The sequence below is a fragment of the Phyllobates terribilis genome, unplaced genomic scaffold, assembly GCF_046119375.1.
Source record: "Phyllobates terribilis strain yellow unplaced genomic scaffold, ASM4611937v1 Scaffold_1__5_contigs__length_1240528914, whole genome shotgun sequence".
Taxonomy (NCBI): Eukaryota; Metazoa; Chordata; class Amphibia; order Anura; family Dendrobatidae; genus Phyllobates; species Phyllobates terribilis.
The window spans coordinates 202,478,997-202,551,085 of record NW_027362761.1 but is presented as its reverse complement, the minus strand read 5'-3'; the positions used below and the strand labels follow the sequence as shown (position 1 = coordinate 202,551,085).

Sequence of the window (72,089 nt, the reverse complement as noted above, 5' to 3'; positions counted from 1 at the left end):
TTAGGGATTTAAATTGTTTAATCATACATTTATCACCTCTCCGGAAAAATAAGTGAAAATAGTGGGATAACCCCTTTTGAATTGCGGTACATACTTTCGTTGTAAGATTGACACCACATTTGTTAGAAAGTAGTGCAAATGGGACAGATTCAAAAGAGTGGAATCTTTGTAAGTTATACTGAAGAAGGACAGCGTCCTTCGAAACGCGTCGGTCTGTGTGGCCTGTTGTAGGTGCCTAGCCCCTTTTTTGTGGCGTAACCATTTTTTCACGCCCCCTGCGCACGGTGTCAGTCAGTAGCGTTGCTTCCGGCCGGAGGACGCTGTCTTTTCACACGCTGTCTGCCGCGTGCTGAGTGGAGCCTTTCCGGGAGGACGCTCCCACATCTGACATTTGACATCTACAGCGGGACTAACACGGTGGCAGCAACACCAGTCCGTGGAGCATCTGGGCACTTACAAGGTATTTTAACATTTATCACTTAGTTTATTTGTAATAGAGGGCACGATCACCACCATCCTAGCTAGCAAGCAGCTTTTCTGTGCATGACCTTTTAACTACGTATGTGCCAAACACTATCCAATTTTCTGCATATGCCCTACTCGCTTGTCTATAGCCATAATTAATCGGTTGGAGGTGGAGCAGCCACCATAGTGGGGCTGTTTTTCAGTTTTATCAGACCTTATCTTATACCCATTTTTTATGCACATATTTATGCTATCCAACTAGGTACACTATCTGGTATGTTTAGGGAGTGTGAGCGTGGTAGTATGGTTTCAGTTTTTTCCCTCATTTTTAGAACAGGTTATTCACACAGAGCCTGTGTCACTACCAGCAGCTGCACACAATTCCAAAAGTGCAGCGCGAGTGTGTTTTTATATATTATAATCTTGAAAATACTAAATCAATATTGACGCCTCTCCGACAACAGGACAGGAGAAGTGGTACTGTGCAGTGTATATATACAGGACAGGAGAAGTGGTACTGTGCAGTGTATATATACAGGACAGGAGAAGTGGTACTGTGCAGTGTATATATACAGGACAGGAGAAGTGGTACTGTGCAGTGTATATATACAGGACAGGAGGAGTGGTACTATGCTGTGTATATATACAGGACAGGAGAAGTGGTACTGTGCAGTGTATATATACAGGACAGGAGGAGTGGTACTGTGCAGTGTATATATACAGGACAGGAGAAGTGGTACTGTGCAGAGTATATACAGGACAGGATAAGTGGTACTGTGTGCAGTGTATATACAGTACATACCAAAAGTTTGGACACACCTCATTTAAAAAAAAAATTCTGTATTTTCGTGACTATGAAAATTGTACATTCACACTGAAGGCATCAAAACTATGAATTAGCACATGTGGCATTATATACTTAACAAAAAAGTGTGAAACAACTGAAAATATGTCTTATATTCTAGGTTCTTCCAAGTAGCCACCTTTTGCTTTGATGACTGCTTTGCACACTCTTGGCATTCTCTTGATGAGCTTCAAGAGGTAGTCACCGGAAATGGTTTTCACTTCACAGGTGTGCCCTGTTGGGTTTCATAAGTGGAATTTCTTGTCTTATAAATGGGGTTTGGACCATCAGTTGTGTTGTGCAGAAGTCTGGTGGCTACACAGCTGATAGTCCTACTGAATAGACTGTTAGAATTTGTATTATGGCAAGAAAAAAGCAGCTAAGTAAGAAAAACGAGTGGCCATCATTACTTTAAGAAATGAAGGTCAGTCAGAGCGAAAAATTGGGAAAACTTTGAAAGTGTCCCCAAGTGCAGTTGCAAAAACCATCAAGCGCTACAAAGAAACTGGCTCACATGAGGACCGCCCCAGGAAAGGAAGACCAAGAGTCACCTCTGCTTCTGAGGATAAGTTTATCCGAGTCACCAGCCTCAGAAATCGCAGGTTAACAGCAGCTCAGATTAAAGACCAGGTCAATGCCACACAGAGTTCTAGCAGCAGACACATCTCTTCAACAACTGTTAAGAGGAAACTTTGTGCAACAGGCCTTCATGGTAAAATAGCAGCTAGGAAACCACTGCTAAGGACAGGCAACAAGCAGAAGAGACTTGTTTGGGCTAAAGAACACAAGGAATGGACATTAGACCAGTGGAAATCTGTGCTTTGGTCTGATGAGTCCAAATTTGAGATCTTTGGTTCCAACCACCGTGTCTTTGTGCGACGCAGAAAAGGTGAACGGATGGACTCTACATGCCTGGTTCCCACCATGAAGCATGGAGGAGGAGGTGTGATGGTGTGGGGGTGCTTTGCTGGTGACACTGTTGGGGATTTATTCAAAATTGAAGGCATACTGAACCAGCATGGCTACCACAGCATCTTGCAGCGACATGCTATTCCATCCGGTTTGCATTTAGTTGGCCCATCATTTATTTTTCAACAGGACAATGACCCCAAACACACCTCCAGGCTGTGTAAGGGCTATTTGACCAAGAAGGAGAGTGATGGGGTGCTACGCCAGATAACCTGGCCTCCACAGTCACCAGACCTGAACCCAATCGAGATGGTTTGGGGTGAGCTGGATCGCAGAGTGAAGGCAAAAGGGCCAACAAGTGCTAAGCATCTCTGGGAACTCCTTCAAGATTGTTGGAAGACCATTTCCAGTGACTACCTCTTGAAGCTCATCAAGAGTGTGCAAAGCAGTCATCAAAGCAAAAGGTGGCTACTTTGAAGAACCTAGAATAAAATACATATTTTCAGTTGTTTCACAGTTTTTTGTTTTGTATATAATTCCATATGTGTCAATTCATAGTTTTGATGCCTTCAGTGTGAATGTACAATTTTCATAGTCATGAAAATACAGAAAAATCTTTAAATGAGAAGGTGTGTCCAAACTTTTGGTCTGTACTGTATACAGGACAGGAGAAGTGGTACTGTGCAGTGTATATATACAGGACAGGAGGAGTGGTACTGTGCAGAGTATATACAGGACAGGAGAAGTGGTACTGTGCAGTGTATATATACAGGACAGGAGAAGTGGTACTGTGCAGTGTATATATACAGGACAGGAGAAGTGGTACTGTGCAGTGTATATACACAGGACAGGAGGCGTGGTACTGTGCAGTGTATATACAGTACAGACCAAAAGTTTGGACACACCTCATTTAAAGATTTTTCTCTATTTTCATGACTTTGAAAATTGTACATTCACACTGAAGGCATCAAAACTATGAATTAACACATGTGGAATTATATACTTAACAAAAAAGTGTGAAACAACTGAAAATATGTCTTATATTCTAGGTTCTTCAAAGTAGCCACCTTTTGATTTGATGACTGCTTTGCACACTCTTGGCATTCTCTTGATGAGCTTCAAGAGGTAGTCATCGGAAATGGTTTTCACTTCACAGGTGTGCCCTGTCATGTTTAATAAGTGGGATTTCTTGCCTTATAAATGGGGTTAGGACCATCAGTTGTGTTGTGCAGAAGTCTGGTGGATACACAGCTGATAGTCCTACTGAATAGACTGTTAGAATTTGTATTATGGCAAGAAAAAAGCAGCTAAGTAAATAAAAAGGAGTGGCCATCATTACTTTAAGAAATGAAGGTTAGTCAGTCCGCAAAATTGGGCAAACTTTGAAAGTGTCCCCAAGTGCAGTTGCAAAAACCATCAAGCGCTACAAAGAAACTGGCTCACATGAGGACCACCCCAGGAAAGGAAGACCAAGAGTCACCTCTGCTTCTGAGGATAAGTTTATCCGAGTCACCAGCCTCAGAAATCGCAGGTTAACAGCAGCTCAGATTAGAGACCAGGTCAATGCCACACAGAGTTCTAGCAGCAGACACATCTCTACAACAACTGTTAAGAGGAGACTTTGTGCAGCAGGTCTTCATGGTAAAATAGCTGCTAGGAAACCACTGCTAAGGACAGGCAACAAGCAGAAGAGACTTGTTTGGGCTAAAGAACACAAGGAATGGACATTATTCCAGTGGAAATCTGTGCTTTGGTCTGATGAGTCCAAATTTGAGATCTTTGGTTCCAACCACCGTGTCCTTGTGCGACGCAGAAAAGGTGAATGGATGGACTCTACATGCCTGGTTCCCACCGTGAAGCATGGAGGAGGAGGTGTGATGGTGTGGGGGTGCTTTGCTGGTGACACTGTTGGGGATTTCTTCAAAATTGAAGGCATACTGAACCAGCATGGCTACCACAGCATCTTGCAGCGGCATGCTATTCCATCCGGGTTGCGTTTAGTTGGACCATCATTTATTTTTCAACAGATCAAATGACCGCAAACACACCTCCAGGCTGTGTAAGGGCTATTTGACCAAGAAGGAGAGTGATGGGGTGCTACGCCAGATGACCTGGCCTCCACAGTCACCAGACCTGAACCCAATCGAGATGGTTTGGGGTGAGCTGGACCGCAGAGTGAAGGCAAAAGGGCCAACAAGTGCTAAGCATCTCTGGGAACTCATTCAAGATTGTTGGAAGACCATTTCCGGTGACTACCTCTTGATGCTCATCAAGAGTATGCAAAGCAGTCAGCAAAGCAAAAGGTGGCTACTTTGAAGAACCTAGAATATAAGACATATTTTCAGTTGTTTCCACATGTGTTAATTCATAGTTTTGATGCCTTCAGTGTGAATGTACAATTTTCATAGTCATAAAAATACAGAAAAATCTTTAAATGAGAAGGTGTGTCCAAACTTTTGGTCTGTACTGTATACAGGACAAGAGGCGTGGTACTGTGCAGTGTATATATACAGGACAGGAGGAGTGGTACTGTGCAGTGTATATATAAAGGACAGGAGAAGTGGTACTGTGCAGTGTGTGTGTATACTGGACAAGAGAAGTGGTACTGTGCAGTGTATATATACAGGACAGGAGAAGCGGTACTGTGCAGTGTATATATACAGGACAGGGGGAGTGGTACTGTGCAGTGTATATATACAGGACAGGAGGAGTGGTACTGTGCAGTGTATATATACAGGACAGGAGAAGTGGTACTGTGCAGTGTGTGTGTATACTGGACAGGAGAAGTGGTACTGTGCAGTGTATATATACAGGACAGGAGGAGTGGTACTGTGCAGTGTATATATACAGGGCAGGAGAAATGGTACTATGCAGTGTATATATACAGAACAGAAGGAGTGGTACTGTGCAGTGTATATATACAGGACAGGAGGAGTGGTACTGTGCAGTGTATATATACAGGACAGGAGAAGTGGTACTGTGCAGTGTGTGTATATACAGATACTTAGATATGCACGGTCTCAGCCACGCACCTTGTCACTTCTGGAACCCTTGCCACCTTAACATAGCCCAGCTCTGCTTCATGAACACTGTCATTTTGTAACCACATTAGTATTTTCCCAGTGAATGCTGGAGGAATGTGTGAATGACTGTTCTGACAATGGCAAACTCTTCAGAGCAAACTCTGCAGTTAGAAGCATTAGAAGCTATTAATTAGTGCACAATATACAAGACCAGCTTTTCAAAGTCAAATCTGTGTCTGGATTGCCCATCCTAAACTCTTAGAACTGTGAGCTGTCCAGTCATTTGTTTATTTACCTACCATAAAGATAAGTAGATAAGCCTCACTGATACACAATGGTACACTGACAACAGTAGCCAGGCAGCCCATTTTATGACCTAACAGATCAGCCCACCTTGCATCTGCCCGATAAGGCAGATTAGCAGTCCGGGCCTGCTTGGGCCTCACCAGACAGAGCAAGGTGATGTCTGACCCTCACCTCTGTAGTGGAAATTGACAGAAAAACTAGAGAGTACTTGTCACCAGTCTGTAGCTCCCTTTTTACTTAACAAATCAATAGTGATTTTACTAAATAAAACTTATTACCAAAAAAGCTGTTCCTATAGGACCTGACTTTCTAGCAAAAATCGGATCCATACTTCCAGTTTGTGGGATCCTGGCATATAGAGTGGGACACCAGGACCCTCCCGCGGCAGCTCTCAAAGTGAAAGCAAAATCTTGTTCTTTAAACTAAATTTACACTGATATATCAGTTAATACACATTTACCAGAGAATTGTGGAATCCAGCTTTGTTACATCCTTTACTAAGAAGTTACCAATTAGTAACTGCTGGGTAGAGTACATGGCTGCGCTGGTTTAATTCAAAGCGCAAGATCTTGCTTTCACTGCGAGGGGGCAGCAGAGGGCTGTGGTATCGTTCTGCCTGCGGAGATCCCATAACCCAATTTATCAGACACGACTTGATAGAAAAGCTCTGTATGGGAATCAGGTTTTTGCTCTTTATTCTGAGAGCAGTATAATTTAGGGGCAGAGACCTGATTCAGGGACATGTCACTTATTAGGCCGTGTGCTGTAGTTTCAATACAATCTTTTATCAGGAGATTGTCTTGTGCATCCTTGTCCAACTAATTTATGTAACCCCACCACTGATTGGCAGCTTGCTGGCATTGTGCAGTGCACACTGGAAACTGCCATATCTACAGCAGAGAAAACAGGGATTCTATCAAAACTACATCAAGCAGTCCAGTAAGTGACACATCTCTGGAATCAAGATCTCTGCCCCTACGTTATGCTGCTCTCTGGTTACATAGCAAAAATTTGTTGACAGATTCCCTTTAAAGGGCCATTAGGGACACTTTGCAACATTTTTGGTATTAGGTGTTATTTAGTAAAATTATCAGTCTGGCTGCCCATTGTTTTCTTAAAATAAAGGGCGGCCACAGACTGGTGATAGGTACACTTTAACATCTGCATGACCAGGAAATTTTCCCTTTTGTGCTTTCAAATTATCCTTCTTTTCCAAGAGCCATATTTGTCCATCAACATTTGTCCATAGAGGACTTTTTTTTTTGCAGTACGAGTTGTAGTTTTGATTGACAGCTGAATGGAGTTGTGTTAGGGCTTTTTTTTTTTAGCTCTGAACTTACATTTTTGTTGATTTCATTTTGTCTCATCTACGATACTTTGATCTACATTTAATTTTTTTATGGGGAGTGCAGCGACCGGAAAAATGCCACACAAGGATTGACATCCTTCACTGTATGAATTTACATACCAAGCTAGCTGTAAGTCTGGAGTCAAATCCTAAGGTTAGAAAATAAAATTGTTTTTTTTTTCACATTCAATAAATCAGTAAGTGCATTCAGTGCTTCCCACACTACGACAAAACGTACAACAGCAACGATGAGTAAAAGGCTAAATCTTATCACCAGAAGGAGACTATAATCTCACCGCTTGCTCTCCAGGAAAAACTTTATTATGGGTAGGAGGATGATACGGCCTCAGGAGTAGAGTTACAAATTGATGTAAGTACATTTTTTTCTCATCATCTTAAGGAGCACCTAATGACTTAAGCAGCCAAAGAAGGGATAAAAAGAGATGTTATCGACTTATTAAAGGCACTAGTTCTAAAAGCACAATCCTCTCCACCCTAGAAATCACATGTCTGTACAACAAAAGACCAGCACTGTAGATCTTGTTCAGTCATAAGGACATCTCACTTCCACTGCGGCCAGTGATAGGTTGCGATGGTCACATACCTCTCCAGAAGAGGGAGAAGTGATGAACCAGAGCAGTGCTATGGAGGACAACTGGGGATCAATACTAAAAGGCAAAAAGTGGGTAGTCAATACTCAATGGCTTAGAAATATATATTGATTTGCAGACCTGGATCATAGCCTTACAGAAAAAAAAAGAACCCCATGTGGTAAGTTAGAATGATCATGGGACATATTCTCTCGGTGCCAGTCACTGAAGATGTTCTAGACTGTTGTAGATTTTGTTGGAGATTGAAAGTGTAGTTGGTCACATGTTAATACTACTCTCATCATAGACCGTCAGGTAGAGACAATCTAGGCTTGGTGAATAAATCATTTTTGAAGATGGTCTTTCCTGGATGACAGCTACCAATATGTTCCCCTCCATAGATCTAACAAGTCTAAAAACCGAGCCCTTCTGAGCCAGAAGCATTTGATCATTATGACATATGCCCTTTTCGGATGTTTCTCTGGCTGTATAGGAGGGAAGACAGATGTACATCAGGCTTCCTGTCACGCAAGGTGAGGGAAAGACTAAGTGCACAACAATGGAAAAGGGGGAGGAAGCCCAAACACTAGGGAAAGGGGTAGTGGAGAACCCTAGATGGATCTGACAACACCCTGGCTCCCCTAACGTCCCTAAATAGGTTCTGCACCTATCGCCGAGCAGGAAACCTAATCCCTGACTGTCCCTAGCGATAGACTCTAGGTAGGGAGGGGACGGGGTAAGCACTGGTCAGTCCCCACTGCAACTAAAGACAAACAGGTAAACAAACAAGGGAAACACTTAGCTTGAGAAGACACCAGAGAGATCACGCCAACTATCCTCCAAGGGAACTCCAAAAAGACACGAGCCGACTACTAGTACTTCAAGCTTGGAAAGAGGAAAATAGAGCTACCACCGGCGACTCCCTGGAGAGACTGAAGGCACTCAAACATCCAGCAAGGGTGCGTCAACAAGCACCAAAACGCGGAGGCCACTGCGAGGTCCCAGAGGGAGAAGAATATCACCATTCGGCTTTACAAACTATGTACTATGTACTATGTACTATGTACCACACCACAGTGACAAAAAGATCTAGAAGGTGTCTGCAGAGCCAAGTGCAATGACCTTCCACAGTTGGATCCAGAACGACTGTCTGTCACACCCGACACACCCATGACACTTCCTATCATGTGTGTGTCAGATGTAACAGATAGTCACTCTGCATCTGGCTGCAGAAGGTCACTGCATTTGGCATTGCAGACACCTTCTTAATCATTCTGACTTTTGGACCCAGCGGCAACCTCCCTCCTGCTCTGATTGACACACCCTGGTTGGGGTGTTTATAAACTCTCAGTCTGCTTCAGGGAGTCGCCAATGATATTCACATTTTCCCTTGTGAAGGCTTGGAGCTATAGCAGTCGGCTAGCTTCCTCTCTGGTGCCCTTGGAGGACGTTTGGTGTTATCGCTCTGGTGTCTGCTCAAGCTAAGTTTTCCCCCTTTGTTAGTCTCCCTTGTTGTCTTTAGTTTATAGTGGGGACTGACCAGTGTTCACCCCCCTCCCTATCAGGGGCCTAGGTCTAGGGATATACAGGGCTTAGGTTTCCTGCTCGGTGATTGGTGTGGAACCAATATAGGTGCGGTAGGGTAGGCAAGGTGTTATTAGATCAGCCTATGGGTCTCCACTCCCCCTTTCCCTAGTGTCTGGGCTTCCTTCCCCTCATCCCTTCGTGTTGCACTTTGTCTTTCCCACACTGTGCATGACACTTACTCTCTGAAAAAGGAAGAATAATTCCAGGGCAAATGAGTGAACAAATCCAAACGAATGATTTTGCCTGCAAAGGAAATAAAATCCATTGAATTTTGTGCTGCTCCTTAGCAATGAGGTCTGTAGTAGGAACCAACTTCTTGGTAATCATCAAAAAAAATCTTCCAACCTTCTCACTGTAACTGAGGCTGGTATATTAGCCTCAGTTACAGAGTAAATTCAGCATATTGGTTACATAGCAGAGCTGATCAGGGTCTGTTAGGACTCAGCAACATCTGCACCCTCCCGACACTCTGTGATTACATGATAATAGCTTCCTATACTGTTCAGCACTGTGTATACAGCAATCAGGAAGGCAGAGTTGGTAATTAATCATCTCAGCCTTTTCTATGGGGATTCCAGCTATCTCTGATAGCTGGCTCCTCATTCCTGCATGATCTTTCACAGCTAACTTTGCAGTGACATTTTAGAATGTCACTGCAGAGTAAAATGTGGACCGCCTGGACATTTACAGTTTAGGGGCACTCTAGAAATAGATAAAATTGCTGGACAGCCATTCACCAAAAAGGTGATTTGATTTTGGAAATGTGAATATAAGTTGTTCCTTGAAGATATGCCTTTATTCCGTGGCTTTAGAAAAACTGCCTTCTCATTGAGATTGACATTGCCATTGTTCTTGAAAATAGCCGTAAATATGAATCACATAAGAAATCACAATGGCAAACATCTCTAAAAGTTTTTCCTTTGTAGTGCCAGATTAAATTTCAACTTTTAATTGACTATTAAGATTATTAAGACTTGTCCCATTAAAAATATCTTGAGACGGAAAAAATATGTTATTTTTAATGTCTATCGCAGTTATGAACAGTTTGCGGAGCAGAGGTCACAAATGTTCACTAAAATTAGCATCAGAAACAATTTTATCCTAACAAAAAGGAACAGGTGAAACTGATATCTAAAAAAAGTTGTCTCAACTTCTTAAATAGGTAAAATTGTAAATTGTAAAAACAAGAAACTTTGTGATTTTCCCATTATTAAAAATGCATTGCATTCTCAAGAACTGAGGGATTTTTATTTTTTGGGGGTTGCTTAGGTTACCTGCAGTCTATCGCAGGTGGCTGGTTTTCTAGGCAAGGAGACCATGCTTTCAAGTGGTTTGCTATACTGTGTGCAAATACAGCTCTGAAGCTGATGGATCTGCACAGCTTCTTTGCCCCTGCTCTTCACCGATGCTGCAAGTGCAAAACGCCTTCTGCTTACAGCATGGGAGAGCACACAGTTCAGACCGGCACCTGATCTTGAACAGTCAATCTTCAGGAGCAGATCCCCGGCAAGCAGGAAGTGAGGAGACAGAGGTGAGGTGTGCTCCTGAAGAAATAAGTTTAGACACCCCCTTTAAAGTAGGCATGCTCTGCTGGCTGCAAGTGGAAATACACTGTGTTCCAAATTATTATGCAAATAATATTTTCTCAGATTTTCCCAAATTACCTATATGAATTGCAGTCATTGTAATTTTCCAGTCAAATAACTATTAGAGTACAATTGAAAGGTTTTTGTACAAACTGCCTATGATAACAGTATATTTTAAAAAAAATAAAAAACTCAAACTGCACTCAAAATGCATGTTCCAAATTATTATGCACAGCAGAGTTTTCAACCTTTTCATTTTAATAAAGAACAAAAAAATGGTCATTTTTGAAATTATAAGCATTAGCAGGTTATTACAAACTGAAATCAAACAGTTTTCAACTCAAAACTTTTAGTCTAGGTGATGTTACATTTGCACATAGGACCGCTTGTTCGAAAGGAGCTTCTGAACGCTCTCGTCCATTGAATTTGTCAGGTTTTGGATGGTTTCTGCTTCAATTGTTTTGCATGAGGACAGAATACCCTCCCAGAGCTGTTGCTTAGATGTGAACTGCCTTCCGCCATCATAGACACTCCTTTTGATGATGCTCCAGAGGTTCTGAATGGGGTTAAGGTCAGGGGAGCATGGGTGCCACACCATAAGTTTGTCCCCTTTTATGCCCATAGCAGCCAGAGATGCAGATGTGTTATGTGCAGCATGAAACGGGGTATTGGAACAACACAAAAAAAATGAAAAAAAAGGGCAAATTGGACATAATTTCATACAAAATCCTAAAAGCTAGCAGGACAAACTTGTTGGCACCTTTCCAAAATTGTGGGTAAACAACTGAATTTCAAGCATGTGATGCTCGTTCAAACTCACCTGTGGCAAGTAACAGGTGTGGGCAATATGAAAATCACACTTGAAGCCAAATAAAAAGGGGAGAAGTTGACAATATTTGCATTGTGTGTCTGTGTGTGCCACCCTAAGCATGGAGAACAGGAAAAGGACAAGAGAACTGTCTGAGGACTTGAGAACCACTATCAACAAACTCAAGGTTACAAGTCCATCTCCAGAGATCTTGATGTTGCTTTTTCTACAGTGCGCAACATAGCCAAGGCGTTTACAACTCACGGCACTGTATCTAATCTCCCTGGACGTGGACAGCAGAAAAAAATTGATGAAAGGTTGCGACACATGAAAGTCCGGATGGGAGATAAGCAGACCCAAGTTCCAAAGAAATTCAAGCTGTCTTGTAGGCTCAGGGTGCATCAGTGTCAGCGCGAACTATCCGTCAACATTTGAATGAAATGAAACGCTATGGCAGGAGACCCAGGAGGACCCCAATGATGACACAGAGACATAAAAAAGCTAGACTGCAGTTTGCCAAAATGAACATCATTACATCAAAATCTTTCTGGGAAAGCATTTTGTGGACAGATGAGAGCAAGATAAAGCTTTTTGGTAAAGCACATCATTACATCATTCTACTATTTACCGAAAACGGAATGAGGCCTACAAAGAAAAGTACCCAGTACCTACAGACAAATATGGTGGAGGTTCAAAGATGTTTTGGGATTGTTTTGCTGCCTCTGGCACTGGATGACTTGACTGTGTGTAAGGCATCATGAAATCTAAGGATTACCAAAGGATATTGAATCGCAATGTAGTGCCCAGTGTCAGAAAGCTGGGTTTGCGTCCTAGTTCATGGCTCTTCCAGCAGGACAATGACCCCAAATATACTTCAAGAAGCACCCAGAAATGGATGGAAACAAAGCGCTGGAGAGTTCTGAAGTGGCCGACAATGGGTCTGGATCTAAATTCCATTCAACATCTGTGGAGAGATCTTAAAATTGCTGTTGGGAGAAGGCGACCTTCAAATATGAGAGACCTAGAGCAGTTTGCAAAAGAAGAGTGTTCTAAAATTCCAGTTGTGAGGTGTAAGAAGCTTGTTGATGGTTATGGGAAGCGTTTAATTGCAGTTATTTATTGCAACCAAATATTACATTTTGTCCAACCCATTTTTTGGGTTTCCTGTGAAATTATATCCAATTTGCCTTTTTTCTCAGTTTTTTTTGTGTTGTTCCAATATACACTAAGGAAAGAAAAATGTGTATAACAAAATGTGTACTTGCAATAATTTTCTGGGCGAAATACTTCATTTTTTGGAACAATTTCAAGGGTGCCAACACTTTCGGCCATGACTGTACTTCCAAACACATCCTGGTTAGACGTGCTTGACCTTGCTCAATACAAGTGAACTAAGCACACACACTCAGCATGATGCCCCCACAACCCGGACACACAGTATAATGCCTCCATCAGCCCCCCCATAATATGATGTCACCACAGCTCACAACACAGTATTTCTCCCCACAATGTGATAGCCCCAAAAAGCCCACACACAATATGATACCACAACAGCCCCCCACAACAGCCCTCAGAGCCCTCCCAAACAGTATTATGACTCTACAGCACCCCATACAGTTTGACGCCCCCACAACTCCAACATACTGTACACAGTAAAATGCCCCAACAGCCCTCACACACACAGTATGATGGCCTGTCCCTAAAGTTTCCCACACACACAGTATAATTCACCCACAACCCCTAAATGCAGTGTAATGTCCTAATCAGCCCTCACATGGTATGATGCCTCCACGCAGTATGATTCCACAATAGCCCTCCACACAATATGATGCCACCACAGTGCCCCACACAGTATTATGGGAACCAAAGCACCCAGACAGTATGATACCCCCATGCATAGCATGATGTTCCTAAAGCCCCCTACATACAGTTATATGAAAAAGTTTGGGCACCCCTATTAATCTTAAGCCTAATGTTTTATAAAAATTGGTGTTTTTGCAACAGCTATTTCAGTTTGATATATGTAATAACTGTTGGACAGAGTAATGTTTCTGCCTTGAAATGAGGTTTATTGTACGAACAGAAAATGTGCAATTTGCATTCAAACAAAATTTGACAGGTGCATAAGTATGGGCACCTCACCAGAAAAGTGACATTAATATTTAGTAGATCCTCCTTTTGCAAAAATAACAGCCTCTAGTCGCTTCCTGTAGCTTTTAATGATTTCCTGGATCCTGGATGAAGGTATTTTTGACCATTCCTCTTTACAAAACAATTCCAGTTCAGTTAAGTTTGATGGTCGCCGAGCATGGACAGCCCTCTTCAAATGATCCCACAGATGTTCTATGATATTCAGGTCTGGGGACTGGGATGACCATTCCAGAACATTGTAATTGTTCCTCTGCATGAATGCCTGAGTAGATTTGGAGCGGTGTTTTGGATCATTGTCTTGCTGAAAGATCCTTCCCCTGCGTAACTTCAACTTTGTCACTGATTCTTGAACATTATTGTCAAGAATCTGCTGATACTGAGTGGAATCCAAGCGTCCCTCAACTTTAACAAGATTCCCGGTGTCGGCATTGGCCACACAGCCCCGAAGCATGATGGAACCTCCACCAAATTTTACTGTGGGTAGCAAGTGTTTTTCTTGGAATGCTGTGTTTTTTTGCCGCCATGCATAATGCCTTTTTGTATGACCAAACAACTCAATCTTGGTTTCATCAGTCCACAGGACCTTCTTCCAAAAAGAAATTGGCTTCTCCAAATGTGCTTTTGCATACCTCAGCCGACTCTGTTTGTGGCGTGCTTGCAGAAACGGCTTCTTTCGCATCACTCTCCCATACAGCTTCTCCTTGTGCAAAGTGCGTTGTCCGATGCACAGTGACACCATCTGCAGCAAGTTGATGCTGCAGCTCTCTGGAGGTGGTCTGAGGATTGTCCTTGACTGATCTCACTATTCTTCTTCTCTGCCTTTCTGATGTTTTTCTTGGCCTGCCTCTTCTGGCCTTAAGAAGAACTGTCCCTGTGTTCTTCCATTTCCTTACTATGTTCCTCACAGTGGAAACTGACAGGTTAAATCTCTGAGACAGTTTTTTGTATCCTTCCCCTGAACAACTATGTTGAATAATCTTTGTTTTCAGATCATTTGACAGTTGTTTTGAGGAGCCCATGATGCCAAACTTCAGAGGAGATTCAAACAGGAGAACAACTTGCAAGTGGCCACTTTAAGTAGCTTTTCTCATGATTGCATACACCTGGCTATGAAGTTCAAAGCTCAATGAGGTTACAAAACCAAAAAAAGTGCTTTAGTAAGTCAGTAAAAAGAAGGTAGGAGTATTTAAAACAAGAAAATGATAAGGGTGCCCATACTTATGCACCTGTCAAATTTTGTTTGAATGCAGATTGCACATTTTCTGTTAGTACAATAAACCTCATTTCAAGGCAGAAACATTACTGTGTCCAACAGTTATTACATATACCAAACTGAAATAGCTGTTGCAAAAACACCAATTTTTATAAAACATTAGGCTTAAGATTAATAGGGGTGCCCAAACTTTTTCATAGAACTGTAGCATGATGCCAGGGACACCGGAAGGCAAAAAAAGCCACGGGACTCCCATCTAGCGGCCTGGTACCATTGACCTAGACGCTGGACCAGAGTCCTGCAAATGGATACGCTCATCTCTACCCCACAGTCCTCCACACAGTATAATGCCACAATAACTCACCACATAATATGACGCATCCACAGTCCCCCACACACCATATAATACCCCAACAACCTCCCACTACAGCCCCCTATACAGTGGTGTACCGCCAATAGCAGCAGGCCACGTGAATATGCAAGCAATTATACTGTGTGGGGGCCATTATACCGTTTGGAGGGCTAGTGCGGGCCATTATACTGTATGTAGGCCCATTATACTACATGGAGGGCTGTGTGGGGGTCACAGTTGGGGGATCATACTGTGTTGGTAAGTGCATTTTTTATGGAACTATCATTCTTCAAATAAATGGAAATTTTAATTACACCACATCGCTGGAGTCTCCTCACTTGCTGGATTTTGGTCTGATACTGTGTTGGGGTCACCATACTTTGCCTTGGGAGTGGAGGTGGGGTACAGTAGGGTCATTATACTGTGCATGTGGAGGAATGCACCATGGGGGTATCATCCTGTGTTTGGGGGCACTGTTGTTGGCATCATACTTTATGAGGGCAATGAAAGAGGGATCTATGACTTCAGCAGGAGGAAGATTACTATTTTTTTTTGGGGGGGGGGGGTGCAATTAGAACTTCTGCTATGGGGCCCCATGATTTCTCTGTACATCCCTGCACCTATAAGTACTGAAAGACAAAATAAATAAAAAAATACTCTCCTGTCCGCTCCCCCAGTGCTTTGCTTCGGTTTATGCTGTGTCGATTGAGGCTTCGCTCAGCAGGCGTAATCTAGTGACATCATGGAACCCGCTGTACGGAGATTTACACTCTTAGGTGGTGGCACGGGGAACGGAGGACTCCCTCTTCTACCATTGTATTCACCCCAGGGATGCAGACACCACTGACATGGAGGCACCAGGCGGGGAGATGGCTGTATACAGTCATGGCCAAAAGTATTGAGAATGAGACAAATAGTAATTTTTCCCAAGTTTACTGCTTCATTTTTTGTAATGGCAATTTGCATATACTCCTGAATGTCAAAGAGTGATCAGCTTAACAGCAATTACTGTACTTGCAAAGTCAATATTTGCCCAGAAAATGAACTTTAACCCCCAAAACACATTTCAACATCATTGCAGTTCTGCCTTAAAAGGAGCAGCTAACATCGTTTTAGTGATTGATCCATTAACACAGGTGTGGGTGTTGATGAGGACAGGGCTGGCGATGAATCAGTCATGATTAAGTAAGAATGACATCACTGGACACTTTAAAAGGAGGCTGGTTCTTGGTATCATTGTTTTTCTTCAGTTAACCATGGTTATCTCTAAAGAAACACGTGCAGCCATCATTGCACTGCACAAAAATGGCCTAACAGGGAAGAGTATCGCAGCTACAAAGATTGCACCTCAGTCAACAATCTATCGCATCATCAAGAACTTCAAGGAGAGAGCTTCCATTGTTATCAAAAAGGCTCCAGGGCGCCCAAGAAAGACCAGCAAGCGCCAGGACCGTATCTTAAAACTGTTTCAGCTGCAGGATCGGACTACCAGCAGTGCCGAGCTTGCTCAGGAATGGCAGCAGGCTGGTGTGAGTGCTTCTGCATGCACTGTGAGGCGGAGACTCTTTGAGCAAGGGCTGGTTTCAAGGAGGGCAGCAAAGAAGCCACTTCTCTCCAGAAAAAACATCAGGGACCGACTGATATTCTGCAAAAGGTACAGGGAGTGGACTGCTGAGGACTGGGGCAAAGTCATTTTCTCTGATGAATCCCCTTTTCGATTGTTTGGGACATCTGGAAAACAGCTTATTCGGAGAAGAAGAGGTGAGCGCTACCACCAGTTTTGTCTCATGCCAACTGTAAAGCATCCTGAAACCATTCATGTGTGGGGTTGCTTCTCAGCCAAGGGAATCGGCTCACTTACAGTCTTGCCTAAAAACACAGCCATGAATAAAGAATGGTACCAGAAAGTCCTCCAAGAGCAACTTCTCCCAACCGTCCAAGAGCAGTTTGGCGCCCAACAATGCCTTTTCCAGCATGATGGAGCACCTTGCCATAAAGCAAAGGTGATAACTAAATGGCTCATGGAACAAAACATAGAGATTTTGGGTCCATGGCCTGGAAACTCCCCAGATCTTAATCCCATTGAGAACTTGTGGTCAATCATCAAGAGACGGGTGGACAAACAAAAACCAACAAATTCTGGCAAAATGCAAGCATTGATTATGCAAGAATGGACTGCTATCAGTCAGAATTTGGTCCAAAAGTTGATTGAGAGCATGCCAGGGAGAATTACAGAGGTCTTGAAGAAGAAGGGGCAACACTGCAAATATTGACTTGCTGCATTAACTCATTCTGTCAATATAACCTATTGGTACTCATAATATGATTGCAATTATATTTGTGTATGTGATATAAACATCAGACAAACACTAATAAAAACCAGAGGCCAGCAGATCATGGGAAAATATAATTTTGGTGTCATTCTCAAAACTTTTGGCCATGACTGTACTATGGTGCCCCACTGTTTCCAGCCCTTTGGCGGTGTCGTTCTATGGGCCGGATGTGGCCTGCGGTCTGCAGTTTGCACAGGTCTGGTTTAGAGTAATAACAGCTTTACACAAAAGAAAGCAAAAAATCTAATAAGAAAAAGCAAAAAATATATATCATATAATGTTTTATTTTTAACATTTTAGAGACAATCAGGAAAAAAATGTAGAAGGTCAAAGTGCACATTATAATTGCATGGGTATTTTCCCTAAAAGATATTACATGTGCTTGGGGACAAGGTGTGCAGTACCGGGGTGGGAGAGAGACTTGGGGAGCAGCTCATAGCCGAGGGGGGGAATGCTCACCTTGCCAGGGTGCTGACCCCCCACCCCCATCAGACATTTGTGCATGGGGAGGTCTCAGTGGGAAACTCCTATAGTGAGAGCTGCATCTGACTGGGGGTCATGGACCTTGTACACACTCTCCAATAATCGCACAGCACATTCACCACAGTTTCTGCAGGACACGTGGTATAATAACACTGTCTCCACACCCCACGAATCGTCACCCGTGTAACATAATAAAATAATAATCAATAATATTAATATATAAATAGAATATTAATAATAAAAAAGAAATAACATGCAGCTTATTCCCCCAATCGTGAACGCATATCAGCAGTACCTCGCTATGGCCGCCAGGAGCGCTGTGCTCTGGGATTTCGCTTTTTGTATCTTACGACCAGACGAGGCTTCCGTAGAAAGGCGGTGGAGCGGGCGGTTCGTAACGGTCTTCCCCGTCTCCAAGACAACGAGTGGAAACAGAACAGGAGATCACGTCACGGCCGGAGGAAAACAGCCCAGATCTCCCTCCCGCCTGCCGAGCCCTGACCGGTGAGTAGCGCCCGTGATGGCTGCGGGGTTCTATCACCCCCATCATGTCCCTGTAGAGGTGTTCTCACTCCAGGCTCATTTATGGGGGTTCCGCTATACGGGAGGGAGGCATGTCAGATTAGTCCGGCATTGGTCAGTCACTGGCTAGCCACCATGTGCTGTAGTGATAGATAAGGGTCACACCTGTTCACACGAGGGGCTGTGGCCCCCACATAATAGATGTGGCCGGCAGTGATCTCCCCTGTACGGCTGGTGCACCGCTATACAGCAACTGCGAGAAACTATGGAGGCGAGAGCAGTCAGCCATGTCCTTTCTGTTGTATTGTGGCAGGTTTATGTCACATTGCGGTTATTTCTTTGTCTCTGAAAGACTTATACATTTTTTCCGCAATGAGAAACATATTGAAATGTGTAGCAGCGTTTCAGCCTCTATAATGTACACGTTTCCTGTCTGTACCTGTAAGGCCATGTTCATACCTTCAGTATTTGGTCAGTTTTTTATCTCAGTATTTGTAAGCCAAAACCAGTGGAACAATCAGAGGAAAAGTATAATAGAAACTCGTCACCACTTCTGTATTTATCACCCACTCTTGGATTTGGCTTACAGAAACTAATGTAAAATACTGACCAAATACTGAACGTGTGAACGTGACCTATAAGCTAGTTGAGATAAGAATGCAAAAAAATCCTACGTCTAGACATGTATGGTGATGACGCTTACAACAAAATTCAGACAGGCGCGGTTTCTTGATGCACGCTTGCATACGTTTTTGACATTTACTTCCTACACACATCTCCAGACACACTCAGACAATACAAGTGTGATCACAGGCTAAAAGGGCTCCGCAGTACCTGAAGGTGCTGGGAAGTTTGCAATTGCATCTTTTATATATATATATATATATATATATATATATATATATATATATTTTAGGGCCTAAAATGTTTGTTGGCCGGCAGCACCCCCCCTCATGTATGTAAGAATGGACCCTCGCCCATCTAATGACATACCCCTTAGGTATTGACATTGTTTCATTGTAACCCTCCCCATATACAGTAGACAGCTGACAGCTCAGTCTCCTTACTCCTCCATATGTGCAGCCCAGCGCTCCTGTGTTCTCTATGACACAGACTGCCAGACTTCTTTGGCAGCAACTTTTCTCCCAGAGAACAAAAGGCTCAGTGTTCAGACATAAAATGTTGGATCCTTCACTCCACCAATATCATCTATCATAGGAAAGTCAAGAGACCCACTTACATTTAAACTGTCGACTGATCCCACTGAACAATTATGGGACCTTAATGGAGATGTCCCATGAACAAAATACATTTTCATTAATAGAGCTTGGAATAATAATAACTTCCACAATTGGATGCGTTAAAGAAAAATGTCCCTGTGCTGAGATAATATATAGGACGGACACATTTATAAGATTGTCATGTGCTGTATCCAACTATGTAGAACTGCTCCAGTTCATGGTTGGCACATACCACAGCTCCTAGCCAGGGAAGGACTCCTAAGTCACTTATGACAAGTGAGTATACAGACGAAGCAGCAGGGGTTCATATCACATCTGCTGCTTTCTTCAGTAACACATTTGCTTGCCTGTTTTATCACAGGAGTGAGTGTTTCGGCTGCCGTCACCAGTCCTGTGAGCTTATCATAAATCAAGTCAGTGACATAGGAGCTCTAGCTGCCGCTGAGCTTGTATGTCACTCACTTGATTTGTGATGAGCTCAGAGGGCTGATGATGTGGCAGAAACACTCAATCTTGTGATAAAACAGGCAGGCAAACGTGTTACTGCAGAAAGCAGCAGTTGTACACCCCTGTTGTTTCGTGTGTATATTCACTTATAAGTGACTTATTCTTTCCCTCCTGGCCAGGAGCTGTGGTGTGTGAGAGCCATGAACTGGAGCAGCTCTGCATGGTAAGACACAGCCATTACACAGTACTTAGCAGCGACACTTTTTATTACACATCCAAATGTAGAACTTTTAATATTACACGATCTATTGATTAAAATTAGTGATGAGCGAACGTGCTCGGAAAAGGGGTTATCAGAGCACACTTGGGTGCTAACCGAGTATCTTCAGCGTGCTCGAAAAATAGGTTTGAGTCGCTGCAGCTGCATGTCTCGTGGCTGTTAGACAGCAGGAACACATGCAGGGATTGAATCCCTTGTAAAACGTCTTTTCCTGATGAGAACATCTCATTCTTTACTCCACATATACTGCTCCCATACAGACCCATGTCAGCACAAAAGTCTGAGATCAACCTACTTCCTATCTCATCATATCCTCCAACTGCTGTTCCTCCATGCTTTACACTGCTGTTTTGCCTTTTCATATTCTCTTCTATGGCGACAAGCAGATTATAGTGTGTAATCAAACTTATAAGTATGCAATTTTGGAACAATTGTTATCTGCAGCCTCTCTCAAAGTGTCCAATTATGGGTTCATCAAGGTGTTAAAACCCTGACCAGCCTTGATTTCCCACAGAGACCCATTTCCAGTATAACGTTCTCCATACTTTGTGTTCTCCTCTTCTGGTCACATCTCTCAATATCCACCTACTGTATTTTATGTAATATTGTGGTATTATATTGGTACACTCCACTATGTTGGTGTTTCCAAGCAGAAGTTAGAGATGACATGGTTATTAGGACTAAGGGGATTTGTCTTTCCCATAGGGAAACATTGAAGTCAAGGTAATGCCCTGATTTCTCTGTGACTCACAGGCCTTGTCATGGAGCCCGAGCCTTATATGCATATACAGATGTCAATGTCTCAAAGGGATTGTCCACTTTTGGGGACATATGTATTTATTTTTTTTCTCTTAATGTACTTATTTTGGGGTAAAAAAATAATTTTTTTAAATTGGTTTAATAAAAATGTTGCACTGTTTGCCTTCTATTACCTATCTGTTGTACTGTCTGGCTGCAGAATGAGTTAACTGAGTATCCATCAGTGAGCCAGTTCTGATGGTCTAACAAACTCTTTTGTTTTGTTTTTTTCTGAGCTTCTCTCTACTGATTTATGACCATAGACCACATAAAAATGAATGTGAAGCGAAAAGAAGAACCTGTAAGAAGGGATCATGCAGATGTCCATGCGAACTGTTCCAAGCAAAGACTGGCCGCAGGTCTCCCAACCGGAGCATGACAGCTTGATATAAGGGTCGGGAGAGCTGCGGCCAGTCCGTGCTCAGACCAGTTTACATAAATGCTAAAAGCCAAACAGAGCCAAGGTTTGAATGAAACCCAATTGCAAAAAAGATTTTTCATCCCAAATGCATGCATTTAAGTAAAAAAAATACCCACTTTTTCCAGGTCATTATATTTGCTATCCTTTGGGCAAGTAGTCACTAAACCACCAGAATACCATTATCTGCCCGGAGTTTAGCCTTGTGAACATGCCCTTGTTAGAACTGGGCATTTGGCAATAAAAGGAACCCTAGATGACCCAGTGATTAGTCCTTTGGCACATTGAGCAGATGAAGCCTGGTGACGGTACACATGGGCAGTGAAGCCAGGGTCCCGTCCTCCAGCCTCATCTGCACAACGTGCATGGACCCTGTGCCGGAAAACTCATGTCCCGGATCTATCTCGGTAATATCGTTTTGTGTTTTTACAAGGGCTTGTTTGAAAAGCTGAACCCCAGTGGATGCTCGTGGTTTAGGGGCCCCAAATCTATGCTGGATCCCTTTTAGGATTTTCCATTTATGGACTTTTATAATGAATACATGGTTTCAAGAACAGGACTATCTGATGTCCATATAACAGAGGCGGTTGATCCAGCACTTCCAATAAAACGTGTATTTTTATTCAGAAAATTTCATCCATAAAAAATATATAATTCCATAAGAAATCCACAAAGACATATGGACAAGTGTGTCATCTGAGGAAATAGTCCCAAAGAAGATACATTCAAGGTGTTGGTTGACGCGTTTCGAAGTGGTACTTCTTATTCATAACCTGAGTATCCATCCACTATCTGATGTCCACTACCTTAGTAATAGTTGTAGTAACTTGATAGGTTCTCCAGAAAGGGATTTTTATGGGGTAATTTAGGCCTGACTCCAGTGCGTGCAGGAGGTAAAAGTCCCGAGCTTGGATGTTGTGATTTCCTAGGTGGCTACTTGTGAAGGTCTTGGTACATTTCTCTCCCCACGTTCACCCTTGACTGTGATACAGAGTATCAGATCGTCACAGTCTGTTCTTATTTCAGACAAGGTCATGAGGTGGAAGGATAGACATCGAAAACAACACAATGGATGAAATCCCAGTGAAGGTGGCAGTGAGAGTTCGTCCTCTGTTATCCAAGGAGATTCTTCATAATCACCAAGTATGTGTGAGGCTTGTCCCCAACACCCAGCAGATCATCATCGGAAAGGACAGAGTCTTCACTTTTGACAATGTCTTTGGGAAAGCCTCCACCCAAGATGATGTCTACGACTCCTGCATTAAACCACTTTTGGTGTCTTTAATTGAAGGCTACAATGCCACAGTTTTCGCCTATGGACAAACTGGATCTGGAAAGACGTATACAATTGGTGGAGGCCATGTTGGTATGTTCAAACATCATATTTGTTTTCTAGGTTACTTGGAGTTGGTGGATTTATGCCAGGTACCAGGAGAAAGGAAGAGTTACGTATAGGTTAACATGTACTGCTATTTCTGGCATTTATAGGGTACCCAAGTTATGGACTCCAGGTATTTTGTAACCCCCTGTTATGTTTCAGCATGGCAACGAGTGACTTCTAGTGTGGACCTTGAGCATACGATCTACACAAGGTATATTGGTAAGATTCTCCCTATTCCTGGGCCGGCACCTGCAGTCTATTGTGTGCCCTATGGTGTCATTGAGGGCACACAACTGACATAATGTCAGTCTTTATCGTTTGTCCTTTTTTGGTGTTGTGAAGGTACATGGTGATGGTGCCATCTGCTATGGACTTGGTCTGCCATCTGCTCTGTTCTAGCATGTCAGACACTGCATGTAGAGATGACAACAGGATGTAGCTATACACTTTGGCATCACCTCTTAAAGAAGTTGTCCACTACTTTTACATTGATGACCTATCCTCAGGCCGATCAAACACTAATGATCTATCCTAAGGATAGGTCATCATTCTAAAAGTAGTGGACAACCTCTTTAAAGGGGTTCCCCACTCAAATGCTAAGTGTGCTATAGGAGAACGATGCTGTTAAAACCTTAAAACAAGGCATTCTCACTCACACACTCCGCAGGTCAAGCCACCAGTGGTCAAAGATGCCATTGCGCCCAGCCCGAATGATTTTTCTGGCCCTTCTGTCAGGAATCTCTTTAAGGCTAAATTCACATATTGCAAACAATTTTTTTTTTTTGTGCAGAAAATCCACAGCTCAATACAGTACCAGCTAAGTAGATGAAATTTCAGCTAATTTCTTGTACACATTCCCAATATTTTTTGTTCGTAAATTGAACTGTATATGGGAGAGGGATGTCGCTATGTCACTTTTTGTGCGGATTCAGCGGAGATTTCTCCATTTGTAATGGAAACGTTGGAATCTGCAGCAAATTCACTTGTAATATGCTCAGATCTGACCTAAATATGCAACGTATGAACTTAGCCTAAAGAGTATATCAGTCAGCCTCAGCCCCGAATAAGATGGCTGAAAACAGAAAACAATAGATTATATTTATCGGCACATCAACTAAAAAAGGATAGATTTTTGCAATGATTGGTGTTTCTTTCTAGTTATGGCTGCAGGTGGCATATTTTTTGGTGGGGAATTTGTTAAATGAAGGCGATTATCACAGAATCCATATTAGAGTCCAATCTCCTGTTAGCCAAAATGGCACAAAAAGTATTGTAGGTAGCCAAAGAATACAGCGGACTCATGAGTTGGGTGGCATTTACAGGCTACTGTGTATTTTGTATGCCGCGGGCTCCTAAACTGTGAGTCCACTGTATTCCCTGTGGGCTACTTGGGCTGATGGCAGAACGGATACATGCAGTCCTTACAAGTGGCCTAGATCGGCGTTAACTCTTACCTATTCATTATTCCTACGGTGGGTTTTGTTACATTGTTGATGTTCTTCCATGTAGCCTTGAAAAATGAATATGTATAAAATGTTTAGATATTCCTCATATTTCTCTGTCACTGACCTTCATAACGTAACAAGCATTTCACTGTATTTATAGCCTCTGTTGCTGATGAAGAGAAGGGTATTATACCACGTGCCATTCAGGAACTTTTCCACACAATCTCTGAAAATCACAACATCGACTTCACCGTTAAAGTGTCGTACATAGAAGTATACAAGGAAGATCTGCGGGACCTCCTGGAGCTAGAAACAAATGTAAAAGATATGCACATCCGGGAAGATGAAAAGGGAAACACTGGTGGGTTATAAATAAATGAATAATGTCATGTAAAAGGAAAGAAAATGATAATACAGTGCTCCTTCTATACAGTGCTCCTTCTAGTTAGTATAATATCAGGAATCAGGTCCCCAAACCAGGAGAGTGAAAGGTTCCCAGTGATACTTTATTACTTTCTGCTCGGAGCAGCAACATGCGAAAAAGAAGTTTGTTCCCTAGGATATAGTCACTGTGGGGCTATCATCTGGAGAAGGCAGGCTGGCTAGTGCACCTCCAGGCTTGATTGATGTCCTGCAGACCAAGTTCATCATAAGCCACATCTGGCACATGCTCAGTGAAGCAAGATGGTCTGGTCTGGTCTGCACACCACACCTGTGCTGGTGCCACAGTAGACGGCTTGTGGTGACACCCATCCAGTGAGATGATACCAAGGAGGGAGACTGTCCAGCAGGACTTCTCTGGTAAACCGCTCCTCCCCTGTGACTGTATGTGGGCTTAGGAATACAGGTCTTTTTCTGCACCAGAAATGAAAAGGGCTTCATTGGGAACCTGTTACCGTCCTGGATAATGTGTTGGGGGCCTGATTCAGGTTTTCTTTATTTTTTTTGCTGAGATGACCATTGAAAATTCTCCATTATATTTTTCTTGCAATGTCAGAAAAAAACTTTAAAATTGAATATAGTTTTCAATTTTGTTTGTTTGATTCCTTTTGGTATACATTTTTGGCTTGATGTAAATCCTACAATTAGACAAGCTCCATATATAACGTCTAAAAGGAGTACTGTTTCATTGATGTCTTTCCTATACAGATTTTTCACTCTTTTTTTCATTGCAGCCATTTGGTAAATTCTAAAAAGTTCATTTTTTTTCTCATTAAAGTACACTCAGCAACCCATCTTGACTGAAAAAAATCAGAAATGTAGAAATTTTTGCAAATTTATTAAAAAAGAAAAACTGAAATATCACATGGTCATAAGTATTCAGACCCTTTGCTCAGTATTGAGTAGAAGCACCCTTTTGAGCTAGTACAGCCATGAGTCTTCTTGGGAATGATGCAACAAGTTTTTCACACCTGGATTTGGGGATCCTCTGCCATTCTTCCCTGCAGATCCTCTTCAGTTCCGTCAGGTTGGATGGTGAACGTTGATGGACAGCCATTTTCAGGTCTCTCCAGAGATGCTCAATTGGGTTTAGGTCAGGGCTCTGGCTGGGCCAGTCAAGAATGGTCACAGAGTTATTCTGAAGCCAAATTTACCAGATGGCTGAAATGAAACAAAGAGTGAAAAATTTAAAGGGGTCTGAATACTTTCCGTACCCACTGTATATATATTATTTATATTTGACTTGCTTCATTATGCTTTTTTGTGTATGTGATTTTTTTTTTTTTTTTTTATAAATCATGTTGTATTCTGGTCTCTCCAGTTATTGTCGGTGCCAAGGAATGCCAAGTTGAAAGTGCAGATGAGGTAATGAGCCTTCTAGAAGCTGGCAGTGCCGTCCGCCACACTAGCACCACTCAGATGAATGAACGCTCCAGCCGCTCTCATGCAATCTTTACCATAAGTATAAGCCAACAAAGGGATGCCAATAATGACGATACAGAAAATGGATCTAAGAAGTTGGTCCAGATGATCGCTTCAAAATTTCACTTTGTAGACTTGGCAGGTTCAGAAAGAGTGACCAAAACAGGGAACACTGGAGAAAGATTTAAAGAGTCCATCCAAATTAACAGCGGCTTGCTTGCTCTTGGGAATGTAATAAGTGCACTTGCAGATCCAAAAAGAAAAAATGCACATGTTCCTTACAGGGATGCTAAGATTACTCGTATTCTTAAAGACTCTCTAGGTGGGAATGCCAAAACAGTCATGATTACTTGCATTAGTCCTTCTACTTCTGACTTTGATGAATCTTTGAATTCCCTTAAGTACTCCAACCGAGCCAGGAATATCAAAAACAAGCCAATTGTAAATTATAACCCTGACTGGGATAGAATTGATGAAATGGAGCTGGAGATAAAGGCACTTCGGGAAGCTTTGCAAAACCAGCAGAGCAGTAGGGTAAGTCGAATCAGCCAGGCGTCTCAAGACTGGAGCCAGGACAAGTCCAGAATTCGGGCTCTAGAAGAACAGCTTGCCCAGTATCAGCTGGAGTGCTTTAACCATCGACTATGCACAGAAGAAGCTTTGGAGCTGCTAAATGAACTTAAGGATATTTCTAGTCTTAAAAAAGTCCAAAAGAACAGACTTCAGAGTTGGCTGACCATGGCAGAGGACTTAAGAAGCGATATCACTGCTATGTCTGGAGCTGACAGTGCAGATGTTGGAAGCCGAGAGGAGCCACATCACACCACCATACTACAGCTGAAAAGGGAACTGAAGAAATGTCAGGTACTGTATCACAGAGCTATATAGATTCAATACAATGAGGCCAAGGTTGACAACCCCTACTTACTGCACTTGCTCCGTTGCCGTGGACCAGCAGCAGGACTTGAGTCCAGACCTATACTTGGTGGTTGAAGCCATATATTGATTTTTACACAGTCACATAGCCCCAAATCTTGTTTAGTTTCTATTAAAGAGTGTATTCTCAAAAATTATAACATGGCTAGAAAACTCTAGACATTTCTTGGTGACAACGAATATGGACTTCGTTACAGGTCTCTAAGGGGTTTTTCAGGATCTCTTATAACAGCAAATCAGCTTGAAAGCATTTTCCCAAATAAGACATTTACCATCTATCAATAGGGTGATAAATGTCCGATCACTGGGACCTCCACCAAGGACCACTGCAACTTTTCACTGTGGCCCGGATTGACTGGCGCTGCATGACCCCTTTGGTTGCCTATAGAACTGACCGGGATATAGCACTCGGCTATCTCCATCAGTCCCATAGACAATAAGTAGATCTGCAGCAGCCATCTGCTTCATTTAATCCTAACCGCAGTGATGAAGAACATGGCCTTACTTTTATGGAAGGGTCACATATGGCTGACATACTATTTAATTGCTGTTCATTCAAGGATGCTCTTGCAGCTGATGAAGAGGTCTTTGCCAGCAAGGAGATGGAGCTGAAGGAGTTACAGGAGAACATGCAGTCTTTGCTAGAAGAAAACCAGCATTACCAGAAGTCTTTGGAGGAGGCCGAGCACATCAAGAATCTACAGGTACAACACTTTGTTGGCCATATTCTCGCAATCAGACTATTGTGGATAGCATGACTGTTTTGTCTTAAAACAATATGGATTTTATTATTTGCAGTCATTTCAGGAAAGTTTTAATTTTTCCCTTGATGCACCTTTAACCTCCTAATGCTATATGACGGATGTATCCATCATGAGCATTGGTAAATTTATGCTGACAGTCATCGCTGGAGCAGGAGAGGCTGAAGAAACTTAATCCCAAAAACCCCCTGTAAGAGGTGAACCCTACCCAGAAATCTATAACCAATATTTACTGACCTGTTTTTATATAGACAGAAAAACTTGTGGAACAACAAATCCATATTGATGAGCTGAAGTACAAGGTTGAAGGTTTTTCACAGAAGCAGTCGCCACAGGGTCCATTAAAGAAGCAGAAGATAACCTCTAGGAGACCTCACAGCGTTCCCCTAAATCATCAACTACAGATGCTATCTTCCAGCATGAGGCAATCGAGCGAGCAGTCAGAACCCAGGAAGGTATGGATAAGCAGTGACATGCATGAACGTTCAGTCATGTGCTTCTATTATAAAGAAGTTGTCACCAATCCATGGCAGAAAGGAGACATTTTAACCCCGTTAGAATGGAGTGGCAGTACGTCCATTCATTCCCTATAGGGCTGCTGAGCACTGCACTGGGCTTTTTCCAGCAGCCCTGTAGAGAATGAATCGTGGTCGGGCATATGCCCTGACGCTTATTTTGTAATGGGGATAAAAGTGGCCTGTGTTGTAAAAAAAAAAATTCTACATTCTAAGATAATACCTTGTTTTCACCAGACAACCCCTTTAAAGGGAATCTGTCACCAGGTTTTCCCAAGTAAAGCCGGCACATGTGCGTTACATCACTTTGCTCTGACCTCAGCAGGGCAGGGAAGAGTACGCCTGTGCAAGAGTGCGATGGGGAATACTGTGGATGACGTAGGACGCATCATCCACATGAAGCAGGGAAGGAGGACAGCGTTTGTGACCAGATAGGAGGCGTCGTACTAAGACTAGAGACACCCATCAGACCAGACCACGCCACATGGGGGTATTATAAAATAAATGTTTGGGGCTATGCAGAGGGGGGCTTGAGACTCGTATACATCTTCCTAGAAAACTGTAAAACAGGCGGTAAAAGGTGGTGGCTGTACTTTATATTGGTAAAATCTGATGACAGGTTCCCTTTAAGGAGGACCCAGCCGCTCTCCTGACATGTCAGTTTTAGTAAATACCTTTTTTCTTCATTAAATAGCATTTCTGGAGCATCTATTACCATAACTCTGCATTGTATTATTCCTCTGTTGTTCCTACCAGAAATGGATGGATAAATAATGCTACTTGAGGTGTGTATTAACAGTATGATACTGTCCAGTTAGTGCTGACAGTGGCAGACGGACAAGTAATACATCCTTGACACCCCCTACTGATTGGTAATGCCAAGTTGTTAATTTATTTGTATTTATTTTTTAGAAGGAATAACACAGGAACAGTAGCATAACAGAAAAGACGCTCCAGCATTGCTATTTCATTGGGAATTTAGCTTTATATTTAGACAGACAAAACAAGAGAAAGCCGTTTCTCAAACAAGGGGGGCTCTGACTGTTGGGAGCTCAGTATAAGAAACAATGGGAGCTCTGACTGTCGGGAGCTCAGTATAAGAAACAAGGGGGGGTCTCTGATTGTTGGGAGCTCAGTATAAGAAACAAGGGGGGATCTGTGACTGTTCAGCTCAATATAAACCTGATGGGCTTATAGAAGGACTCTGGGCCACTCTTTCTACCTTTTGGACTGGCCGGCATTTAATAATGCAAAGCTTTGTTGTATATTTGCCTTCCAGTTGTTAATTTTGGGTTGCCCTGAATTCATAATGGGCAGCTCTCAGATGGATCTGTTCTGTATTACACAGTCTTGCCATATACATGACTACCAGCAGTGCATGACGTGAAGAATTCTGGCCCGCTCCCTTATGTTGTGCTCACTAGGACATTGGTGTAGTAATGTAATAGTAACATAATATGCAGAACCAAGAGTAAAAACTGTTACCCTCTCCCCCATTCTAGGTGCGCACCAGTCCACCATCATACTCCTTGGAACGAGTGGTCGCAGGCTTTCGAACACGTAGCCAGATGCTTCTAGATTTAATAGAAGAACAAGATGAAGTTTCACATGAAAAGTTTTCGGACGACAGTGATGAGGAAATAGAGAAGCCAAATAAAAACATAAAGAGTCATCCTCCGAAGTCTCCATTTAGGTAATGAACTGACTGAAAATTCTAGTTATATTAAATCTGGGTATCATTTCTACAGAAGAGTAGAAAATTATCAAGCAAGTATGCTCAGCAATGAACGGGACCCTTACAGATTGTATAAAAAGAGCCTGTCATTTGATATAGTCATTGTTAAGATAAAAGTTACCAATACTCCATCCAGAACCGCGCAGCTGGACCCATTCTCGAGATGAATGCAGTTTTCCAACAGTGGTATCCGCCTGTTTGAGACATTTATTTGTTCTGCCATATATGTTCCAGAGCGGACAAGCCGGTTAAGCATACCACAGTAGGTACAGCTTGGCCGTCCTGCCACAGTATAGGCAGTGAAAAATCCTTTCATTACAAATTACATAATTTCAGCCTTTATAAGAGTCATAGAAATATATTAATCCATTATTTATAGTGTCTTAAAGGGACCTGTCACATTGAACAAGGTGTCTGCTCTACATATTATAGAGCAGGAGAAGCTGAAAGGGGTTGACCACCTCTCGGGTCTTTTTTTTTTTTTTTTACTTACATACATGTATTTGGGGCTAAAATAAAAGTTTAAAATTTTAGCTTCAATAAAAATGTAAAAGTTTGGCTTTTATAGGCTAATTGTATCCCTGCACATTAAACTATAATGTGGTCTGTGGTCATAAATCAGCTGAGCAAGGCTAAAAAAAAGAGCTAGACACTCTCCCATTGGATCGTCAGGATGAGCTCACTGATAATTTCTCAGGTAACCTATTCTGCAGCCAGCAATAGGCAGTGTGCCACAGAGGCTATAGAAGACAAAGGGTGCAATGAAACCTAATTACAAAACTGATTTTTAGCCAAAAATACCTGCACTTAACTAAGAGGAAATAAATATCTCCAAATGTGGACAACCCCTTTAATCTTTTCTCACAAAACTATGTCCTTCTGCTCAGATCCTTCTCTTTACCATGCTGCTCACAAATAGAGCTGCATGTACAACCTGACAGGAGCCCTTTTATTTCTTGTCCAGTGTATCTTCTCTTATTACAAGCTGTTTGCATAGACCTTTTTAGGGTGTTTCTAGCAAGTGATTTTAGTGCAGTTTTTGAAGTCCAAACTAGGGTTTCAAACCTTCCTATGGAAGTCCTTTCCCATTATTTTCCAATTTTTCATGTCTTTAAAGTGAACCTATCAGGTCCCCAAAGCCTCCTAAATCACAGCTGTAACATTTTAGAGCCGTTTTTCTGCTTTCTAGTAATGTCCTTGTTGTCCTCGGTCAACCTTTTATATGTGTGGCAAAAACGTTTATCTTAACGATCACTATATCAAATGACCCAGACTAGACTGTCCTGCCTCAGTTCCTGTTATCACACCCAATGGGCATGATTGAAATCCTTCCCTGCTGTCCAAATCATTCCAGTACCTCTGCAAGTCTCCCTCATGATAATGTCCTCTCCTAGTGTCCCTTCCTGAGCATGTGCAGTGAGGCTGGCTTCAGCAGCGTACTGCACATGCCCAATTGGCCACAGTCATGCTTCGGAAAAGGTGCTTCAAGAGCTCGTTGTGCGGATACTCGAGTTTGGCAGCGGTGCTGGAATGATTTGAGGTACAAGGAATGAGGCAGGATTAGTATCGGTAGAGGAAAGGCTAATTAGACTAGTTGCAGGCCATTTGCATATGGATATTGGTGAGATAACAGTTTTGATAAACCTATAAAGGTTGGCCTGGGACAAGGGCATTGGTAGAATGCAGTAAAGGGCATTGAAGTGTTATGGTGGCGGTTTGCGAGGCTTGAGGGCCATGACAGGTATCTTTAACAAGTGTATCAAAATGGCCCTCGTGAAAGCCCCGTAATGTTCTTCTTGTTTACCAACCTGTACATCTATTGGTCCCAGCCATCCGTATCAACTCATAAAGGAACTCTGCAAACAAATACAGACAATGAAGTCTCAAAACGAGATATCTTTGCATAAAGGTGAATTATTTTGTTGTTGACTTTGCTGCAGACGTTCCATCAATCGGACATGGACACGTCGACAGATCCCGGAAACTGGAGCATTGAATAATGGCACAAAACTATCGTCCATCATCAGAGAGGATATGTCTGGTAATATATTTATTTATATCCTGAATATAATCCAAAGTATTTTTATGGAACATGTAGGTCATTGCTTGTTGCTGCTTATGTTCCAGAAACCGCAATGGAATCGGTTCAGGAAAACCAAAGTGTTAATCTGAAGAAACTAAAAAACACGGAGCTTCGACTGGCAGAGGCGAGGCAGAAACTAAGGGAACTGACCATAAACATCAAAATGAAAGAGGAGCTTATTAATGAATTAGCAAAGACAAGTAAGTCTACATCTAAAATGTGCTAGGGTACAATGCACCCAATTTATTAAGAGGGACACGATCCAAAAAGTCCAGTCAGGGTCAGCTATGTTCTAGTGTAGGATTGCGATATAATTTACACCAATTTTTGGGGCAGTGGACCCTCGGCCTCTTTTCCTGAGCCCTCTCCACTTTTTATTTGAAAAAGAATGGGTAAATTTGTGACTTTTTTCCTATATGATTATAGCGCACAGCATTTAATAACCCCTCTAAGTTTCTATGCATACATTAACACATGCTGATGTAGAAAAATTGACTCCCAGCTAATATATTTGTCGTAGCGTGTCTTCTTCTGTAGCAGATGTTCAGTGAAAAGGTTTCTTCTGAAGGGTGAAGCCTCTAATGCTTGTCCTTACACATAAATAGTTTACGGAAATACTTGGCACTGTGAAGTGATGCTATTCTTTGTGAGAGCCTTTGAGCTCTTACATTTCTAATAATGTAATTGAAGATGCCCCTTCTAGATAAATGAAGAAGTGACTCTTCCATCCAGATGGTCACCTGAATACTTCCAGATCAAAGGCACTCGAGATGTGCTCATTGGTTTTATCTTTCCTTTAGTGATTAGGACAATGATCATTTACAGAAGCAGCATTTCAATTCTTAAGTCAAGCACTTGATTTCTGTTCAGAAGACAATATAAAATAACTGTAAACACTTTAGTTCTAAGCATTTCCATAAGGGAAATATCACAGAAACTATTCATAGACCTCTGCTGTATAGCGAAGCATACATGACATGGCTGTTGTCTACCATGTGCAGTGTTAATCAGTGGAGGCCACTGATGATGGGTCTGGTCACATGCCTCGCCATCTGAAACCTCTAGTGAATATGACGGTGCTGCACATGTGCTGGGTTCTAATGCCGTGTGCAGTGTTAATTAATGGAGGCCACTGATGATGGGTCTGATCACATGCCTCGCCATCTGAAACCTCTAGTGAATATGACGGTGCTGCACATATGCTGGGTTCTAATGCCATGTGCAGTGTTAATTAATGGAGGCCACTGATGATGGGTCTGATCACATGCCTCGCCATCTGAAACCTCTAGTGAATATGACGGTGCTGCACATATGCTGGGTTCTAATGCCGTGTGCAGTGTTAATTAATGGAGGCCACTGATGATGGGTCTGGTCACATGCCTCGCCATCTGAAACCTCTAGTGAATATGACGGTGCTGCACATGTGCTGGGTTCTAATGCCGTGTGCAGTGTTAATTAATGGAGGGCACTGATGATGGGTCTGGTCACATGCCTCGCCATCTGAAACCTCTAGTGAATATGACGGTGCTGCACATATGCTGGGTTCTAATGCCATGTGCAGTGTTAATTAATGGAGGCCACTGATGATGGGTCTGATCACATGCCTCGCCATCTGAAACCTCTAGTGAATATGACGGTGCTGCACATGTGCTGGGTTCTAATGCCGTGTGCAGTGTTAATTAATGGAGGGCACTGATGATGGGTCTGGTCACATGCCTCGCCATCTGAAACCTCTAGTGAATATGACGGTGCTGCACATGTGCTGGGTTCTAATGCCGTGTGCAGTGTTAATTAATGGAGGGCACTGATGATGGGTCTGGTCACATGCCTCGCCATCTGAAACCTCTAGTGAATATGACGGTGCTGCACATGTGCTGGGTTCTAATGCCGTGTGCAGTGTTAATTAATGGAGGCCACTGATGGACAAGTCTGGTCACATGCCTCTCCATTTGCAGCCTCTATTTAATATTGGCTGTCTTCCAGCTCTTTGTATGTAACAGTCTCTGGGTGGCTGAGCACGCACAGTATGGGGGCAGTTCATTAAGACTGGCGTAGTGCAGGGAATCAGTCACGTCTGATATCCAGTGTGCGCCGTTGCCAGAAATGTACGCCAGCTTTAGTGGTATAACTTATGATGAATTTGACCACGCTGCGTCCCTCCCATGCTATGTTCATATTAGAGGACTCAGCTTTGGTCAGATGAGACTTAAGTAGAACTTTTTGGGCTAAATGCAAAAGACTATGTGTGGTGGAAAGCTAACATTGCACATCACCCTGAAAACACAATCCCCACCATCACACGTGGTGGCAGCATCATGCTGTAGGGATGCTTTTCTTCAGCAGGGAAGCTGGTCAGTGTTGATGGGAAGATGGATGGAGCTAAATACAGGGCTGGGTGGGTCCCCTGAGTACATTTGGACCGTGATGCCGGACGGGTCCCTCACCCGGCATCGCAATTTGAACTACAGTTATATGAAAAAGTTTGGGCACCCCTATTAATCTTAAGCTTAATGTTTTATAAAAATTGGTGTTTTTGCAACAGCTATTTCAGTTTGATATATGTAATAACTGTTGGACACAGTAATGTTTCTGCCTTGAAATGAGGTTTATTGTACTAACAGAAAATGTGCAATCTGCATTCAAACAAAATTTGACAGGTGCATAAGTATGGGCACCCTTATCATTTTCTTGTTTTAAATACTCCTACCTACTTTTTACTGACTTACTAAAGCACTTTTTTTGGTTTTGTAACCTCATTGAGCTTTGAACTTCATAGCCAGGTGTATGCAATCATGAGAAAAGCTACTTAAAGTGGCCACTTGCAAGTTGTTCTCCTGTTTGAATCTCCTCTGAAGAGTGGCATCATGGGCTCCTCAAAACAACTGTCAAATGATCTGAAAACAAAGATTATTCAACATAGTTGTTCAGGGGAAGAATACAGAAAGCTGTCTCAGAGATTTAACCTGTCAGTTTCCACTGTGAGGAACATAGTAAGGAAATGGAAGAACACAGGGACAGTTCTTGTTAAGGCCAGAAGTGGCAGGCCAAGAAAAACATCAGAAAGGCAGAGAAGAAGAATGGTGAGATCAGTCAAGGACAATCCTCAGACCACCTCCAGAGAGCTGCAGCATCAACTTGCTGCAGATGGTGTCACTGTGCATCGGTCAACTATACAACGCACTTTGCACAAGGAGAAGATGTATGGGAGAGTGATGCGAAAGAAGCCTTTTCTGCAAGCACGCCACAAACAGAGTCGGCTGAGGTATGCAAAAGCACATTTGGAGAAGCCAATTTCTTTTTGGAAGAAGGTCCTGTGGACTGATGAACCCAAGATTGAGTTGTTTGGTCATACAAAAAGGCGTTATGCATGGTGTCAAACAAACACAGCATTCCAAGAAAAACACTTGCTACCCACAGTAAAATTTGGTGGAGGTTCCTTCATGCTTTGGGGCTGTGTGGCCAATGCCGGCACCGGGAATCTTGCTAAAGTTGAGGGACGCATGGATTCCACTCAGTATCAGCAGATTCTTGACAATAATGTTCAAGAATCAGTGATGAAGTTGAAGTTACGCAGGGGATGGATCTTTCAGCAAGACAATGATCCAAAACACCGCTCCAAATCTACTCAGGCATTCATGCAGAGGAACAATTACAATGTTCTGGAATGGCCATCCCAGTCCCCAGACCTGAATATCATTGAACATCTGTGGGATCATTTGAAGAGGGCTGTCCATGCTCGGCGACCATCAAACTTAACTGAACTGGAATTGTTTTGTAAAGAGGAATGGTCAAAAATACCTTCATCCAGGATCCAGGAACTCATTAAAAGCTACAGGAAGCGACTAGAGGCTGTTTTTTTTGCAAAAGGAGGATCTACTAAATATTAATGTCACTTTTCTGGTGAGGTGCCCATACTTATGCACCTGTCAAATTTTGTTTGAATGCAGATTGCACATTTTCTGTTAGTACAATAAACCTCATTTCAAGGCAGAAACATTACTGTGTCCAACAGTTATTACATATATCAAACTGAAATAGCTGTTACAAAAACACCATTTTTTATAAAACAATAAGCTTAAGATTAATAGGGGTGCCCAAACTTTTTTTCATATAACTGTATATCTGCATCCTAGATACCGACTACAGTTGAAAGCAATGATGGAGGAGAGGGCGTCAGCTGACACTCCCTCTTCCATCATTCCCCCTCTGTCTGACGTCTCAGCGCAGCAGGCATGATGACGTCATTACAACGCGCACGCTGTACAGAGATGTGCACAGCATCTGAAGACACCATGTAAGAGACCAACGTAGCAGGGGAATGGGCATAGGTGAGTATTTATTTTTTTTAAATGTGAGGCCTATTATACTGTATGGAGCACTGTGTGGTGCCCATTATACTCTATGGAGCAGTATGTGAGGCCATTATACTGTATGGAGCACTATATGGGCCATTATACTTCATGGACTACAATGCAGGGTCCCGTTATACTGTATGAAGAATTATGTGGGGCCATTATACTCTATGGAAGGCAATGCAGGGCCCTGTTATACAATATGGAACACTATGTTGGGGCGTTATACTGTATGGAGCACTTTGGTGGCCATTATACTATATGGAGGACTATGTGGGGATTACAGTTGGAACATCATACTGTGATGGGGGTCACTATTTTTTGTCGGGGATATTAAGGGACAAGGGGTACAGTAGGGTTGTCATACCATGCAGGTCGAGGGTACTGTAGAGGAATTAACTGTGGGGGTATCATACTGTGTTTGGGGGCACTTTTGTTTGAATCATACTTTATCTGAACTATTCAAGGTTTTTATACTTTGTTATTACATATTTAAATTAGGCCATTGGGCCATATGCCTTTTACTGCTCTTGCATAACATATATTATTCCAATATTTTATTCTAAGATCTATTAATTAAAATGTAATTTGTCCATGGCATAACCTCTTTAAGTTTGTTTCCATAAATGTTCATCGTCATATTTAGTGATTAAGATAAAGTTCCTCAATTGTAGACATTTTATTAATGGATATCAAGGTTGGCCCGCGACTTTGTCTAAGTTTTTAATTTTGGCCCTCTGTGTATTTTAGTTTGACATCCCTGCTTTAGAGGCTGCAAAAGACTTGAGACTGGGGCGTAGGTTCACTGTCCAGCAGGACAAGGACCCTAAACATACTGCCAGAGCTACAATGTAATGTTTTAGATCAAAGCATATTCAGGGGGGAACTGCTGCGGAGGATGAGCGAGGCACAGGAGGCAGCAGCCGCCTTCTGCAGCCTACACTGTGCCCGCTACTACTCCCGGCGTGGGGAGCAGTGACTATTCCGGCACAGCATCTCACTGTGTGAGGGCGCATGACAATTACGCCATGTGCGACTCACACAGTGAGAACCCTGAGGAGGCAGAGCGGGACACAGCGATGGAGGAGAGAGGAGGTGAGTATATTTGTTTGTTTTTTTTGGTTTTTTTTCTGTGCAGCGTGACAGGGAACAGGGGGTACCAAGCATACCAGGATGAGGTGGGCCATACATACAGGGATGAAGGGTGCCATACATACCAGGAAGAGGGATAAGGGGGGCCATGCATACCAGGATGGGGGATTGGGGTGCCATGCATACCAGGATGGTGGATTGGGGTGCCATGCATACCAGGATGGCGGATATTAACAGAATTGGGGGACATTACCCCTATAACAGTGTCAGCAGCAGACCCTCCCTCTTAACAGGGCATCATGACCACATTTTTTGCTTACATTTTTTTTTCTATTTTTCTCCTTTAAAACCTAGGTGCGTCTTATGTTCCGGTGTGTCTTATAGTCCGAAAAATACAGTATATCATTTCCTTTTATACTTCACAACTACAGGTGCATCTCACTAAATTAGAATATCAACAAAAGTTAATTTATTTCAGTTCTTCAATACAAAAAGTGAAACTCATATATTATATAGAGTCATTACAAACTGAGTGATCTATTTCAAGTGTTTATTTCTGTTAATGTTGATATTATGGCTTACAGCCAATGAAAACACAAAAGTCATTATCTCAGTAAATTAGAATACTTTATAACAACAGCTTGAAAAATGTTTTTAAAATCTGAAATGTTGGCCTACTGAAATGTATGTTCAGTAAATGCACTCAATACTTGGTCGGGGCTCCTTTTGCATCAATTGCTGCATCAATGCGGCGTGGCATGGAGGCGATCAGCCTGTGGCACTGCTGAGGTGTTATGGAAGCCTAGGTTGCTTTGATAACAGCCTTCAGCTCGTCTGCATTGTTGGGTCTGTTGTCTCTCATCTTCCTCTTGACAATACTCCATAGATCCTCTATGGGGTTAAGGTCAGACGAGTTTGCTGGCCAATCAAGCACAGTGATACTGTTGTTTTTAAACCAGGTATTGGTACTTTTGGCAGTGTGGACAGGTGGCAAGTCCTGCTCGAGAATTAATTTTCATATCCAAAAAGCTTGTCAGCAGAGGGAAGCATGAAGTGCTCTAAAATTTCCTGGTAGACGGCTGCGATGACTTTGGTCTTGATAAAACACAGTGGACCTACACCAGCAGATGACATGGCTCCCCAAACCATCACTGATTGTGGAAACGTCACACTAGACCTCAAGCAGCTTGGATTGTGTGCCTCTCCACTCTTCCTCCAGACTCTGGGACCTTGATTTCTAAATGAAATGCAAAATTTACTTTCATCTGAAAACAACACCTTGGACCACTGAGCCAACAGTCCAGGTCTTTATATCCTTGGCCCTGGTAAGACGCTTTTGGCGTTGTCTATTGGTCATGAGTGGCTTGACACAAGGAATGCGACACTTGTAGCCCATGTCCTGGATACGTCTATGTGTGGTGGCTCTTGAAGCAATGACTCCAGCAGCAGTCCACTCCTTGTGAATCTCCGCCAAATTTTTGAATGGCCTTTTCTTAACAATCCTTTCAAGGCTGCTGTTATCTCGGTTGCTTGTGCACCTTTTTCTACCACACTTTTATCGGTCGACCATGACAGCACCACGAGAGAGGGAATCCGCCCACCAAGGACAGGAAACCTACAGGCTTAAAAGGGGGCGGCCCTCCCTCTCGCCTCAGTTTGGTTTCCTGTCCTTGATGGAAGGAGCCTATCGCAGGCGTGGAAGATCTGGAAAGAATGGCGACGGCTGTCGTAGCAGCGCCCCTATCTGGGATCGGCAGCTCCAGCGTTTGGCCATGCTTGTGTGCCCCTATTTGGGAGAGGCACAGCATTCTTGTGCACTGGGGTTTTTGCAGGGGGCTGCGCCCCCGTCTGGGGTGGCTGCCCCTTTTTTCTGCCTCAACCAGGTGCACCTCCCGTGGGAGTGTCTGCCCTGGTTGTGATCCAAAGTGCAGTGGGGACTGCGCCCTTGGTTGGGGTGACAGCCCACCATCACCCTGTGTGCCTGTCGGAGGGGGGGGCGCGGGGCCAAGGTTATTTGCGACCCCTCGCCCCCGACCGGGAGGATACCAGGCGGGGAGTCGCTAAAGCGCAGCTTACCTGGAGCGCTAGCAGTGTGCATCCTCGCGCGGCGCGTGCTTCCGGTTTCTGGGAGTCGCGGCCGATGACGTCATCGCGACTCAGCGACCACGTGACCGGAACCCGGAAGTGGGGTTCCGGTGTCAGAATAGCGCGAGAAATTTAAAAAAAAAAAAAAGAGGAAAAGGTGCGCTACCGAGGCTGTCTATTTAACTGGCCAGGTAGCAGAGCTCAGAGCTTCCCAGAGCTTCATTCTCTTACCATGGAGTCTGAAAGCGATCAGCTACAGCAGCAGCAGCAAGTTGAGCAGCCGCCATCCTCACCATCTCAGCGGCTGTTTGGGGAGCCCCAAAAAGTGCATCGCACACGTGGTTCTGGTAGCCGGTCCTCAGGAAAGCGGAGTTCGGTGTCTAGGTGCAGCCACCACACCTCCAATAGGATGGATGATTCTGCAGCCTCCAGGGAGGATCCCCTGGCTGAGAAGGGTCCTTCCTCCAAACCGGTACCAGACGTTTTTTCTTGAGCCGCCTGGGTAAGTGATCTTCGAGAAAGTTCACTTTGTAATAGGGTATCCTTCTCCCCTTCTAATTTTAACAGGGGAAGAAATGTACCTCCAAGGCAAAGCACATTCAGTGTGCGTTATGTAAATCCGTCCTACCTGATGGATACCCTAAAAAATGATGCCAGTCGTGCATAAATCAAACGCTGGCAGAAGAAACCCCTAATCTAACGTCAGGTTTAAAGACCCTAGTCAAGACTGAAATTCACAAAATCCTCTCCAAAAAAGGCTAGAGAGAAAGCGGACTCAGACTGTGAAAGCCCCCTAGTCCCGGATGACCCCCGGTCCTCAGTCTATGAGTCGGACTTGGATGATGTAGCCTCTTCCTCTGCTTCTTCCTTAGATAGTGGTGTGGGGCAGAATTGTTTTCCCCTTGGTGAGGTCGACGGCTTAGTTAAAACGGTTCGGTCTACCATGGGCATCACAGAGGCCAGACAGGAAAAGTCAGTCCAGGATGTTATGTTCAGGGGGCTGGGCCAAAGAAAGAGACGGAGTTTTCCCTTGAATGAAAAAATTCGGGACTTGATCCATAGTGAATGGAGGAAACCGGAAAGGAAGGGTACTCTGCCTCCATTCTTCAAAAGAAAGTATCCCTTTGAAGAATCAGCTTCTTCCTCCTGGGAGAAAGCTCCCAGGATAGACGTGGCTATAGCTAAGGCGTCCAAGAGTTCCTCCCTCCCCTTTGACGATTATGGGGGCTCTTAAAGACCCCTTGGATAGGAAGGCTGATACTTTCCTCAAGAGGACCTGGGAAACTTCTGCGGGAGCCTTGAAACTTGCGGTTGCGGCTACCTGTACCGCCAGGTCCCTAATGATTTGGCTAGACCAACTAGAAGCCCATCTAAAAAACAACACCCCCAGGAAGGAAATTTTAGCGGACATGTCATTTCTTCAGGGGGCAGCAGCTTTTCTGGCAGATGCATCGGCTGATTCTGTCAGGTTGGCAGCAAGATCAGCTGCCATGTCCAACTCAGCCCTTAGAGCTCTGTGGCTGAAGTGTTGGCCGGGGGATATTCAAGCGAGAACAAGACTCTGCTCTATCCCTTGTGAAGGGGAGCATCTCTTTGGGTCGGTCCTAGATGAACTGTTGGATAAAGCAAGTGACAAAAAGAGGGGTTTCCCTAGCCTGTCTATTCCCACGTACAAATGCTCTTTCCATAGGAGAAGGTTTCTACGTAGTAAACACCAGAGGGGTCAGGAGAAATGGGAAGACCGCAGGCCAAAAGGTAAAGGACTCCTGTTCGGCTCTTCTACTAACCAAGGCCCCCCCGGAAACCGAGTCAATGACTCGCGGCTCAGGTAGGGGGGAGGCTGTTGGGCTTCTTACCTGCCTGGACAATGATTTCTTCTAGTAATTGGATCCTTGGTCTGGTAGGTTCCGGTCTGAAATTTGAGTTTCAGCGAATTCCTCGTGGGAGGTTCATCCTGACCCCAAATCGTTCCTCAGCACTGGAGCAAACGGCCTAACAAGCGTAGGTCCTGAACTTGGTCCATAAGACCGTCCTAGTAGAAGTCCCGACCGCAGAGAAGGGACTAGGGTTCTACTCACCGCTATTTCTGGTCACTAAGCCTGACGGGTCCTTTAGGTGTATTATTAACCTTAAAGCCCTAAATAAATTTTTGTTAATTCCCACCTTTAAGATGGAATCCATCAAGTCCACAATAAAATTGCTTTTCTCAGGCTGTTACATGGTAGTGTTAGACCTAAAAGATGCCTATTACCATGTACCTATACATAGAGACTTCCAGAAATACCTTAGGATGGCTTTGATCATAAATGATGAAATTAGACATTTTCAGTTTGCAGCCTTGCCATTCGGTCTGGCCATAGCCCCTAGAGTATTTACGAAGGTGATAGCGGAGGTTATGGCTCATGTGCGGGAGCATAATATTTTGATTATCCCGTACCTGGATGATTTTTTGATTGTTGGAGACTCGGCCTCCCAATGTCACAATCATCTTAGACTGGTATCCTCTGTCTTGGAAGGTCTGGGCTGGATCCTTAATCTGGAAAAGTCCAGAGTAGTTCCTTCGAGAATACAACAGTTCTTGGGTATCATGCTGGATTCAGACCTCCAGATATGTTTCCTTCCAGAAACCAAGAAACAGAGGGTTAAAATGCTGGTGGAAAGAGCACTTTCAAACCCAGTCATGTCCCTTAGGGCTGCAATGTCCTTGCTGGGTACCCTATCATCTTGCCTTCCGGGGGTTATGTGGGTACAATACCACTCCAGGGTCTTACAATGGGACATCTTGCATAATGAGGTCTTGTTAAATGGGCAATTGGAAGGGCAGATGTCCTTATCTCCCCAATCTGTGGACTCTTTACAGTGGTGGGTGAACTTGGAAAACCTGTCTCAAGGTGTTCCCTGGGTGTTTAAAATATCTAAAATAATTACAACTGATGCAAGCTCTCATGGATGGGGAGCCCACCTGGGGGATATGGTTGCCCAGGGGTCCTGGTCAGACACTGAGAAAACTCTTTCCTCCATTACTAAGGAACTACTAGCAGTAGATAAAGCGGTTCGGCATTTCTTACCGTTCCTTCACAAAGAGAACGTTAGGATCTTGTCAGACAATAACATAGCGGTGGCTTACGTGAACCATCAGGGGGGTATACGTGCTGGATCACTAATGGAAGTGGCGGATCATCTCTTTCAGATCTCGGAAGGCCATGTCCTCTCCTTAACAGCCCTCTACATCAAAGGGAGAGAAAATATAAAGGCAGACTTTTTAAGCCGTCATTCTTTAAGGCATGGCGAATGGGAGCTAAAGCAGGACATTTTTTCCCAGATAGTCCAAAAATGGGGTCTTCCGGTGGTGGATCTCTTCGCCACAAAGCTAAATCGGAAGGCAAGACTCTTTTGCTCCCTAGATCCGAGAGAAAGGCCCCTTTCTCTCCAAATACCCTGGAATTTCAGTCTGGCCTACGCCTTCCCTTCGTTAAATCTCCTACCTATGGTTCTAAGAAAGATCAGAGAGGACAAGGCGAGGGTCCTCTTGATCGCCCCCTTCTGGCCCAAAAGACCCTGGTTCTCATGCCTGAGGAACATGTCCATCTCAGATCCTTGGGTCCTACCCGAAGTTCCGGATCTCCTCAGCCAGGGTCCAATACTCCACCCTCAGGCTCCTGGCCTCCACCTGTCGGTGTGGAATTTGAGAGGTCCCTGTTAGAACAAAAAGGATTCTCCCGGGGTCTAGTGACTACTCTATTGCGTAGTAGGAAACCTGTCACCACCAGGATTTACGCTAGAGTTTGGAAAAAAAAATTTTTCTTTCTCTAATTCTACAGTGGGTGAAAGGGCGCCAATTGGGAAAATTTTAGAATTCTTACAGGGGGGCCTCGAGTTGGGATTGGCAACAAGCACCCTTAAGGTCCAAGTGTCGGCGGTGGGTGCTCTGTATAACTGTGACCTGGCCGGAAATTATTGGGTTTCTCGCTTCATAAAGGCGGTAGGTAGATCCAGGCCGGTTATCAAGACTAAATTTGTACCCTGGGACCTGAATTTAGTTCTAAAAGCGTTATCTAGGTCTCCCTTTGAGCCAATAGATTCAGCGTCCCTTAGATCTCTTTCCCTCAAAACAGCGCTTCTGGTAGCCCTGACATCAGCTAGAAGGATTGGTGATATTCAGGCTCTGTCCGCGGGCCCTCCCTTCACTCAGGTCCTGGACGATAGAATAATCCTTAGAGCAGATCCAGCATGCCTCCCTAAAGTAGCTTCCCTTTTCCACAGACTCCAGGAAGTAATACTACCCTCATTCTGTATTAATCCAAGTAATCAAAAAGAAGCAGAGTTTCATGCCTTAGACGTGAGAAGATGTGTGATTAGGTACCTTTCAATCACCCAGCCCTTCAGGAAAGATAGTTCCTTATTTGTTTCTTACCAGGGGGTTAGGAAAGGGCTCAAGGTCTCTAGATCCACCATAGCTAGATGGATCAGGGAGGCCATTACTCTTGCTTATGTGTCCAGCGGGGAGGAAGCACCACAGGGATTGAAGGCTCACTCTACCCGGGCGGTGGCAACCTCATGGGCGGAGAAGTCTGGCGTCTCGATGGAGGACATATGTAAGGCGGCTACCTGGTCTTCCCCATCTACCTTCTATAGGCACTATAGACTGGATTTGGGTGGTTCGTCTGACCTCACATTTGGGAGAAGGGTGCTCCAGGCGGTGGTCCCTCCCTAGACTTCTTCATCTCTGCAATTCTCTCGTGGTGCCGTCATGGTCGACCGATAAAGTCATAAGTTACTTACCGGTAACGGGATTTTTCGGAGACCATGACGGCACCCTTATATTCCCTCCCTTCACCTTATGGGAGCACTCCTCATCTATTAATTACAACCTTTTCTCACTTAGTGGTGTTGTATAAAAATGTTATTTTTATGATTGTTTTGCTATGTCTACTAACCTGGCGGTCCTCTCAATGTTCTGTAATCCAAACTTAGGCGAGAGGGAGGGCCGCCCCCTTTTAAGCCTGTAGGTTTCCTGTCCTTGGTGGGCGAATTCCCTCTCTCGTGGTGCCGTCATGGTCTCCGAAAAATCCCGGTACCGGTAAGTAACTTATGACTTTTCTTTCCACTCAACTTTCCATTAATATGCTTGGATACAGCACTCTGTGAACAGCCAGCTTCTTTAGCAATGACCTTTTGTGGCTTACCCTCCTTGTGGAGTGTGTCAATGACTGCCTTCTGGACATCTGTCAAGTCAGCAGTCTTCCCCATGATTGTGGAGCCTACTCAAACAGACTAAGGGACCTTTTTAAATGCTTAGGAAGCCTTTGCTGGTGTTTTTTGTTAATTATTCTAATTTACTGAGATAATGACTTTTGTGTTTTCATTGGCTGTAAGCCATAATCATCAACATTAACAGACATAAACACTTGAAATAGATCACTCTGTTTGTAATGACTCTATATAATATGAGTTTCACTTTTTGTATTGAAGAACTGAAAAATTAACTTTTTTGATGATATTCTAATTTTGTGAGAAGCACCTGTAATATATACTGCTGAACAAAATAAAGGAAACCCTAAAATACCACATCCTAGATATCACTGAATGAAATATTCCAGTTGCAAATCTTTATTCATTACATAGTGGAATGCGTTGAGAACAGTAAAACATAAATCATCAATGTAAATCAAAATTAATATCCCAGAGAGGTTTGGATTTGAAATGATACTCAAAATCAAAGTGTAAAATCAAATTACAGACTGATCCAACTTCAGTGGAAATGCTTCTAGACAAGGAAATGATGCTCAGTAGTGTGTGGCCTCCACGTGCCTTTATGACCTCCCTACAACGCCTGGGCATGCTCCTGATGAGGCGGCAGATGTTCTCCTGAGGGATCTCCTTCCAGACCTGGATTAAACATTAGTCAACTCCTGGACAGTCTGTGGTGCAACAAGATAGAAAGAATGAGTTGGTGGATGGAATGAGACATGATGTCCCAAATGTTCTCGATTGGATTCAGGTCTGGGGAATGGGCAGGTCAGTCCAAAGCATCAATCCCTTCATCATGCAGGAACTGCTGACACACTTCAGCCACATGAGGCCTAGCATTGTCATGCATCAGAAGGAACCCAGGGCCCACTGTACCTGATTATGGTCTCACAATGGGTCTGAGGATCTCATCTCGGGACCTCTGGCAGTCAGGGTACCTCTGGCTCGCACATGGAGGGCTGTGCGGGCCTCCGAAGAAATGGCTACCCACACCATTACTGACACACTGCCATACCGGTCATGCTGTGGGATGTTGCAGGCAGCAGTACGTTCCCCACAGCGTCTCCAGACTCTGTCACGTCTGTCATATGTGTTCAGTGTGAACCTGCTCTCATCCATGTAGAGTACAGGGCGCCAATGTCAAATCTGGCAATCTTGGTGCTCTCTGACAAATGACAATCACCCTGCACGTTGTTGGGCTGTAAGGACAACATGCACTTGTGGATGCTGGGCCCTCATACCACCCTCATGGAGTCTGTTTCTGACAGTTTGAGTGGACACATGGATGTTAGTGGCCTGCTGGAGGTCATTTTACAGGGCTCTGGCACTGCTCCTCTTTGCACAAAGGAGGAGGTAGCGGTCCTGCTGCTGGGTTGTTGCCCTCCTACGGTCCCCTCCACGTCTCCTGGTATACTGGCCTGTGTTCTGGTATCTGCTCCGTGCTCTGGACACTGTACTGATAGACACAGCTACCCTTCTTGCCACAGCTCTCATTGATGTGCCATCCTGGGTGAGCTGCACTACCTGAGCAACTTCTGTGGGTTGTACTGTAGACACCGCCTCATGCTGCTGCACCTCTAGGGGTGAGAGCAATGACAAAATGCAAAGTGACCAAAAAGGATGAGAACAGAGAAATGGTCTGTGGTCACCACCTGCAGAACCACTCCTTTTATAGGGGGTGTTTTTCTAATTGCCGATCATTTCTACCTGTTGTCTGTTCCATTTGAACAACAGCAGGAGAAATTGATTTATAATCAGTGTTGCTTCGTAACTGAACAGGTTGATTTAGAGCGTGATTGACTTGGAGTTGCATTGTGTTGTTTAAGTGTTCCCTTTATTTTTATGAGCATTGTATAACAAATATATACAGTACAGACCAAAAGTTTGGACACACCTTCTCATTTAAAGATTTTTCTGTATGTTCATGACTATGAAAATTGTACATTCACACTGAAGGCATCAAAACTATAAATTAACACATGTGGAATTATATACTTAACAAAAAAGTGTGAAACAACTGAAAATATGTCTTATATTCTAGGTTCTTCAAAGTAGCCACCTTTTGCTTTGATGACTGCTTTGCACACTCTTGGCATTCTCTTGATGAGCTTCAAGAGGTAGTCACCGGAAATGGTCTTCCAACAATCTTGAAGGAGTTCCCAGAGATGCTTAGCACTTGTTGGCCCTTTTGCCTTCACTCTGCGGTCCAGGTCACCCCAAACCATCTCGATTGGGTTCAGGTCTGGTGACTGGAGGCCAGGTCATCTGGCGACAAAGACACAGTGGTTGGAACCAAAGATCTCAAATTTGGACTCATCAGACCAAAGCACAGATTTCCACTGGTCTAATGTCCATTCCTTGTGTTATTTAGCCCAAACAAGTCTCTTCTGCTTGTTGCCTGTCCTTAGCAGTGGTTTCCTAGCAGCTATTTTATCATGAAGGCCTGCTGCACAAAGTCTCCTCTTAACAGTTGTTGAAGAGATGTGTCTGCTGCTAAAACTCTTAGTGGCATTGACCTGGTCTCTAATCTGAGTTGCTGTTAACCTGCGATTTCTGAGGCTGGTGACTCGGATAAGCTTATCCTCAGAAGCAGAGGTGACTCTTGGTCTTCCTTTCCTGGGGCGGTCCTCATGTGAGCCAGTTTCTTTGTAGCGCTTGATGGTTTTTTCAACTGCACTTGGGGACACTTTCAAAGTTTGCCCAATTTTTCACACTGACTGACCTTCATTTCTTAAAGTAATGATGGCCACTCGTTTTTCTTTACTTAGAATTTGTATTATGGCAAGAAAAAAAGCAGCTAACAGTCTATTCAGTAGGAATATCAGCTGTGTATCCACTTGACTTCTGCACAACACAACTGATGGTCCCAACCCCATTTATAAGGCAAGAAATCCCACTTATTAATCCTGACAGGGCACACCTGTGAAGTGAAAACCATTTCCGGTGACTACCTCTTGAAGCTCATCAAGAGAATGCCAAGAGTGTGCAAAGCAGTCATCAAAGCAAAAGGTGGCTACTTTGCAGAACCTAGAATATAAGACATATTTTCAGTTGTTTCACACTTTTTTGTTAAGTATATAATTCCACATGTGTTAATTCATAGTTTTGATGCCTTCAGTGTGAATGTACAATTTTCATAGTCATGAAAATACAGAAAAATCTTTAAATGAGAAGGTGTGTCCAAACAATCACACCTGTGAGGTGGGTGGATTATCTCGGCAAAGGAGAAGTGCTCACTAACACATATTTAGACAAATTTGTGAATAATATTTGGGAGAAAAAGGCCTTTTATGTATATAGAAAAAGTCTTTCATCTTCGAGTTCAGCTCATGAAAAATGGGAGCAAAAACAAAAGTGTTGCGTTTATATTTTTATTCAGTGTGTGTGTGTGTGTGTGTGTGTGTATATGTGTGTGTATATGTATGTATGTATGTATATGTGTATATACAGCTGTGCTCAAAAGTTTATATACCCCGGCTGAATTTTTCCTTTCTTGGCCTTGTTTCAGAGAATATGAATGATAACAAAAAAACTTTTTCTCCACTCATGGTTATTGGTTGGATAAACCTACTGTGTTTTCTCTTTTTAAATCTTAATGACAACCAAAAACATCCAAATGACCCTGATGAAAAGTTCACATACCCTGGTGATTTTGGCCTGATAACATGCACAGAATTTGACACAAATGGGTTTGAATGGCTACTAAAGGTAACATCCTCACCTGTGACCTGTTTGCTTGTAATCAGTGTGTGTGCATAAAAGCTGAGTGAGTTTCTGGGATCCAGACAGACTCTTGCATCTTTCATCCAGCCACTGACGTTTCTGGATTGTGACTCATTGGGAAAGCAAAAGAATTGTCAATAAATCTATGGGAAAAGGTAGTTGAACTGTATAACACAGGAAAGGGATACAAAAAAATATCCAAGGAATTGATAATGCCAGTCAGCAGCGTTCATACTGTGATTAACAAATGGAAAATCAGGATCTCTGTAAAAACCAAACCACGGTCAGGTAGACCAACAAATATTTCGGCCACAGCTGCCAGGAAAATTGTTCGGGATGCAAAGAAAAACCCTCAAATAACATCAGCTGACATTTAGGACTCTCTGAAAACTAGCGGTGTGGCTGTTTCAAGATGTACAATAAGGAGGCACTTGAAGAAAAATGGGCTGCATGGTCGAGTCGCCAGAAGAAAGCCATTACTACGCAAATGCCACAAAGTATCTCGCCTACAATACGCCAAACAGCACAGAGACAAGCCTCAAAACTTCTGGAAGAAGGTAATTTGGAGTGATGAGACCAAAATTGAACTTTTTGGCCACAGCCATAAATGTTACATTTGGAGAGAGGTCAACAAGGCCTATGATAAAAGGAACACAATTCCTACAGTAAAGCACGGAGGTAGATCGCTGATGTTTTGGGGATGTGTGAGCTACAAAGGCACAGGAAACTTGGTAAAAGTTGAAGGAAAGATGAATGCAGCACCTTATCAGCAAATACTGGAGGCAAATTTGCACTCATCAGCCCGCGCATGAGACATAGACGTACTTGGACGTTCCAACATGACAACGATCCAAAACACAAGGCCAAATCGACCTGTCATTTGCTACAGCAGAACAAAGTGAAGGTTCTGGAGTGGCCATCTCAGTCTCCTGACCTCAATATCATTAAGCCCACTCTGGGGAGATCTCAAGCACGCAGTTCATGCTAGACAGCCCAGGAATTTACAGGAACTGGAGGCTTTTTACCAAGAAGAATGGGCAGCTTTACCATCTGAGAAAATAAAGAACCTCATCCACAACTACCACAAGAGACTTCAAGCTGTCATTGATGTTAGAGGGGGCAATACACGGTATTAAGAACTGGGGTATGTGAACTTTTGATCAGGGTCATTTGGATGTTTTTGGTTGTCATTAAGATTTAAAAAGAGAAAACACAGTAGTTTGACAATAAATGGCTTCACCCAACCAATAACCATGAGTGGAGAAAAGGGCTTTTTTTTTTGTTATCATTCATATTATCTGAAACAAGGGCAAAAAAAGGAAAAATTCTGCCGGGGTATGTAAACTTTTGAGCACCACTGTATATACATATGTGTGTGTATATATAATATTTATTTATTGGCACAACCCCTTTAAATCTTTATGTGGAGACCCTTTTTTTTTTTTTTTTTGCAAATGCCTGGCCTACCACTCTTTTATACATATCATTAATAAAATATTGAAATACTGCCACTGTTCTTACAGTTATCAACTCTCACAACAAATAACTACAAGACTTTGACTTCTAGGCAATGATTCTCAGTCTGTGAACAAGCAGTATTCTCTAAAGATCACACAGCTGGAACAGGAGGCAGAACAGGCAAAAACTGAATTGGCCGAAGCTCAGAAACAGCTACAAGAACTGGAGAGCAAAGAGCTGAGGGATCAGGCCCAGAAAACCAAATTACAGAAAGATTTCCGTAAGAAAATGGAGACTGCAAAATTAAAAATGCTGGTACGATGTAATTAGAATAAGTCATAGAAGTGTTTTATTATAGAAATGGTATCATAGAAATGATAATCTCCTGCGCACCTCTCTGTAGAAAGCAGTTACATAGTATGTATGGGATTTTTAAAAACCCTGCAAACTTGTTGCAACCTTTTTAATGAATTAACGGGACCCTGTCATTCTGACTGAATAATAGGCTGCATGAATAAGAGACCGGCTCTGTTATTTCAGATATGTCGGCTGGGAAAGAGGTGAATAGTCACCGAAGTATGTCCCCCAGCTGCTTCACCCTGCCCCACTTGCTTAATTTCATAGGTCTCCCCTTTTACACTCATAGGGAGACACCTGTCAATCTAGGTGAGCTTGGGTGGGGAATGCCAGCTGGGACATACCTCTGTGACTTAGTCCACTTGTCCCTGGCTGAGATTTTAGAGTATGCTTTCTGAAAAAACCTGCTAATAAATCAGGCATGTCTACAAGAACCAAGACTGCCTCTAATACTAAATAATCTAAATGCTTTTAGCATATGCCATGATTTAGAATTTTGGGGAATTCTTTCCTGTTATACTTAGTAATTATTCCCCACGTTTTGTATTTATTTTTAACTAGGTGTTACAGAAAAAGCAACAGGATACAAAGAAGCTTGCAAGCATCTCCGCTCAGAATGAGAAGTGCGCATCCGATCTTGAACAAAATATACAAAACATGCGACAACAGCAGGCCCAGCTTCAGAAAAGGCTAAAAGAAGAAAGTGATATAAAGAGGAAGCTGGAGTTATCTGTGCAAAAGGACCAGCAACACATAAAGGTACACGAAAAGGCTGAGCCTCATGAATTTCAAGGGTTTGTGATATGATTACAACTTATACAGTAGGGAAAATAAGTATTTGATACACTGCCAAAGGTTTCCCACCTACAAAGAACAGAGAGGTCTGTAATTTTTTTCGTAGGTACACTTCAACTGTGAGAGACAGAATCTAAAAAAAAAAATTAAAATAACATTATATGATTTTACAATACAATAGAAAACCAGAACTTAATATTTGGTACAGAAACCTTTGTTTGCAGTTACAGAGGTCAGATGTTTCCTGTAGTTCTTGACCAAGTTTGCAGACACTGCAGCAGGGATTTTGGCCCACTCCTTCATACAGATCTTCTCCAGATCTTTCAAGTTTCGGGGCTGTCGCTGGGTAACATTGAGTTTCAGCTCCCCAAAGATTTTCTATTGGGTTCAGGTCTGGAGACTGGTTAGGCCACTCCAGGACCTTGAAATGCTTCTTACGGGGCCACTCCTTACTTGCCCTGGCTCTGTGTTTCAGGTCATTGTCATGCTGGAACCACCCACCTTCAATGCTCTTACTGAGGAAAGGAGGTTGTTGGCTAAAATTTCGCAATACATGACCCCATTGTAGAAAAGCACCCCCAAAGTATGATGTTTCCCCCACCATGCTTCATGGTTGGGATTGTGTTCTTGGGGTTGTCCTCATCCTTCTTCCTCCAAACACGGCGAGTTGAGTTGATACCATAAAGTTCTATTTTGATCTCATCTGACCTTCTCCCATGCCTCCTCTGGATCATCCAGATGGTCATTTTCAAACTTCAAACGGGCCTTGACATGTGCTGGCATGAGCAGGGGGACCTTGCGTGCCCTGCAGGATTTTAACTCATGACGGTGGTGTTTTGTCACTAACGGTAATGTTTGAGACCGTGGTCCCAGCTCTCTTCATGTCATTGACCCGGTCCTCCTGTGTAGTTCTGGGCTGATTTCTGACCTTTTCTCAGAATCATCCTTACCCCATAGGGCGAGAAAGATTGACAGTCATCTTGTTTCTTCCATTTTCCAATAATTGTGCTAACAGTTGTTGCCTTCTCACCAAGTTGCTTGCCTATTGTCCTGCAGCCTTGTGTTGATCTACAATTTTGTCCCTGGTGTCCTTAGGCAGCTCTTTGGTCTTGGCAATGGTGGAGAGGTTAGAGTGTGATTGATTGTGTTGACAGATATCTTTCATACAGGTAACGAGTTCAAACAGCTGCAATAAATACTGGTAATGAGTGCAGAGTAGGAGGGCTTCTTTAAGAAAAACTAAAAAGTCTGTGAGAGCCAGAATTCTTGCTGGTTGTTAGGTGATCAAATACTTAATTCATGCTATAAAATGCAATTTAATTATTTAAAAATAATACAATGTGATTTTCTGGTTTTCATTTTTAGATTCTGTCTCTCAAAGTAGTGTACCTACGGTTAAAATTACAGACCTCTCCATTCTTTGTATTTGGGAAAACTTGCAAAATCAGCAGTGTATCAAATACTTATTTTCCTCACTATGAGATATTTTGTGGATATACCATAAATGTACAAGATAGGAATACCCCTTTAAGCCCAACATGAATGTGGCAGTGATTGTTAAAGGGGAGTTACCCTGAAGAAAGTCCCCATTTAGATTATATCTTTTTATTTTTTCCAGCAATGGGAACAATTTTTCTCATGGAAAACCATTCTCTAAAGGATGGATGCATTTGTTTTTTTACATTTTAAATGTCACAATGAGTTCCCAAAAAAGGGTACATTCCTATCTTCAAGTAAAACAATATCTATTTTGCTTGTCTATAAAGTAAGTTTATTTCATGTATTTTTCTACATTCAGGAGCTTCAGCTGAAGAACGAGCAACAACAGAAGATGCTGAATCTGAAAAACGAAGAGATTGCAGCCATTCGACGGCGAAAGGGTACTTCAAGTATTCCAGACCAGATTCAGCTAGTAAGTGCTTTCTTTACTTTCCAGATTATTCTTTATATTCAGAGGACTGCTGGCTGTCATTGAGAAGGAATGGGAGCAGATTCAGGACCTGTGTGGTAGCTTACTTGAAAGTTCATCATGTGGGTAACAAGTAATATGAATTCATTCCACTTTGTGATCCCATACACAGGCACGGAGCCTGTACGGCAGTGTAGGAAACATGGCTCCTTAATATATGCATTGGTTTTGTAATTTTTTTTCTCTCTGATAACTGCAAAATTGTTGAAAAAAATGCAAAAATAAAACCAAGTAACCATGCCGTTTTCTACATAGTGCTAGCATAGATAATGTTCCCTCGCCCTTCCTCTGCCTTAGATACACAGCACAGTGCCTTTAAAAAGGGTTATCTTGAACTAAATTATTTTCTACTATGAGCCAAAAAACTAACAGGCAAGTAATTGCCTTTTCTGTCCAGCACTGGCACAGAGCAGTCATTAATGGCCCCTACCGGCGATTCAGCTGCTACACATCAACAGAATAGCTCTTTTTATTCAGGACTGCTCTTTTGACTGGGTGTGACTGCTGACATTATGCTGATTGACAACCGGCTGTTACGCTCACGCCTAGATCTTCGTCACTGGGCCACGAACCGAGGAGTGCCTGGAGGGAGCTTGACTAGGGGCCTCACCAGATCCAACCCTGGCTCATACGGCGGCTTAATCGACTCCGTGAACCAAGGAGGGACGAGGGAGGTGATCCAGGTGCTACTCCAAGGCAGACCCCAGTCACACAGCTGTTGATCCACACCGGGGTATGCAGGACGGGCAGGTACTGGCAGGCACAGTATACAGGCAGGCAGGTAGACAGACTGGATAGGGACCAGTACAGACTGGGATACAGTAGCAGAGCCGCAGGTGCGGATGGGAAACAGAGCAGAGCCGCGGGAGCGGCCAGGCGGGAATGCCACGGGAGCGGCCAGGCGGGACAGGGCTCTGTTCACATGGAACAGACAGGGTCGGGAAAACGCAGGAAGATAGCTAGAACACAGGAGGTAGATACGGGGGCAGGGAAACGGGACCAGCGGAGCCAGATACACACAAGGTACTTGCTATGAAGTAGCGAGTGGACACAGAACTCACAAACAGAAGTACAGAGACAATGAATTGGAGTTAGGTACTGGTTCAGACACTGCAGGTAAGGAGGAAGGTACATGAATAGACACTGCAGGTAAGGAGGAAGGATCTAACATAAGTAAACGAGAGACAGGCTAAGACAAAGTACAGACGGGAACAGACACAGAAACAAGATACAAGTACAGGCCTGGGTACTCAGCCCCCAGGGTGGCAGAACTAGACAAGAAGTCACAGGTAACAGGCCTGGGTATATAGCCCCCAGGGTGGCAGAACAAGATAGATACAGGACAGGACTGGACCTGGCAACTCAGCGGTTGCACATAGCACACTGAGAGAAAGTGTTGCTCAGGCACCTCCCACTGGGCAGGGGTGCCTTAAGTATCCAGTGCCTCACAGCAATAGGCTGGGGACAGAATAGGACTGCGCACACTGTTCCTTTAACAGCACCGCCGGCTCAAGCCAGCAGACAAGAGACATGCACACAGCAAATAGAGGAGCATAGTGCACAGCCTGGACTGGTGGATAAGTTGGCGGTCTTGCATGGTGGGAGATGGTAAGCCATGACAGCACTCCACCAGGGATGTTACATCGGCTTCCTGCAGGTATGCACTTGGTATCAGCTGTCAATCATCAGGATATCGGCAGCCATGACGCATCAGCAGAGCAGAAGAGAAGCCGCTGCTCTGTCGATGTGACGTTAGCGCGAACCACATAATCGCTGGCAGGAGTGGTCAGTGATTGCTCTGTACCGTCAGAGATCTGCACCGAGCAGAACAGGCAGGTACTTGGCAACTACCTGTCTGTTAGTTCTTAGGCCCACAGTAAAAAATGAATATTGTCCTTGATAAGCCCTGTGAGCACTAGTGCCTGTACCGTGTATTTACGGCAAGGTGTGGGAAGCGATGGAACAATGCTTTTTTTCAGTATTGTTTGTGTTTGTATGTACATTTCAGAAACTGTATATTCATTCACTCAGAACTTTTAGATTTTGTCATCTCTTTTATTCAGAAATTGGAAGAGCAGAAGAAATGGCTTGATGAGGAAGTGGAGAAGGTCTTGAAGGAGCGTCAAGCATTGAGTGAGCTAGAAGAGGATTTAAAGAAAAGGGAAGAGAGCATTGCGAAAATGGAAGCCATGCTGAAAGAAAAGTGCCATCTGGAGATGAAGAAATTGCGATCTAGTCAGGTGTGGTACATTGATGAATGTGATAATTTCATTTCGTCTTGCCATTCTTACACTAGGGTGGCTTGTAGCCATAGTGGTGCCCTGCCATTGTATAAGGTATAGTGCACATCATGTGTGCTTTCAGGTATAGAACTGTATGGTTCACAGGACCTGGTCCATCGGCCATGTCAATAATTTGTTTCCACTGGATGGGAGCCCTGAGAACCACCTTGCACCTCTTAGCATTCGCGGGTCTTGATTAGCCAGACTGGTGCAACGTCAACATTTCGGCATGATGCACATGTGATGTTGGACCAGGTCGACTAATCAAAAGAAAAGATGTGGATATTGGCAGGTAGGAGGTGCTTCTCAGGGCTTCTGTCCGGGAGGCATATGTGACATGCAGAACAAGTGCTGTTGCTTCAAAAGCATCCAGCAACTATAAGAGTTAACACAGTCTCAGGAGACAGGAACTGTTGTGCTTCAGAAGCATCCAGCAACTAGAGGGGTTAACACAGTCACAAGAGAGAGGGAGTGGCTAGCAGAGCCCTAGGGGGATTGTGGGGAACTTGTTTACTATTCTGGCTGCAGCCAAAGGGAGAAGTGGTGTTCATGATCTGTATCTCACAGAAGTGCAGGAAAGAGAACAGGATTCAAGTCCAGGGTGAAGCTCAACATAGGTCATATACCCTGCACTGTTAGTTCAGGAAGTCTATCATCGGGCAGGAAGAGAAGGACTGGAAGGAATCGTGTCACAGATATAATCTCCCGCATTACACCCCCTCCATCTCCATGCAGGATAAAGAATGCTGTGTACTAGTGAGTCCTTGTGAAGGAAAAGCCTGCTGTTTATGCATAGAAGTGTGCTGCCAAGAGATCTAATCTGTGCTGAATTATGCTACTGAAGAGACTGACGTTACTATGCCTGCTTTATGAGACTGTTCTGTAATGAAGATTGTTGCTGTAATATCCCTGAATTGCACTGGCTGTGCTTCAGATTAAATTCCAAAAGACTCTTGTCAGATGTGTCTGGTCAGCAACTAAATCTATCGTGTGTCTGAGAGAAGCTGCAGTCTATGGTCGCCCTGAGTAACGGTTCCCCCAGGATTCCAAAGAATTCATGAAACCCGTCTCGCCCCTATCTGAACCTAGCGGCGTGCGTGTAACACAGACTACTGAACTGGCTGATGGAGCAGTTCCTACAAATAGATTCACACTTTTGCAGTCTTATTTCATTATTACTCAATTAATATACACATATTTGTGAATTATTTGCACTCAAAAATTAATATCCACTTGTTTCCTCAGGCTCTAAACAGTGACATATTGAAATTATCCACTCGCCTAAATGCATTAGAGAATGAGCTTACAGACAAAAGTAAGAAAATGCACAGTGGTAACCATGAAGAACAGGAGAAGGCGTCTGAGGAGGTCACAGTTCTGCAGAAGGAGCGGGACCATCTCCTACAGAGAAGAGACAGCCTAGATGGAAAACTTAAAAATGGCACTGTGCTGTCACCAGAGGTAGGCTTGTACTGGGCCTTGAATTGTAGAGCAACTTTACAACAGTTTCTGCAATATTACAAAATTAGCCTTACGGTAGGAAATGTTAAATAGGATAACAATTATTCACCCCTTGAATTCCTGCTGATCCCTGCAGTGATGGAATTACATCCATCATTCATGTGACCGCTGTAGCCAATCATTGGCCTCATCAGTCACACACTGTATATGGCAGTATGATCACTGAAGCCAATATTAATTGTCATTCCTTTATTTTATAACATTCCCTACACCTTGAAGTTCTTATGAAATATTCAGGATTGCTGGAGATATTGGAGCTGTGTATGGCGCAAATTCTAACCACAACTTGGCTGTTTATTTTATATTTATAGCAAAAGTAGGAAGTGTATGGCCAGCAGAGTTCATCAATATGGAGTAAATGTCTGGGTTATACATTAAAAACTTATGTAACAAATTACTATAATTATTAGTAGTATGTGCTTATCCATGTGCTCCGTTCCTTCACCTGTTCTTGTGAAATGGTTAGCACTATATACTTATGTAATGTGTTCTGCAGAAACACGCTGAGATTGCCTGATCCTTGCTTCCACAGGAAGAGCGCATCTTGTTCCAGCTGGAGGAGGGAATAGAAGCTTTGGAGGCCGCCATTGAGTACAAGAATGAATGTATTCAGAGTCGACAGCAATCCTTAAAGGACTCCTCTCAGATTCTCACACAAAGTGAAGCCAACGTTATCGAGAAGTTCAGTGCACTATCTGCTGCTGAGACCAGATCTATACTCATCAAATACTTTAACAAGGTGGGAACCTTTTCAGGGTAATTCAATGAAACCAACAGAAATGTCCATACACCTGACATCCAGGCTTTGCAAGCCCTATCAGCCACTTGCAAGGCTGACCAGTATCCTAATCAGACCTAAGGTTCAGAGGTGCTCATACGTCCACAGCCAGACCGTTATGAGCAGCCCACTGCCCCTTAACACCTGCTAAACCTCCTGGATTGGAGAACGGGAATGATTGGTCCCACCCATCACTTGCCAATCATTCCTGACACCTGAACCCACACTGCTCCACTAAATCAAAACCTCTCAGCACCCTATCAGTGCTTGAGCTTTATTCAGGTGTCACAGCACTGAGGCCAGGTACCTCGGTGACACATCCACTCCGTTCCGAATCTGTTGGCAGCAGATGTAGGTATAAAAATCTATAATATAACGTGAGATGTGTCCTTCTGTCCGAAGCCTCTATAGACTGCGCAAGCGCAATGCGCCTGCGCAGTCTGGCTCCTGTCAGAAGAACACATCAAGCTGTTACAGGTAAGAGGAGTGTATGGCGCCGGAGTTCGCGGTATGCATAGGCACTGAAAGCATACCGCGATCTCTGGCGCCATAAGGACATACTTATCTGACTGGGAGTGTTGCCGCGGCGCCTCTGTTCTGGCCGGAGACTGACTGCGGCGTCGGAATCGGCACATACGCATAGCGCGCTATCCGGCACCATGTTACTGAAGACACATTTGCAGTATGTCTTCAACAAAATGGCGCCGGACAGCGCGGTATGGGCACGCGCATACTCCGGAGGACTATTCCGGCAGAACTGGACACAGCGCTGGGAGCACAGGGAAGAAAGGTGAGTAGAAGTGTTTATTTTTTTTATGTGTGTGTGTGCAGCGTGATTGGGATGAGGGGCATTGCATACCGGGATTGGGGGATGAGGGGTACTATTCTTACCAGGATACGGATGAGGGGCCATACATACCAGGATGAGGGATGCCATACATACCAGGATGAGGGATGAGGGGGTACCATGCATACCAGGATTGGGGATGAGGGGTGCCATGCATACCGGGATGGGGATCAGGGGGTGCCATGCATACCGAGATGGGGATGGGGGCCAAGTATAATAGGAAGGGGGGGCCATATATAACAAGGTGGGGGACATCTATAATATAACCAGGGATATGTCCTTCTGTCCGAAGCCTCTATATAGACTGCGCAAGTGCGACGTGCCTGCACAGTCTGGCTCCAGACAGAAGAACGCATCCAGTCGTTACAGGTAAGAGAAGTATATGGCGGCGGCGATCGCGGTATTTGTGGACACTGAATGCATACCCCCAGCTCCGGCGCCATAAGTACATAACTGACCCGAAGGAATGTTGCCGCACCTCTGTTTTGGCCGGAGTACGGGGGAGGAGTGCGGCGTCTGAATCTGAGTCGGAATCGGCGTATGTGCATAGCGCGCTAGCTGGCGCCATTTTAGTGAAGACACATTGGCACGGGACAGCACGGTATGGGCACACGCGTACTCCGGCGCCACACTCCACCCCCGGCCTCCGGATGGGGGCTACACATAACAGGATGGGGGCGGCACATAACTGGATGAGGGCTGCACATAACTGGATGGGGGTGCAGGATGGCGGCCGCACATAGCAGGATGGGGGCTGCACATAACAGGATGGGGGCGGCACATAACTGAATGGGGGTGCAGGATGGGGGCAGCACATAACAGGGTGGGGGAGCATATACCAATAAAAATGCTGATGTATATGGTGCTGAGAGGTTATTTAATGGGTCTGGGTTTTAGGAACGGCCACTAGAGTTGGGAGGGATTGGTCATTCTCATACTTCCAGTTCCAGGTCTTGAAATGGCCTAGTTAAGGCAGCCCAGCTGCCCCATTCACTGTCCTGTGAGGTGGAAAGACCTGTTATGTGCTGGTCAGTCCCTGCCAGAGCAATGGACTAGACACTAAGCAGGTGAGCCTATAGTTTTGTTACATCATAAACTGTTTGTTTATTTCTACCCTGTTAGCTGGAGAAAGGCCATTTTGTGTTCATTTGGACTTTATGACGGATAATTAACTTCAAAAAATTATTTACACCATGCACATATTAAAAACGCAACAAAATCTCCTTGTGGAAGACATCTGAACTCAAGTACAAAGTACTCGACTTTTACTTTTCATACAGTTTTGCATTTTCAAGTCGTTCTGTGCTGGAATAGGTGTCATATGTGACTGCAAATTTGTGAATCCTCGCACGGCGCACTGTGAGAATTCTCTGGTGCCAACGGCGGACCCGTGACCACAAGTATGCAATATGCATACCGACGGTCACATTCTGACTAGTTATTCCTGCCTCGCTCAGTACACTTGCATCTAGTCGGAATGTGGCCAGGAGCATGCATATTGCATACTTATAGTCACATAACCACCGGAACCGGAGAAAGCTCACAGTGTGCGCGATGTGAGGATTCACAAGTCTGCAGTCACATAGACTACTAGTCTGCAGTCACTCTAAGGCCGGACGGCCCCTTTAAAGGTCTTTTCTTCATTCTTAAAGGAGTATTTTACTTTCACAAAAGTGTTGCCAAACGACTGCATATCTAGAAAACAACAAAACACAGATAGTACTCACCAATCATGCGTCTTGTGCCAGCTCTCAGCTGCTGATCCGGTCTCTCTCTTTTGGCTTCAGTGGTTATATCATGTCTACAGTGCACATCACCGCTGCAGCCAATCACTGAGCTGAGTCACTCTGGTGATGTAGATGGTTCAAGTTGCTGAGCTCAATGGTTGACTGCAGTCAAAACGCAGAGATCGGAGCAGCAGCGGGGAAGTATGTGCTGGACCCAGGGAGTGTGAGTTCTATGGTATATGCTGTATTACCTCAGCATACACCGCGTGCAGAATTATTAGGCAAATGCGTATTTTGATCACTTTGATACTATTTATACATAGTGTCCTACTTCAAGCTGCATAGGCTTGAGAGCCAACTACCAATTAAGTAAATCTGGTGATGTGCATCTCTGTAATGAGGAGGGGTGTTGACTAATGACATCAACACCCTATATAAGGTGTGCTTAATTATTAGGCAACTTCCTTTCCTTTGGCAAAATGGGTCAGAAGAGAGATTTGACGGGCTCTGAAAAGTCCAAAATTGTGAGATGTCTTGCAGAGGGATGAAGGAGTCTTGAAATTTCCAAACTTTTGAAGCGTGATCACCGAGCAATCAAGTGTTTCATGGCAAATAGCCAACAGGGTCGCAAGAAGCGTGTTGGCCAAAAAAGGCGCAAAATAACTGCCCATGAATTGAGGAAAATCAAGCGTGAAGCTGCCAAGATGCCATTCGCCACCAGTTTTGCCATATTTCAGAGCTGCAACGTTACTGGAGTATCAAAAAGCACAAGGTGCGCGATACTCAGGGACATGGCCAAGGTAAGGAAGGCTGAAAAACGACCACCTTTGAACAAGAAACATAAGATAAAACGTCAAGAATGGGACAAGAAATATCTTAAGACTTAAGGTTTTATGGACTGATGAAATGAGAGTGACTTTTGATGGGCCAGATGGATGGGCCAAAGGCTGGATCAGTAAAGGGCAGAGAGCTCCACTCCGACGCCAGCAAGGTGGAGGTGGGGTACTGGTATGGGCTGGTATCATCAAAGATGAACTTGTGGGACCTTTTCGGGTTGAGGATGGAGTGAAGCTCAACTCCCTACTGCCAGTTTCTGGAAGACAACTTCTTCAAGCAGTGGTACAGGAAGAAGTCGGTATCGTTCAAGAAAAACATTATTTTCATGCAGGACAATGCTCCATCACATGCAGCCAACTACTCCACAGCGTGGCTGGCCAGTAAAGGTCTAAAAGAAGTAAAAATAATGACATGGTCCCCTTGTTCACCTGATCTGAACCCCATAGAGAACCTGTGGTCCATCATAAAATGTGAGATCTACAGGGAGGGAAAACAGTACACCTCTCGGAACAGTGTCTGGGAGGCTGTGGTGGCTGCTGCACGCAATGTTGATTGAAAACAGATCAAGACACTGACAGAATCTATGGATGGAAGGCTGTTGAGTGTCATCATAAAGAAAAGTGGCTATATTCATCACTAATTTTTTTTGTTTTTGCATGTCAGAAATGTTTATTTCTAAATTTTGTGCACTGATATTGGTTTACCTGGTGAAAATAAACAAGCGAGATGGGATTATATTTGGTTTTTATTAAGTTGCCTAATAATTCTGCACAGTAATAGTTACCCGCACAAACCGATATCCTCCTAAGAAAGCCAAATCTAAGAAAAACCCCACTCCAACTTCCAAAAATATTAAGCTTGGATATTTATGAGTCTTTTGGGTTGATTGAGAACATAGTTGTTGATCAATAATAAAAATAATCCTCTAAAATACAACTTGCCTAATAATTCTGCACACAGTGTATTCTGTATTTTGGCACCAATTTGATCCATTTATTTTAGGTGGTTAACCTTCGAGAGACTGAACGGAAATTGCAGATACACAAACAAGAATTGGCTATGAAGGTGTCTGAGCTAGAGAACTTGGTAAGAGAGCTGGAGTCGGCCATAGAACATCTAACCTTGCAAAATGACAGACGGTTAACACAGCAGCAAAAGGAGCATGAACAAAAGATACAGCTTCTGTTACAGCAGTTTAAAGGTAAGGTGCTCACTAATGGATATACAGCTCTGGCAAAAATTAAAAGACCACTGCACAGTTTTCTAAAAATCACCATCTCTACATGTCTGACAGCCATTCCATTCCAGTGTCCGTTGAATTCCAACTAAAGTACACCTCATTCTTGGCCAGCCCAATCTCCAGACCTGAACCCCATTGAAAACCTCTGGAATGTAATCAAGAGGAAGATGGATAGTCACAAGCCATCAAACAAAGAAGAACTGCTTACATTTTTGTGCCAGGAGTGGCATAAAGTCACCCAAAAGCAGTGTGAAAAACTGGTGGAAAGCAGCCAAGACGCATGAAAGCTGTCATTAAAAATCATGGTTATTCCATCAAATATTGATTCCTGAACTCTTCCTGGGTTAAAAAAATGAGTATTGTTGTTTCTAAATGAATAAGAACTTGTTTTCTTTGCATTATTTGAGGTCTGAAAGCACTGTTTCTGTTTTAGTATTTTGACGCTTTATCATTTGCTGCAAATAAATACAAAATTTTTAGCTTTGAATTTCGGAGACGTTGTCAGTAGTTTATAGAATAAAACAACAATGTACATTTTACTCAAAAATATACCTATAAAGAGGAAAATCAGAGAAAATGAAAATTTTGCAGTAGTCTCTTAATTTTTGCCAGAGCTGTATATGTATACAGTGCTCGGGCTATAGAATTAATTGAAATACAAGCAATGCTAAGCACTCCAAACCCTCTGTAGGAAATTGTGTGTTACTAATTCTCATTATACTAACTATGTATAATGTAGACATATGGATTTGTATCCAGTAACAATGGTTTGCTTATGGAGGAAAAATACATTTTTGAAAGTGGAAGCAGATTTACAGCCTATGAAACAAAAGAAGTATATTTCTCTGCTGGTTTCTGGATGTATGAAGAACATGGACAAGCCTTCACCAGTTTTGAGATCAACAATGTTAAGAAGAAGAAAACAGCAAAGTAGAATTGAGCAAATCTCCTGAAATTGGTTTCTGGTAGATTCACTTGTATCTGTAAAAAGGTTTGATTTCTGTCTGAATAAACTTTGGTCCGAATCAAATCTGCCCCGAAAATATGTTAATGATGCTCTGAGGTCTCTGCAGACCCTAGAGTATAATAATTTTAAGACCTGGAAAGAGATAAAAAGTAAAAAAAAGCTGATATTACACATGGGTCCTAGGCCCACCCTTCTGCCTCCGCAGCCCCTTTTTGTCCCCTGCTGGCTTCATATTGGTCTTCATTCCCAATCTTCTGGCTCTGACAAGGCCTCAGTCACGTTGTGCGTCACTGACCCATCCATGTGATTCTGTGAGGATTCTGGAAGTAGCGTTACCATTGAAGTTACAAATATACATTGGATAAATATGGGCTGAATACACCAATTGCCCATCTACCTAAAGTGAAAGGGAGCAGCCCAGCAGTCTCCAAAAGACTGACCAATTCTGGCCATTACTACATTATATATGACAGTAATGAATTTCCTTGGATTCAGTTGTACTGTATAATGCTCGGAAACATAATTCTTTACGGTCAGATACGTTTGCCATGCGTACAGGTGATACCACAGTATTATATTCAGATATTAGAACTGACCTATTTCTTTTTCCAATCTAGATAATGATCGAGGAATTCCTGTAGGAAACATAAAGGTGTATGAAACAAAAATAGAGGAGCTTGAAAAGGAGCTTTATTTCTACAAAACAACCAGCCGAGAATTAAGGAAGAAACTACGGGACCTGGTTGGGGAAGCAAATGTGACATTTCCCAATAGTAAGTGTTGGCTAGAAATTCTTCCAAGTCATGATCATACACTTGCACTAGAATATTCAGTTGTATGTATAAAGTTCAGTAACATGGTACACGATACCCTAAAGTATCATGATGAGGATGACTTGAATTAGAGTTGATGTGTGAATTTGGATGTTTGAGAATGAAGGATGGAAGCCTTCTCCTCCCCAATAGCATATGTGCTGTTATTGATAGCCATGATCATTCATATTATATTTTACAATAGTGGAAAAGCACGTGCTCTGCTCTGAGCCCTGTGTCCCCCGCCGGTCTCATGATATAAACAATATCATATCACCTCTGTAGTCAATCAGCAGGCTTTACAGTTCTATTAGTGCAGGAGAAGCAATGTTCTTCCACTCTGACTGAATTGTGAAGGCTGCTGTGGTCACGTGGTGTTGATTATGGCACGAGACTGGCGAGAGCTCAGAGTAGAGGAGTGGCGCCGGGCTGGGAGGTAAGTATATAGATTTTTTCTATTTTATGCTGAAGCTTTGCGTCATAAATAAGGGATTGTCCAGTAGTGGACATCCCCTTTAAAAGCTTGTGTGTATGGATTTATTACTGATATGAGTAAGAGCTGTATAAATCTATATATAGTAAACTTCCTCTAGTGCTGTGTGCTATTTTTCACATATAACTTTATTAGAACGTGAAGTAAATGAGGCTTTTAACGACCTGTAGCTGAGAAGCGAAGCTCCAAAAACTATATTGTTTTGGGTATAAAACCTGAAGTACTGATCATGTATGGAAGTACACATTAATAAAATCTTCACCTAATATATATAAAAAATAGAGCAACTTTACAAATGGTCTTGATAAAAAATATCCTACTGTTTTGTCTACAGCTCCTATGCAGACTTACAGGTGCATCTCACTAAATTAGAATATCATCAAAAAGCTAATTTCAGTTCTTCAATACAAAAAGTGAAACTCGTATATTATATAGAGTCATTACCAACATAGTGATCTATTTCAAGTGTTTATTTCTGTTAATGTTGATGTTTTCAGCCAATGAAAACACAAAAGTCATTATCTCAGTAAATTAGAATAATTAACAAAAAACACCTGCAAAGGCTTCCTAAGCATTTAATTAAATTAAAAAGGTCCCTTAGTCTGTTTCAGTAGGCTCCACAATCATGGGGAAGACAGCTGACTTGACAGATGTCCAGAAGGCAGTCATTGACACACTCTACAAGGTCCCAGAGTTCCAATTTTCATTTGGAAATAAAGGTCCCAGAGTCTGGAGGAAGAGTGGAGAGGCCACAATCCAAGCTGCTTGAGGTCTAGTGTGAAGTTTCCACAATCAGTGATGGTTTGGGGAGCCATGTCATCTGCTGGTGTAGGTCGACTATCTTTTATCAAGACCAAAGTCAGCGCAGCCGTCTACCAGGAAATTTTAGAGCACTTCATGCTTCCCTCTGCCGACAAGCTTTTTGGAGATGGAAACTTCATTCTCCAGCAGGACTTGGCACCTGTCCACACTGCCAAAAGTACCAATACCTGGTTTAAAAACAACAGTATCACTGTGCTTGATTGGCCAGCAGACTCACCTGACCTTAACCCCATAGAGAATCTATGGGGTATTGTCAAGAGGAAGATGAGACACCAGACCCAACAATGCAAACGAGCTGAAGGCTGCTATCAAAGCAATCTGGGCTTCCATAACACCCCAGCAGTGCCACAGGCTGATCGCTTCCATGCCATGCCATATTGATGCAAAAGGAGCCCGACCAAGTATTGAGTGCATTTACTGAACATACATTTCAGTAGAAATATGAAAAAAATACAATTGTATCCAGCTCACTCACGATTAAGTAGTTATCCCAAAGCGATGCACACGGGCTGAAAGCTTGTATCGGCTACAAGAAATGAAGCAAATGGTAGAGAAAAAGTGTCCAGCATCCAATATGGGGAAAAAAAAAATTTTTTTGTAAAAACAACCTTTAATGAAAAATCTTTTTAAAAAAACATGGTTAACAACTGGTCGCGGATGCAACCGCATGCATGCATGCATGCAACGACGCGTTTCAAATTGAAACTAGTTCTTTATCATAGTCTAAGCATAGCGTCGTCGCACGCATGCATGCGGTTGCATCCGCGACCAGTTTTTAACCTCTCATGTTTTTTTTAAAAGATTTTTCATTAAAGGTTGTTTTTACAAAAAAATTTTTTTTTTCCCCATATTGGATGCTGGACTTTTTTTCTCTACCATTTGATACATTTCAGGAGCACAACATTTCGGATTTTAAAAACATTTTTCAAGCTGTTGTTATAAAGTATTCTAATTTACTGAGATAATGACTTTTGTGTTTTCATTGGCTGTAAGCCATAATCATCAATATTAACAGAAATAAACACTTGAAATAGATCACTCTGTAATGACTCTATATAATATATGAGTTTCACTTTTTGTATTGAAGAACTGAAATAAATTAACTTTTGTTGATATTCTAATTCAGTGAGATGCACCTGTACGTGTGTCTATATAGTGTAACAATGCTACTCACTTGGGAGTTATCTGGGGTATCACAGGAACCCTTTCCATTTAAAAGTTTGGCTGGTTTATTGCAGTCCTCATAAACCACATCACAGGAAACTTAAATACTGCCCTTGTCCGGCATAAAATAAAACAAAGCAAAAAGTCCATACAATAGTTCTGGTTAGCTCACCTGACTTAGAGTCCAGTTTCTTAGTCCTTTAGCAAAGGCACTCAATCCAGGAGATCTACAAACCTCCATATACACAGCCATGTGTGTGACAAACAGCTCTCAATTTAAAAAGTGAACCACACCCAGGGGTGGGGATAAGGTGAGCAGCCTTCTGTCCCAACACTTCAGCTGCTCATAATCAACCTGTCATGGCCGATTAGTCCCTTTTAGTCCTATATGTGCTAAAGCATTACTTTATCTCCCATCCACTATGTGTCTAACAGCCACCTTACAATGGTAACAGACTACAAACAAACGTTATATAGTCTGAACCTGGAGTTACTCTCCTTTGTACCGGTCTCCTAGTTATTGCTAACCTACATAATAGACATCAGTATGACATAGGGGACAGATTACACAGGGTGTGTGTGTAGTCTGGAATAGATACACAAAGAGAATCCAAGGTTTCCAAGAAGTCATTAAATAATGTTTTCTGCTTGTTTTTTCTATAGATGATGGCTCTGGAGATGCCCCACATAACCAAGATGAATTTGGACCAGTGACATCTAAAGAACAGAACTGGGCATCAAAGATTGAAAATGGCAAATCCACTGGAAAGTCAAAAGACTCCAGATTTCAGCAGAACACTTATAGAATTGTTGGGGAGAATTTAGGCACTTTAGGTCACAAGTCAGAACCTCGCCGACAAATGAGAAGGCACTTTTCTAGTGGGGAAGACCCAGAAGATGCCGATGAATCACAAACTTTAAAACCTCAAAGGCAATCTACCTCCCATATAACAAAATCGGAAGCTAATAATGCCGCACTTGTGGTCAGTCCAGTGAAACTGTCCCGCCGGGATGTGCGGCAGATCTCTGCGTTAGAGCTTTCAACACGACGTTCCAGTGTTGGCTCCATCCTTGCTGATTCTATTGAAGAAACACAGAAATCATCAGACTTTAAATTTTAGATAAGAGAGTTTGGGGTACTTATTAAACGTAGCACTTCTCACACTGTGGACACGTACAGATCAGACAGCTGTAACGCAGGACTGATTCACAAAAGACCAGCACTCTAGATGAGACTATCTTCACCCTTCTATATTATAAATTATACTCTGACAAATTATAATGGCATAACCTGATATTTATTATTTGTCCTAAGTAAAAAAAAAAAAAAAAAAAAAGCTATCAGAGTGGAACCTGAGACATTTATTATCCACTGTAACATCCACTTCAACGCTTGTTTTGCTGTAAATGAAGAAGGAATCGCTACTGAAACTTTCAGAGTGCAGAAATGATTAAAGCTGATAGTCAAAAGATTTCACTATACAAAACCTGCATACATTATTAAGTAGATCTCTTAGACCTGATGAGGCTAGTCTACGTTACTATTTTACTCGCTTGTATAGCACTATCATATTCCACAGCACTTTACAAAGATTATCTTTTCTGTCACCATTGTGGCTTAAAATCTAAATTCCCTATCAGTATGTTATAGGTAGTGTGGGAGGAAACACACACAAAGCCCTTACAGATGTTGTCCTTAGTGGGATTTGAACCCAAAACCATGATGCTGCAAAGCTACAGTGCTAGCCACCGTTCTTTCCATAGACAGAAACAAATCTCCACCAACTCCTCAGTGTTCCTCCTCCCTGCTGGAATCTCACCGTTCAGTACAAGCTACAGCTGTCAGTCTGGCTGCATGTTCTTGAACTGGTTCTGTAGCAGGACTCCATGAAAGTCGGCACTGATCCATGCCTGATTCATTTTGACAAATGTTAGGTTTTCTAGATAACCTGGTCAGCTTGGGTCTGATAAAGCTAACAGCCATGCTGAACACCCTCTCTAACATTACATTGGAGACTGGACATGATGGTAAGCCTATCGCAAACTGGGCCAATTTTTGCCATTGATCCAATCTGTTGAAATCCATAAGATTAGGGCTCTGCCTGAAAATGAACACTATTAGGCTCACCTAGTGAGGTGGATCGACTAAGATCCGGGTGGGAACACTGAGTCTGGGCATTGGTGTAGCAGGCAGGAAGGCATGTGTGGTGGAGGACTTGTAACACTGGAGAACATAGGTCAGGTGTGAACAGGTGAATATTAAGCGTAGCCACCTCCATATATAACTAACAAATAAAGTTACACTGTATTTTTCTTAAGCTATAGCATGCAAACATGAAATTGGAATTGCATTACTGCGCTAGAAAATAGAAAAAAACAAAGCAGATGCAAATATGGAACAGATACAGGAGCACAGCAAGAAACACACAGGACCAGGGGTCTTAATACTAAGACACAGGTGTTTGTCTTAAATAGGCCTAGGCAGATGATATGGAGGCATGGCAGGCCACTTGAAAACCGGATGTGGAACACAGCAAAGGGCAGCGGCAAGGGGAAGGTGGAGAAGCCCTGCCGAGCTGAGGCAGGTGCGTAACAGACACCGTCTTGGTACAACCAAATCTGGCTATTCAGCTGTTTGCTGAAGTGAGCCTGGTTGTCGAAATGGTAGAGAAAACATCTGGTCCATCGTGTCAAATATACTATAGCTGTTAGGGCTACCTCGGCTACTTGCTGTAGCCCTAACACTTTCACAGGGAGGGGTGGGGGAAGCATTGTGGCTGCAGTGATTGCATAAGGGTCTGCTGGTCATTCGTGTGAATGGCAGGCGTCCACTCATCGAAAGCTTTACAGAACAGGTAACACAGCTTATTCTCTTTTATCGAAGCCTGAAAAATTGTTCCCATTTGGCTTTTAATAGAGAGGGTCTAAAAGTGTGCAATTTCCCAAACATCAATTCTAGTGTCAACATTCAGACTCGTATGACAATAGTCCATGTGTCTTGACCAGCCGAAGAAAAACACAAATTCAATAGTCAATCTTCAGACAATAGCCTATGTCTCCTGGCCTGCTGAAAATAGACCTCTGGATAATTAAGATTAAATGCTGTGTCATCACAGTGTGGCTGTCCAATAGTCATCTGTTTGCTTGATGTTAACAATATGTCTGCCATACCACAAGCATACAGCTTGCCATGCCAGCCAGCATGACCAAGGGCCTTGTTAATGCATTTTTATCACATTGCTTTGACAGTTGGTAGCCATGACGAGCATCATCATCATTTTCACTCTGTCAGCATCATCCACTGCATGTGTCACATCAGTATTCCCCTCTACATCCACCTGCTGCCGATCCTCTTCCTCCTCCATATACTGACGCATTTAACAGATACTGAGCTGCCAAGAAAGGTGCAAGTTACTGTTCTTCCTCCATGCCCTCTTGCATTCTGGGGAGTTTTTTTTTCCAGGGTAAATAGGAAGGGGATGACATCTTGATTCCACACATGCCCTTACTGACAAATTATGTAATTTCTTCAAAGGGCTTCAGTAGGCGACACATGTCCCTCATCAGCTGCCAATGTGGGATATTTTATGTAATCCATACTCCAGTTTGTTTGCTGCATTAAGTAGTCCGTCTCCACTCTATGCAGCTCGTACACATACATATACAGCATCAAATCCCATCAGGTTACAATGTCGCAAACAAAGTAGCACAGTGGCAGACCATTTTGTTTCCGCAAACCCAGGGGGTTGTGATTTACCACATAAGATCATTTGAAGGGAGTTGACACTTTCCTGCCCTGTGTAGGAGAAGACCGATAACTGCCACCTAGAGGAGGAAACAGACGTGGCTCCCAGTCCCGGTGGTTTCATCACCTGTCCCAGCTGTGGTGGTGCGTTGCTGCTGCTAAAAAGGAGTTGTGAAACGCATATTTTCCTAGCACATACAGTGCCTTGAAAAAGTATTTGTACCCCGTGACCTTTTCCACATTACACGAAGAAACTTAAATGTATTTTTTGGGAGATTTTATATGATATACTAACACAAAGTAGCAAGTATTTGTGAAATGTAAAGGAAATGATACATGGTTTTCTAATTATTTTAGAAATATAAATATGAAAATTGTGATGTGCCTTTGTATTCAGCTTTCTGTAGTCTGATACCTCTAAATAAAATCCCGAGTGACCAATTGCCTCCAAAGTCACATAATTAGTAAATTGAGTCCACCTAATGTTCTCAGAGGTTTGTTTGAGAACATCAGGGAACAAACAGCATCATGAAATCCAAGGAACACACCAGACAGGTCAGGGATAAAGTTGTGGAGAAGAATAAAGCATGGTTAGGTTATAAAAAAAAAAAGCCTAAGCTCTGAACATCTCATGGAGCACTGTTCAATCCAACATCCAAAAATGTAAGGAGTCTGGCACAACTGCAAACCTACCAAGACATGGCCGTCCAGCTGACACCCCTAGCAAGGGGAGCACTAATAAGAGAAGAAGCCAAGAGGTTCATGGTCACTCTGGAGGAGCTGCAGAGTTCCACTGCTCAGGTGAGAGAACCTGTCCACAGGACAACTAGTAGTCGTATACTTCACAAATGTTGCCTTTATGGAAGAGTGGAAAGAAGAAAGCCATTTTTGAGAGAAAGCCACAAGAAGTCCCTTTGCAGTTTCCAAAAAGCTATGTGGAAGAAGGTGCTGGTCAGATAAGACCAAAGTAGAACTTTTGGGGCTAAATATAAAACGCCACGTACGGTGGAAAACTAGTACTGTGCATCACCCAGAAAACACCATCCCCACCATCACCATCAAATGTGGTGGCAGCTTCATGTGTGAGGATGCTTTTCTTCAACAGGGAAAGCTGAAAGCTGGACAGAGTTGATGGGAAGATGGATAGAGCTAAATACAGTGCAATCCTAAAGGAAAACCTGTTAGAGGCAGCAAAAGACTTGAGACTGGGTGAGTCCACCTTCCAGTAGAACGATCTTATACTGCAGGAGCTACAACGGAATGGTTTAGATCAAAGCATATTCATGTGCTTGAATGGCACAGTCAAGTGTCCAGACCTAAAGTCCTTTGAGAATCTGTGGCAATACTTGA

The 72,089-nt window shown here is 43.2% G+C and overlaps 1 protein-coding gene across 2 annotated transcripts; it reads left to right on the top strand.

The window, feature by feature from the left end:
* Positions 1-18,349: 18,349 nt before the first annotated feature.
* On the top strand, positions 18,350-71,018 carry KIF27 (kinesin family member 27). Of its 2 annotated transcripts, XM_073670920.1 has the most exons (18): positions 18,350-18,502; positions 22,731-23,070; positions 24,691-24,891; positions 26,293-27,257; positions 27,890-28,033; positions 28,342-28,545; positions 30,108-30,298; positions 32,281-32,381; positions 32,468-32,623; positions 50,493-50,698; positions 51,302-51,499; positions 53,334-53,447; positions 55,568-55,744; positions 57,032-57,247; positions 57,840-58,046; positions 62,499-62,697; positions 64,321-64,476; positions 67,658-71,017. In XM_073670920.1, exons 2-18 carry the CDS (start codon positions 22,773-22,775, stop codon positions 68,113-68,115), a joined length of 4,191 nt encoding a protein of 1,396 aa, XP_073527021.1. In that variant the 5' UTR covers positions 18,350-18,502; positions 22,731-22,772; the 3' UTR covers positions 68,116-71,017. The 2 variants fall into 2 exon arrangements, with proteins under 2 accessions (XP_073527021.1, XP_073527022.1); XM_073670921.1 differs by lacking the exon at positions 18,350-18,502 and having other exon boundaries at positions 22,755-23,070; positions 67,658-71,018.
* The last annotated feature ends 1,071 nt before the right edge of the window (positions 71,019-72,089 follow it).

Excerpts from the sequence above, each read along its gene's own strand:
- KIF27 (XM_073670921.1), top strand. The coding sequence starts at position 22,773 with ATGGATGAAATCCCAGTGAAGGTGGCAGTGAGAGTTCGTCCTCTGTTA. Across the intron at positions 28,546-30,107 it reads AGCAGTCAGAACCCAGGAAG|GTGCGCACCAGTCCACCATC; the intron begins GTATGGATAAGC and ends CCCCCATTCTAG. Across the intron at positions 62,698-64,320 it reads TCTGTTACAGCAGTTTAAAG|ATAATGATCGAGGAATTCCT; the intron begins GTAAGGTGCTCA and ends TTTCCAATCTAG.